The 71,632-nt window shown below is 42.9% G+C and overlaps 3 protein-coding genes across 6 annotated transcripts; 2 read left to right on the top strand and 1 right to left on the bottom strand.

Moving 5' to 3' along the window:
• Window positions 1-233: 233 nt before the first annotated feature.
• Window positions 234-30,890, top strand: LOC112220701 (palladin). 3 transcript variants are annotated; one of them, XM_042302873.1, is made up of 18 exons: window positions 234-419; window positions 10,479-10,562; window positions 13,039-13,098; window positions 13,326-13,473; window positions 14,624-14,689; window positions 15,206-15,347; window positions 15,572-15,595; window positions 15,747-15,866; window positions 16,001-16,169; window positions 20,896-21,792; window positions 22,378-22,525; window positions 23,951-24,052; window positions 25,159-25,196; window positions 26,785-26,917; window positions 27,416-27,623; window positions 27,730-27,895; window positions 28,115-28,248; window positions 30,071-30,890. In XM_042302873.1, exons 3-18 carry the CDS (start codon window positions 13,091-13,093, stop codon window positions 30,334-30,336), a joined length of 2,769 nt encoding a protein of 922 aa, XP_042158807.1. In that variant the 5' UTR covers window positions 234-419; window positions 10,479-10,562; window positions 13,039-13,090; the 3' UTR covers window positions 30,337-30,890. The 3 variants fall into 3 exon arrangements, with proteins under 3 accessions (XP_042158807.1, XP_042158805.1, XP_042158806.1); XM_042302871.1 differs by lacking the exon at window positions 10,479-10,562; XM_042302872.1 differs by lacking the exons at window positions 234-419; window positions 10,479-10,562 and adding an exon at window positions 12,448-12,857.
• Window positions 30,891-32,084: 1,194 nt separating this feature from the next.
• LOC112220700 (histone deacetylase 3) lies at window positions 32,085-40,664 on the bottom strand. The gene is made up of 15 exons (XM_024382542.2): window positions 40,399-40,664; window positions 39,897-39,979; window positions 39,653-39,795; window positions 39,152-39,233; window positions 38,858-38,914; window positions 38,670-38,725; window positions 38,418-38,551; window positions 37,497-37,577; window positions 37,095-37,168; window positions 36,926-36,990; window positions 36,650-36,739; window positions 36,297-36,355; window positions 33,204-33,283; window positions 32,883-33,040; window positions 32,085-32,725 (listed from the first exon to the last, which is right to left on the bottom strand). The coding sequence occupies exons 1-15, from the start codon at window positions 40,451-40,453 to the stop codon at window positions 32,656-32,658; spliced, it is 1,287 nt and encodes a 428-aa protein (XP_024238310.1). The 5' UTR covers window positions 40,454-40,664; the 3' UTR covers window positions 32,085-32,655.
• Window positions 40,665-53,824: 13,160 nt separating this feature from the next.
• LOC112220699 (rho GTPase-activating protein gacJ) lies at window positions 53,825-64,930 on the top strand. Of its 2 annotated transcripts, none has more exons than XM_024382540.2 (5): window positions 53,825-54,291; window positions 54,837-54,902; window positions 55,008-55,071; window positions 56,784-56,984; window positions 62,995-64,930. In XM_024382540.2, exons 1-5 carry the CDS (start codon window positions 54,087-54,089, stop codon window positions 64,328-64,330), a joined length of 1,872 nt encoding a protein of 623 aa, XP_024238308.1. In that variant the 5' UTR covers window positions 53,825-54,086; the 3' UTR covers window positions 64,331-64,930. The 2 variants fall into 2 exon arrangements, with proteins under 2 accessions (XP_024238308.1, XP_024238307.1); XM_024382539.2 differs by having other exon boundaries at window positions 53,829-54,291; window positions 54,792-54,902.
• The last annotated feature ends 6,702 nt before the right edge of the window (window positions 64,931-71,632 follow it).

The following is a 71,632-nucleotide window of genomic DNA, read 5'->3' on the forward strand; positions in this document are numbered from 1 at the left end:
TCTATATTTGCAGGTCAGAATGTTTAGTTCTCTGGTTAACTGTGGAGTCAGCTGTGTCAGATGGAATGGAGGTAACCTGAGACGGGCCCTAGCTCACTTCCTCAACCAACTCCCTCCTCAGGCTCAGTCAGACGCTGCTATAGTGGAGCTGGTGGCTCTCAGTCCCAGCCACTGCCATGGCTGCCTCCCCCACCTAACACTCCCCCTGACACCCCCCACCACCACCCACCCCCCCTCCCGTCTGGATACCACCCCTGTAGATGACAGTTGAGTGGTGCTCAGAGAAGGACCCTCTGCGCCCCCTTGGTGAGCAGGGAAGAGAGTGTGCCAGGGAGAGGAGCAGAGAGAACCGTTTGTCTGCCTGTCTCACACAGTACAGTCATCACCCATTGGACTAGTAGCTGCACAGTGGTCCACTGGTAAGGTCTCTGCATGGTGTGGGGCTTTTTATTTTCCCCAGAGGAACCATTAGTTGGGTGGTCTAGGGGTCAGGTGTTGGTACAGCTTAGGATCATCTGGCTTATGTCACCGGATCCTTACTCAAAATATGTCCTGGTTTGTGTTCAACTGTTGACCATACATAAAGCTGTAAAGCTATCTATCTCTTACCAAATTTAAATGGAAGGTACATTTGCATGTTTATCTACTGTATCAATCAAACATGAAATCTTAGCCTGTTAGTCATGTCAAATTTGAATGACTTAACTGTTTTTTTTTGTGATCAAACCGTATAAACTGGCAAAACAAAAAGTTGTGTAGTGAAAAATGTGTTGCATTTGCTGGGATTTAACTTTGGAACTGCAGAAGTGTGTCAATTATATAGTGTGCAGCGGGGTAAGCCAGCTTGACATTCCAGGGTGCAGTTGGAGATGATGGAAGGGGCCAGGATGGGGAGGGAGTGGGGGGGCTTGGCCAGGCCAAACATGCTTCTGCAATGCACTCTGCAAACTGAGAGGTCTGATTGGCCGGGCATCATGTGCTCCTCGCTCTAAATTGGTCCACCTGTAGACAATTCCGAGACCTGTTGGAATTGTTGACTTGTGCAATGGCTTGATGATTAAAACCAAGTCAGTCAACAAATATTCAATTATAGCCCACGAGTGTTTCACAATATCAGTAGTAGCAGTTGGTTGTATGTACAAACTCTACTAGAGTCTCAGTGGCCTTGTGCAACCTAAACATGTCAGGAGTCTGATGACTTGCAAATCTTTTGATATCTTTTCAACAAGAGAAGACCCAGAATGTCACATGACAAAATTTGCTGACTTGTTTATTTATTGGAGACGTCCCCTCCAGTCATTCCACTTTGAGATTTGGGGTTTTGAAGTCTTTCAGTTTGGTTGATGAACAATTGCATTACTGTAGACCTGGGTCAATAACTGGCATTCTGAACATGTTTATTCTCACCAGGTGTTATCTGGTATTTTGACCTCATTTTAGTTCATTGGAATATGGGCTCAACATGACCATATCAGTGTGTTAAAGCCTGGATCACTATCCTGTCTGATGATCCGTCTAAATAACTACCCTTAATAAGATTCCAGCATCTTGCCAAGTACATAGGCTCCTGCTGGACATAAGCTGCAGTATCATTACTGAGCTGAGTTGTGATGGTTGGGATGGAATGTATCCATGACTGGACAATGATATGTGTCGGTATTAGAGAGGTGTAACAGTTTAACTTTAGTCCGTCCCCTCGCCCCTACGCGGGCTCAAACCAGGGACCCTCTGCACAGATAGACAACAGTCACCCACAAAGAATCGTTACCCATCGCTCCACAAAAGCCGCGGCCCTTGCAGAGCAAGGGGAACTACTACTTCAAGGTCTCAGAGCGAGTGACGTCACCGATCGAAACGCTATTAGCGCGCACCACCGCTACCTAGCTAGCCATTTCACATCAGTGACAGAGGCAGCTGCAGTACAAACAGAAGGCTCCTATGGTGGCAGACTGATGGATACAGGGTCATCCCTACAATGCGGTGCCTTTTCTGTCCTCAGGAAATATCACTTTAGTGTAAAATTCCGAAAGGCTTTAAATATGTCAGGTGTCCATATTTAAAAACATTCAAATATGGATCTTGAAAGGGAATTTAAGCATTTTAAACACTTTTTTCAGTGGATGTAGGCATTTGTGCAATGTTCCTGGGTGTTATTCATCAAATTCCACGATAAATATAAGCCATAAAATAATTACATATTTCATTTTTTTGTCAACTTTTTTTTCATGATTGTTGTATTTATTATTATTTTATTTCAGATTGTCTGTGTGTCCCTGATATCACTTTCCACCTTGTTAGTTTGTTGTTATTTTCCATTTAAGAAAACAACCCCTTCCTACAATGGTGCCACATTCAGGAAGTGTCATAATTTCTTTGGATGAAAAACAATGGTGCAAAGCTAAATAAATATAAACACTCAGTTTTATCTATTTTTCCACCCTCTTAGGCTAAATTATAGAGAACATTTTAAAAAATTGAAATGTTAAAATATGTTTGATAGAGAAGTTAAAATCCTGTTCAAGTGTTATTATGCTAGCTCAATCTTGCTCACTCACAGAGCTTTGGCTAATTTAGGCTCAAAATGTCTACTCTGTTAGGTGGTGCTCTGAACAGGTTGGAAAATGAACATAGACTTTTTTTTCTGTGTCTGAGCTTCACCAAAAGTTACAAGGTCCAAAATGCACCACATTGTAGGAATGACCCGACTACAGTGGGAGATTATAGTATGTTCCTCCTTCCAAAACTGGCTGTTCAGTTTGGCAGGCCTAATAACAATTTTTGGTAACACTTTACTTGACACCCAGCATCATAACACGTTATGACACGGTCATAACCATGCCATAATATGTCATAACAGCTGACACAATGTGTCAAAACCTGTCATAATATGGTCATAACACTGTCATGACACATATATTTAGAACTGTTGGGACATATATTGCGTTATTTTATGGCTGGTTATGACACCTACATAAGAGTGTCATAACCCACAAAACCTACCACACAAGGCAATTCATTCCATTACACCATAGCCTACTTGTCAACAGTATGTTTATGTTATATAACATTTTCTGAAATTGACTATATCAATTTATCATTGTAATTGTGCACACATTGATGTCAGACATGCACCTACCCTAATGCTCTGTTGCTGATGACTGGAATGAATGTAGGAGCATAGGAGGAGGACAAGACACCCTATTTTTGACTGATGACTATCATAAGGGCATGGACAAGAGAGGCCTATCTGGCTTATATGGTACTGATGGTCATAATTGCTTCTTGACAGTGTCATCAAGTGTATTTTCTTAGTCCAAGTAGAGTGACACATGATGGTCATAATGCTTCATGACAGTGTCATACAGTGCATTTTCTACAAGTTATATATATATATTTTTGTTTTTAAATACATGACCATAAAGAATTCATTACAACAACAAAGGATTTAAGAAACAAACTTTAAAAGGAAAGGAAACTTCTTGGCAGGGAAAAAGCACATTTTAAATATAGGTTTTTACAAACTTGTGAGGGTGTCATAACCAGACACAAAATAACACAATATATGTCACAACAGGTGTAAATATATGGCTCATGACAGTGTTATGACCATATTATGACACGTTATGACAAGTTATGTCAGCTGTTATGACATATTATGGCATGGTTATGACCGTGTCATAACGTGTTATGACGCTGGGTGTCAAGTAAAGTGTTACCCAATTTTCTACACATGATTTGAAAGTGGCTTAATGTTAATTATACTGTATAAAGCTGAAATAAGACCTTAGCAAAGAGACGCTCATTGCTTGTGCCTGTAGTTTCAGAGGGCATGCATGGGTATTGAGACTGGCCTTGTTTATGCCTCTAAACAATCCAAAGCTGTCAGATATTGTGCCTCTCTGGTAATGTGTAGAGGAAGGTGTGAATTACAGGCCTGTATTTTCATGTTCCCTCATTTGCATTTACTCCCCACCCCCCCCCATACAGGGTATGCGGGAATGAGCTACCATATATATATTCCCTCCTTTTATAAAAAGTGGGGTTGTTGTTTCCTATGATGAGGATATGGGATGTGTTTGGAATGGATGTGTTGTTTAAGAGGACAATGCAAGCTGAGCAAGCAAAGGGATGACCAGGGTGAATATGTGAATTAAAACCACTGTCGATTTGGGACCGCACTTTGGCTCCAGTGGACATTCCAGACCAGGCCGGTGGGGGAAGATTTATCTTACGCCATGTGTTTCTAAATCCAACGCACAGAAGGCGAAAAACAAAATTAGATTGTGGCTTAGCTCGGGTTTCCTCTCGTCCAGAAGCTCTACTCTAGCTAGTAGCTAGCTAGCCAGTCCTCCAGGCTCAGGGTGGGGGCTGAAAGGTGGTAGAGGCCCAGTCACTGGATCTCCTGCAGGGTACACTGAGAATATCATGCTGGCCTGCTGGGTGAAAGCAATGCACAGTGTCTTTTGCAGGTCTCAAACAAGCCCCCTTGTTATGTAGTTGAATTAAAATTATGTTGAATATAATAATTAACTACATTCATAAATCTGATTTCATTATTATGTGAATAAATGCAACAGGCCCTGTACGTCTCTGGAGGATCTAGTCAAGGTAGCAAGCCTTGCATCACCTCTTAATATGACTACTATGAACATGTGTCTATCTTGCACTGTTATGCAATTATTAAGAGATACAAACAGCTAATCCTGGCAACCAATGTTCTTGCAGTAATTTATTGAGTCAAGTACACCAGGGATGCCAAGATGGAACCCAAGCATATACAGTGCATTCGGAAAGTATTCAGACCCTACGTTACAGCCTTATTTTTTTCCTCATCAATCTACACACAATACCCCACAGCCAGAAGAGGGCTGGCCACCCCTCAGAGCCTGGTTCCTCTTTAGGTTTTTTCCTAGGCTCTTGCCTTTCTAGTGAGTTTGTCAAAGCCACCGTGCTTCTGCGTACATCTGAATTGCTTGCTGTTTGGGGTTTTAGGCTGGGTTTCTGTACAGCACTTTGTGACATCAGCTGATGTAAAAAGGGCTTCGTAAATATATTTGATTGATTGATTGATAATGCCAAAGTAAAAACAGGTTTTTAGAAATGTTCGCAAATGTGCACTACTGTTCAAAAGTTTGAGGTCACTTAGAAATGTCCTTTTTTTGTCCTTTTTTTTGAAAGAAAAGCTATTTTTTTGTTCATTAAATAACATCAACTTGATTGGAAATACAGTGTAGACATAGTTCACTTTGTAAATTACTATTGTAGCTGGAAACGGCAGATTGTTTATGGAATATCTACATATGCGTACAGGCCCATTATCAGCAACCATCGCTAATGTGTTCCAATGGCACGTTGTGTTAGCGAATCCAAGCCTATCGAATATACAGTGTCTATGGGGTCAGATTGCACTTCCTAAGGCTTCCCCTAGATGTCAACAGTCTTTAGAACCTTGTTTGATGCTTCTACTGTGAAGGAAGGGGGAATGGCAGCTGAATGAGTCAGAGGTCTGCCAGAGTGGCATGAGCTGATCACGCACGTTCACGTGAGAGTTAGCTTGCGTTCCATTGCATTTCTACAGACAAAGGAATTCTCCGGTTGGAACATTATAGAAGATTTATGTTAAAAACATCCTATAGATTGATTCTATACATCGTTTCACATGTTTCTACGAACTGTAACGGAACTTTTTGACTTTGTCTGTTCGCGCCTCATGAATTTGGATTACTGGGCTAAACATGCGAACAAAAAGGAGCTATTTGGACATAAATGATGGACTTTTTTCGAACAAATCAAACATTTATTGTGGAACTGGGATTCCTGGGAGTGCATTCTGATGAAGATCATCAAAGGTAAGTGAATATTTATAATGCTATTTCTGACTTCTGTTGACTCCACAACATGGCGAATATCTGTATGGCTTGTTTTGTTGTCTGAGCGTTGTACTCAGATTATTGCATGATGTGCTTTTTCGGTAAAGCTTTTTTGAAATCTGACACAGCGGTTGCATTAAGTTCCATGCATAACACTTGTATTTTCATCACCATTTATGATAAGTATTTCTGTAAATTGATGTGGCTCTCTGCAAAATCACCGGATGTTTTGGAACTACTGAACATAATGCACCAATGTAAACTCCGATTTTTGTATATAAATATGAACTTAATCGAACAAAACATACATGTATTGTGTAACATGACGTCCTATGAGTGTCATCTGAGGAAAATCATCAAAGGCTAGTGATTAATTTTATCTCTATTTCTGCTTTTTGTGACTCCTCTCTTTGGCTGGAAAAATGGCTGTGTTTTTCTGTGACTAGGTGCAGACCTAACATAATCGTTTGGTGTGCTTTCGTCCTAAAGCCTTTTTGAAATCGGACACTGGTGGGATTAGCAACAAGTTTATCTTTACAATGCTGTAAAATACTTCTATGGGGACCTTCAATGCTGCAGAAATGTTTTGGTACCCTTCTGTTACGGTTTTCTAGGTGTGAAGGATAGTCGGACCAAAATGCAGCGTGTAGATTGCGATCCATGTTTAATGAACAACGTGAAACACGAATAAACACAAAACAAAGAACGTAACGAAACCCGAAACAGCCTATACTTGCGTAAATAAATAAAGAGATAGGAACAACGACACTAAGGACAATCACCCACCACAAACTCAAAGAATATGGCTGCCTAAATATGGTTCCCAATCAGAGACAACGATAAACACCTGCCTCTGATTGAGAACCACTCCAGACAGCCATAGACTTTGCTAGATAACCCCACTAGCTACAATCCCAATACATACACACCAAAACCCCAAGACAAAACACACCACAATACAAAAACCCCATGCCACACCCTGGCCTGACCCAATACATGAAGAAAAACACAAAATACTTAGACCAGGGCGTGACACCTTCTCCAGATCTGTGTCCCCTGTCTCGGAGCTCTTTATCCTCATGGCTTGGTTTTTTGCTCTGACATGCACTGTCAACTGTGGGACTTTATATAGACAAGTGCATTTCCAAATCATGTCCAATCAATTGAATTTACCACAGTTGGGCTCCAATCAAGTTGTAGAAACATCTCAATGATTATCAATGGAAACAAGATGCACCTGAGCTCAATTTGCAAAAATCCAACCTGTTTTCACTTTGACATTATGGGGTATTGTGTGTAGATTGATGAGGGACTTTGATTTAAAAATGTAATAAAATGTGGAAAATTGAAGGGGTCTGAATACTTTCCAAATGCACTGTACTGTGTGTAGTGTAAATTGTATTCACCAATAGACTACTAAATTATGAACATATAGTCAGTCACAGAATTACTCTGTAAATTCAACTAATAGGATTTATTAGTTACAAAAGAATGTGTTGTAAAACACTCAAACAATTACAGTGTGCATGAAATACATTATACATTACAGAATAAGACAGAGTGACTATCAACTAAATAGGACTTAATGTGTGTGACACACACAGGAGCTTGCTAACAAGTTCTCAGAAGTATGAACAAATTCACTGTCCTTTTAATCAAATTCGAGCTTAAACTCATGCCCAACCTGAATTCAACTTTCTTTGCACTTTGCTAGTTAAACCAATAAGTAGGAAAACACACCCAGATTGTAATCTAATCCAATGAATTTAAATGATAGGACCGCACCCCTGTGTCGCTCCTCTTTGAACCATCTGTAGTCGGACAAACTGAATAACCCAGATCTCTGTAACACAGTTTCTCTGTAACAATAAATCCATAGCACTTACAGTACAATAGAACATATCAAATCAAATCAAATCAAATGTATTTATATAGCCCTTCGTACATCAGCTGATATCTCAAAGTGCTGTACAGAAACCCAGCCTAAAACCCCAAACAGCAAGCAATGCAGGTGTAGAAGCACGGTGGCTAGGAAAAACTCCCTAGAAAGGCCAAAACCTAGGAAGAAACCTAGAGAGGAACCAGGCTATGTGGGGTGGCCAGTCCTCTTCTGGCTGTGCCGGGTGGAGATTATAACAGAACATGGCCAAGATGTTCAAATGTTCATAAATGACCAGCATGGTCGTATAATAATAAGGCAGAACAGTTGAAACTGGAGCAGCAGCACGGCCAGGTGGACTGGGGACAGCAAGGAGTCATCATGTCAGGTAGTCCTGGGGCATGGTCCTAGGGCTCAGGTCCTCCGAGAGAGAGAGAAAGAGAGAGAGAGAGAGAGAGAGAGAGAGAGAGAGAGAAAGAGAGAATTAGAGAACGCACACTTAGATTCACACAGGACACCGAATAGGACAGGAGAGGTACTCCAGATATAACAAACTGACCCTAGCCCCCGACACATTAACTACTGCAGCATAAATACTGGAGGCTGAGACAGGAGGGGTCAGGAGACACTGTGGCCCCATCCGAGGACACCCCAGACAGGGCCAAACAGGAAGGATATAACCCCACCCACTTTGCCAAAGCACAGCCCCCACACCACTAGAGGGATATCTTCAACCACCAACTTACCATCCTGAGACAAGGCTGAGTATAGCACACAAAGAACTCCGCCATGGCACAACCCAAGGGGGCGCCATCCCAGACAGGATGACCACATCAGTGAATCAACCCACTCAGGTGACACACCCCTTCCAGGGACGGCAAGAGAGAGCCCCAGTAAGCCAGTGACTCAGCCCCTGTAATAGGGTTAGAGGCAGAGAATCCCAGTGGGAAGAGGGGAACCGGCCAGGCAGAGACAGCAAGGGCGGTTCGTTGCTCCAGAGCCTTTCCGTTCACCTTCCCACTCCTGGGCCAAACTACACTCAATCATATGACCCACTGAAGAGATAAGTCTTCAGTAAGGACTTAAAGGTTGAGACCGAGTTTGCGTCTCTGACATGGGTAGGCAGACCGTTCCATAAAAATGGAGCTCTATAGGAGAAAGCCCTGCCTCCAGCTGTTTGCTTAGAAATTCTAGGGACAATTAGGAGGCCTGCGTCTTGTGACCGTAGCGTACGTGTAGGTATGTACGGCAGGACCAAATCAGAGAGATAGGTAGGAGCAAGCCCATGTAATGCTTTGTAGGTTAGCAGTAAAACCTTGAAATCAGCCCTTGCTTTGACAGGAAGCCAGTGTAGAGAGGCTAGCACTGGAGTAATATGATCAAATGTTTTGGTTCTAGTCAGGATTCTAGCAGCCGTATTTAGCACCAACTGAAGTTTATTTAGTGCTTTATCCGGGTAGCCGGAAAGTAGAGCATTGCAGTAGTCTAACCTAGAAGTGACAAAAGCATGGATAAATTTTTCTGCATCATTTTTGGACAGAAAGTTTCTGATTTTTGCAATGTTACGTAGATGGAAAAAAGCTGTCCTTGAAATGGTCTTGATATGTTCTTCAAAAGAGAGATCAGGGTCCAGAGTAACGCCGAGGTCCTTCACAGTTTTATTTGAGACGACTGTACAACCATTAAGATTAATTGTCAGATTCAACAGAAGATCTCTTTGTTTCTTGGGACCTAGAACAAGCATCTCTGTTTTGTCCGAGTTTAAAAGTAGAAAGTTTGCAGCCATCCACTTCCTTATGTCTGAAACACATGCTTCTAGCAAGGGCAATTTTGGGGCTTCACCATGTTTCATTGAAATGTACAGCTGTGTGTCATCCGCATAGCAGTGAAAGTTAACATTATGTTTTCGAATAACATCCCCAAGAGGTAAAATATATAGTGAAAACAATAGTGGTCCCAAAACGGAACCTTGAGGAACACCGAAATTTACAGTTGATTTGTCAGAGGACAAACCATTCACAGAGACAAACTGATATCTTTCCGACAGATAAGATCTAAACCAGGCCAGAACTTGTCCGTGTAGACCAATTTGGGTTTCCAATCTCTCCAAAAGAATGTGGTGATCGATGGTATCAAAAGCAGCACTAAGGTCTAGGAGCACGAGGACAGATGCAGAGCCTCGGTCCGATGCCATTAAAATGTCATTTACCACCTTCACAAGTGCCGTCTCAGTGCTATGATGGGGTCTAAAACCAGACTGAAGCATTTCGTATACATTGTTTGTCTTCAGGAAGGCAGTAAGTTGCTGCGCAACAGCCTTTTCTAAAGTTTTTGAGAGGAATGGAAGATTCGATATCGGCCTATAGTTTTTTATATTTTCTGGGTCAAGGTTTGGCTTTTTCAAGAGAGGCTTTATTACTGCCACTTTTAGTGAGTTTGGTACACATCAGAGAGCCGTTTATTATGTTCAACATCTCAAAATTCTTAGCTTTTTGTGAACTCCTAAAACAATCCAAACATGGAAATATAATTTACAGTAACGGTCATTAAGCTGATTCAAGTTTCATCATTCTAGTGACCGAGATTGCCACAGATATGGTGTGGCTCTCTCCTGTGAGATGCAAATATATGGCCAACCATCTAAATAATGTATTGAGACTTCATGCTGGGCCTCAGCGCCTGCAAGTCGCTAGTTGCGAGTATCACCTTCTCAAATTTTCCCACTACAGTTAGATTTCACGTATCTGACACGTTGAGGAGATGAATCATCTGACCAGACTGGGTGGTCGGAAGCAGATCTCCCTGGTGACAAGGTGGGTTTCCCTCCTCACTTGATCGTATCAAGAGGTCCAGTATCGTTAAATGGAGCCTCTGTTTTAAGGGTCATATGTCACTTAAATCACACAAACAACCCCATCTTGTCACGCCTGCTCCCGCTCTCCCTCTCTGGCACTCGAGGGCTCCGGGCTGCCCTTCATTACGCACACCTGACACCATCATTACACACAGCAGTGCATAGTGTACTCACCTGGACTCCTGCCCTTTGTTGATTGCCCCACATCTATAACTGTCCGCTCCCCCGTTTGTTCCCGGTGTCAGCATTGATGTCGTTATTTTGTCCCCTGTCCAGATGCTATTCCTGTCCTGTTTCATGTCCGTTATTTATTAAATGTTCTCCCTGCACCTGCTTCCTGTCTCCAGCGTCGATCCTCACACATCTCTCTGGAATGTTGGGTTTACCTCAGAAGGTTCCATGTACTTGTTTCCGTTTTCCTCACAATACAGTGACATGGTGGAGCACTTTTCTTGTTAGCCTAAATGTATCTGCTTTTCATTGTCAATTTAACCCTCCTGCTGTGTTCCGGTCGAATTTGGACCGATTTACAAGTTCTCTCTCTGAAAAATGTAGTTCATTTCATCTGATTGGTCATAAGGTTCAATGACTTTGTCCACACAGGGCATCTGAATAAACAAAATACATTTAGATGATTTACATAAAATTTGGGGTGTTTTATATAACTTTAGTACACCTTTGGTGTTCCCGGTCAAAAATGACCGGTCATTAGAAATGAATGGGTGAGACTATAATTAGTGTATAAAATTGAGTTCAGACACATGCCCATTCATCAGATGGACACACTTCCTCTCCCAGACCCCCCCATACATGTATGTTTGAGCACACACACATACACACACACACACACACACACACACACACACACACACACACGCACACAAGCACACAAACCTCACTCCCCTTCATGGTTTCCATAGCAATCCCCCTTTCCCCAATAGAATCTTTCCCCCATGGGAACCACACCTGTTGGCATTCACACAAACAATCGCAACATTGTTTCAATAATATCTAGAACTTTTCTCGCACCTCTGGTATATAAAGCTTTTTTGTGGCCTTGCTCACAATTCATTCTGTGGCAGCGCAATGACCAAACGATATAGTGTATGTGAGTCTCTTGATCATATCTTTGATCATGACACTGGTGAGGAGAAGAGTGTCCTTGTTAAACTTTGACACAAAGTAGTCTGTGATAAATAGCACAATATGTTTCATCTGAGTATTTGTTATAGTCAAAATAATCCATACGTTATGCTTTTTTAACTTGAAAACTAGTTGTATGAGCTCAGGTCAATGAGGCCTACAGGCCATTAATCACAAATAGAAGTTCAAAACCTGTAATGTTGACAAGAACTTAAGTTGATCAAAAGATCTAACACAACATTATGTTACAATACATGTATTATTATGGATTTATAATCAGCTATAATGAGGCGGTAATTTTGGACCGAAGAACACAGAATTAACTAACATGAAACGAACACAACAGGAGAGTTAATCATTTTCTCTGTGGCAATCAGTAAATGTCTCATTGTCTTAGCGCTTGGCGTGGAAGACGAAAAAGAAAAAGAGAAGTGTATTTTGTGTTTCTTGTGTTATGCTTGTCCTCTTTCTCTTAGAAGTGTGTCTCTAAAGCAGTGATATGTGTTGTTGTTTTCATGCAAAGCATTTAGAAGTGTCATGTTGCTACTCTGATGGGTTGTTGAACCTTCCCTTAATGCTGTTGAATGTGTGTGTGTGTGTGTGTGTGTGTGTGTGTGTGTGTGTGTGTGTGTGTGTGTGTGTGTGTGTGTGTGTGTGTGTGTGTGTGTGTGTGTGTGTGTGTGTGTGTGTGTGTGTGTATGGATTGTATCCATGCCACACAGGAATAACCTGAAGTACCATATTTCTAGGGATTTCTGGGTTTCCTGGAATGAGCTGGTTCAGTCTACAGCACATGATTTACAAGTTGAGCTCCCGCTGTGTGCCAATGAGATTCCCTTTCTGTATAAATAGTCAGAGGCTCATGCCAGTATCCATCAGCAGGGTGATTCTGGGAGATTAAAGGAGATGAACAGTGCCTTTCTGGGGTAAGCAACATGAACTTCAGATGGATAGATTGTCATGTAACCTTTGCCCACCGTGATAATCACTCAGTCGTGAGCTTTTGAGGCAACACACACACAGAGACAGACGGACAGAAGGACAGATGGACGGACAGACAGAAGGACACACACATACAATTAAACGTGGCGGGTCACATCACAATCGCAAGGTGCAGTATCCTTAGATGTTTCATTTGTAAGATCACATCTGGTACAGAAGCATACAGTTGGTCTGATGGAGGGTTGAATCGTGTTAGATTTAGGACCTATGGTGTATAGAATTAAATAATTATGTGGATGTATAACACATATAAACGTCTGCAGCTCATGCTCTCCCTCTCCTCTGTATAGAAATCAGCACCTATTGGACACAGTGACAATCCCCCTTGGAAAAGCCTGAAACATGGCACAGTAAGTTGGAAGGACAGAATGACTAAAAGTTTTCAATGAAAACCAGTACATAATTGAACCTAAAATATTGAGAAATGTGTGTTTTGTGTGTGTGTGTGTGTGTGTGTGTGTGTGTGTGTGTGTGTGTGTGTGTGTGTGTGTGTGTGTGTGTGTGTGTGTGTGTGTGTGTGTGTGTGTGTGTGTGTGTGTGTGTGTGTGTGTGTGTGTGTGTGTGTGTGTGTGAGAAGCATCCAGAAGAAGACCAGTAGCATGTCCCTTACCATCTCCAGCTCCTCCAGAGCAATCTCTTCCTCCTCCTCTTCCTCTTCCTCCACCTTGGTCCAGCAGCAGAGACACTCCAGCCTGGTGCAGCCCCTCTGCATCAGCCCCCAGAGGGTACCTACCTGACACACATGCACAAACACACACAGAGACATACACACACACAAGCACCATATTATAGCTATGCTGATGATTTGCCCACCACACCTTCACTCACAACATACAATATATACATATTCATAACAAATATATATTTTATGTCATTAGTGAAAGTATTCACACCCCAACATTTTGTTGTGTTAGACCCTGAATTTAAAATGTATTAAATTGAGATTTTGTGTCACGGATCTCCACACAATAACCTATAAAGTCAAAGTGGAATTTTGTTTTTATAATTTTTTTACACATTAATTAAGGATCAGCCCCTTTTTTCAATTTTCGCCTAAAATGACATACCCAAATCTAACTGTGTGTAGCTCAGGACCTGAAGCAAGGATATGCATATTCTTGATACCATTTGAAAGGAAACACTTTGAAGTTTGTGTAATATTAAATTAATGTAGGAAAATATAAAACATTAGATCTGGTAAAAGATAATACAAAAAAAACCATGAATGTTCTTTTGTTAACACAATTTTTGAATGACTGACTCATCTCTGTACCACTACACACATCCATTTATCTGTAAGGTCCCTCAGTCGAGAAGGGAATTTAAATATCCCTTTGAAGTTGTCAATTAAGCTTTGGATGGTGTATCAATAAGCCGAGTCACTACAAAGATGCAGGTGTCCTTCCTAACTCGGTTGCCGGAGAGGAAGGAAATCCCTCAGGGATTTCACTATGAGGTATGCAAAGCTTTTAGAGATTTACCCAGAAAGACTCACAGCTATAATCTCTGCCAAAGTTGATTCTAACTTGTATTGACTCAGGGGGTTGACTACCTATCTAATGAAGATATATTAGTGTTTTATTTTTCATTTAAAAAAATCTATTGTATAATCTTAGCATTTTTCTTCAACTTTGACATTACAGAGTATTATGTGTGGTAATTGACAAAAAATGACAATCAAATCAAGTTCAATCCCACTTTGTTACATAACAAAATATGTAAAAAGTCAAGGGATGTGAATCATTTCTGAAGGCTCTGTATATAATATATGCCTTCAACTGCTCCTTGTCAATATGTTATGTACCCACAGACAATGCATAGCAGTGTTTATTTGTGTTTTTAAATCCACTAGTTGTTGTCATATCTCTTTTCTAGACACAGAGCCCATCATATTCCCAACAGCATTCAGGGAGTGGTGGAGTGACTCCTACTTTTGTCAAGGTAATACAGGATACATCTTTACCCCCATCTGGTGACTGAATATGGAACTGAAGCATGGATTTGTCTGGTTTGGAAATAAAGGTTGAGTCAAAGGTTGAGCTGGACTTGGCCCTACATACATTTTATGAAGGTTTGTTCCTACCTACATCAGAACTGTGAACAGAGTTATGATCATTGTCATTCAACACATGGATTGACTCCTGCTCTAGTTCCTCATGATTACATAGGCATATGACATAGCTTTCCAGTCAGATGATGAGAAAGGCCATTGCCTTAATTGCTGTCAGAGGTAAAAAAGTATATATATATATATATATATTTCAAAAGTGTTCTTGTCAGTTTGTTAATGATTGTGCCCTAAACATCTGGGCACATGCGGTATGTGTAGAGGGCTGTATGTGTAGAGGGCGAGGTGAGGAGAGAGGTTAAGAGAGGAGGGAGGAGGGGCTTGGTGGTGGTGGTATGTGAGTCTCCGCTACCACCCAGTCACTTTGATCCAGTTCTCTTTGTGTCCAGTGTCTCCACGACGTCAGCACGGTCAAGGGTCAGTTGGTGGTTCTAGAGTGCCGTATTCGTGGAACGCCACCACTGCAGGTTCTGTGGTATCGCGAGGAAGAGCAGATAGTGGACTCTGCTGACTTCCGCATCCTCCGAAAGAGTGAGTGGCAGAGTGCATGGTGGCTCCATCGGTGTTTCAAAATACACACAGACCAAAAATTGCTTTTGACCCAATGGGTACACACTGGTTGAATCAACGTTGTTTCCACGTCATTTCAGTGAAATTACATTGAACCAACATGGAATAAACATTGAATTGATGTCTGTGCCCATTGAGGAGGCACAAAATAGCAATGATCTCTAAACATTCTCCTTCTTTTTCAGAGGCTACTTCTGCATCAGTGCCAGGTGAATGGGAAAGCATACCAAAGGCCCACTGTTGGCTATTGTAGAAGGGCACATTTACCAGTGTCTTCCATTATTATAACATTAACATGATACATTGGTGCTGGTATTGGTGTGCCGTTCTCATGTGTCCCCTCCTCTCCTTCCTCCATAGAGGAGCTGTGTACCCTTGTCATCACCGAGGCCTTCCCAGAGGATTCTGGGGTGTTCAAATGTATAGCTGGGAATCAGTTCGGAACAGTATCATGCATCGCCACACTGGAGGTGTACATTGGTGAGCAGAGACTAGTTTCAGAACTGGTCAGACGCAAAAGAATACTTTTGTGCTTTTACTCAGCTTTCTTCATCGCTCTAATCTACATTACAATCCTGAAAAACATTCTGACAATGTGATGTCTCCGTGTCCAGACCTGGAAGAGCAAATGGAGAATGAGCAACCCATGGATGAGCAGCCCTTAGAGTCTACCAGGCTGGAACATGAGGAAGTCCCCTCTTTACTACAAGACGTAGCAGCGATTCCCCCTCCAGAGTGGCCCGAGAGCCCCGTCTGTGAGATTGACCGCCCCTTGGAAGAACAGTGAGTTACTATTTTAGGCAAAAACTCTCAAATGGAAAGATGAGGGGCCAGTATGCTGCTGTGGGACAGTATTTATGTATCAAAATACCTATGCATATGTTAAAGTAAACTTTGGAGAAATTATCACGTAGGTGATCTATGAAATCGCAGGGATGCGAAGGTCAGAAAAATATTTCCCTACTGTCAATTCGATTCAACTGCCACAAGAGGGGGCTATTCCTTGTTTTGAAGTTGCAGGTAGGCTGCTATAGTTTGAAAGGTTTTTTGATCTAATTCTGTGTCGGTTCATGAATTACGGTAAGAGAGTATTGAATTGAGATAGGTATTACAGCGCTGCTGATTGTTTGGTTTGGAGATGTGTTTAATTATCATCTGCTTGTAATAACAGGGAGGGGCTTATTTAGCCTGTTTGTCTTTCATTTTGATTGGAAACAAATGCAAGGAACACATTTTATACCATGTTATTAAATAGCACTCTTATAAGTGAATGTGTGTAGGCGAGAGAGGCACACCGAATTAGGCGACAGTGACATGTAAAATTAAAATATTGGCAGGTCAGGTTATGGTGTCGTAAAATAGGGGTAGCAGCACAGCCGCGCTCTGAAATCAGCTGAGAGTCGCGTGCACGTTATTCTGCATTACTTGACGTGGGTGTACAGAATCTATACAGACCTTTTGCTCTCCGACTCATATCAGAAACATTCAACTCTCTGTAGTTCAGCCTATATTGAAGTTGAAATATTGAGATCTTTAATCTAGCACCTTTTATCCAGGTAAGCTTAATGCATTATTGTTGGATTTTTAAAAATGTTCTATCACTCAATTGGTGATACGTTTGTCACAGGTGCAACTGATTATAAAAGTTTGTCTAATTGATTTGATTTACTATTTAAATGTGTGTATGTGTAGAACCTTGTAATATGCACTGTTCATTTTCTAAATGGGTAAATGCAAATGACCTTTTTAATTGGATGTTACAGTATTCACATTTCTGCATGACTTATCAGTGAGTTGGTTAAATTGTGTCTTTTGAAAGGCTGTGCTGTGTAGTGTCAAAGTGAGAACTCTGTAGAAGGCAAAAGTGTAATAGAGCTCTGTAGTGACCCCAATCATTGTCTATAATTTAAGTGTGCATACCAAAGCTAGCCCAATATATACTCTTCATTAAGGAGCCTAATGATACCGTTACTCCTTAAAAAGACCTCATACACTACTCCACTCTTCTAGGAAGGCTTTCCACTAGACGTAGGAACATTGCTGCAGGGACTTGCTTCCATTTAGCCACAAGCATTAGTGAGGTTGGGCAATATAGGCCTGACTCACGGTCGGCGTTCCAATTCATCCCAAAGGTATTCGATGGGGTTGAGGTCAGGGATCTGTGCAGACTAGTGAAGTTCTTCCACACCGATCTCGACAAACCATTTCTGTATGGACCTCGCTTTGTGCATGGGGGTATTGTCATGCTGAAACAGGAAAGGTCCTTCCCCAAACTGTTGCCACAAAGTTTGAAGCACAGAATCATCTAGAATGTCAATGTATGCTGTGTCTTAAGATTTGCCTGCACTGGAATTTAGTGGGCTACGGTCCTGTTCTATGTGCTTGTGTGGCATACCACTTTGCAGCTGAGCCACTGTTGCACCTTGATGTTTTCACCTCACAATAACAGCACTTTGAGTTGACCCGGGCAGATTTATCAGGGCAAAACTTATATGAACTGACTTGTTGGAAAGGTGGTGTCCTATGACTGTGCCACGTTGAAAGTCACTTAACTATTCAGTAAGGCCATTAAACTGCCAATGTTTGTCTATGGCGATTGCACGGCTGTGTGCTCGGTTTTATACACCTGTCAGTACGGGTGTGGCTGAAATAGCAAAATCCACTAGTTTGTTTCAGCATACACTACATAGACACACACAAGTGTGTTATTTTCAGAGGTAGACTGGTTCTGGCAGCCAAATACTCTATCTGAACATACAGTTGAAGTCGGAAGTTTACATACACTTAGGTTGGAGTCATTAAAACTTGTTTTTCAACCACTCCACAAATGTCTTGTTAACAAACTATAGTTTTGGCAAGTCGGTTAAGATATCTCCTTTGTGCATGACACAACAAATTTTTACAACAATTATTTCCAGACAGATTTGTTCAATTATTCAGTTTAGCGCAATTCCAGTGGGTCAGAAGTTTACATACAATAAGTTGACTGTGCCTTGAAACAGCTTGGAAAATTCCAGAAAATGATGTCATGGCTTTAGAAGTTTCTAATAGGCTAATTGACATCATTTGAGTCAATTGCAGGTGTACCTGTGGATGGATTTCAAGGCCTACCTTCAAACTCAGTGCCTCTTTGCTTGACATCATTGGAAAATCAAAAGAAATCAGCCAAGATCTCAGAAAAACAATTGTAGACCTCCACAAGTCTGGTTAATCCTTGGGAGAAATTTCCAAATGCCTGAATGTACTACGTTCATCTGTACAAACAATAGTACGCAAGTATGAACACCATGGAGCCACGCAGCCGTCATACCGCTCAGGAAGGAGATGCGTTCTGTCTCCTAGAGATGAACGTATTTATGTGTGAAAAGTGCAAATCAATCCCAGAACAACAACAGACCTTGTGAAGATGCTGGAGGAGACTTTTTGGATAAACTTTTTGTACTTTTTGGAGAAATGTCTGATGAAACAAAAATAGAACTGTTTGGCCATAATGACCATCGTTATGTTTGGAGGAAAAGGGGGAAGGCTTGCAAGCCGAACACCACCATCCCAACCTTGAAGCACGGGGGTCGCAGCATCATGTTGTGGTGGTGCTTTGCTGCAGGAGGGACTGGTGCTCTTCACAAAAAAGATGGCATCATGAGGATGGAAAATTATGTGGATATATTGAAGCAAAATCTTAAGACATCAGTCAGGAAGTTAAGGCTTGGTCGCAAATGGGTCTTCCAGATGGACAATGACCCCAAGCATACTTCCAAAGTTGTGGCAAAATATCTTAAAAACAACAAGGTATTGGAGTGGCCATCACAAAGCCCTGACCTCAATCCTATAGAAAATTTGTGGGCAGACCTGAAAAAGTGTGTGTGTGTGTGTGCAAGGAGGCCTACAAACCTGACTCGGTTACACCAGCTCTGTCAGGAGGAATGGGCCAAAATTCAACCAACTTATTGTGGAAGGCTACCCGATACGTTCAACACATGTTAAACAATTTGAAGGCAATGCTACCAAATAATAATTGAGTGTATGTGAACTTCTAACCCACTGGGAATGTGATGAAAGAAATCAAATCTGAAATAAATCATTCTCTCTACTATTATTCTGACATTTCACATTCTTACAATAAAGTGGTGATCCTAACTGACCAAAAGCGTGAAATTCTTACTAGGATTAAATGTCAGGAATTGTGAAAAAATGTTTTTGTAAACTTCCGACTTCAACTGTATATCGATTCTAGAAACATAAAGCCCTTTATTTTCATATCACATCAAAATAATTTCACAAATACAAAATACACACTTACTGTACACCATTTTAACCTGCTTTATCACAGTTGCAGCCAACCAGTATTTTTCAGTGACATGTTTCTGGCAGCCTTCCTTTAGTGTTCAGAGTATGCTAATTAGCACAGGTGGTACCTCTGTCTTCCGTCTGTCTTCAGTAAACACGCACTGTAACTTGGAGATATGGCTATGTGTGAAGACTAACCCTATAAAGGCATATCAATTTACCATGACATTTTTTGAAAATGGCTTATTTCTGATATGAAAGATAAGGTCCTTATGCTTCCTCCTAATTTCTAGCAAAGGGTACATGGTGATAGTGTGTTAGGGGTGTAATTGGTTCACTAAGATGTATAAATCCCCAAATATACTGTATTGACTCTAGCCTCTTCCTGTCCTACCATGGAATCAACATAACAATTCCCTTCAAAATGGAAATAATTTGAATGTCAGTGGGAGAGATCCCTTTTTCGACAAGAGGGAAAACTGGATGCTTTCCAGGCAGTCACACAAAGCTCTGAAAGGACCAGAGCACTCAATAGCATCTCTCTATTTCCCAGTGTCCCCTTTCTGTTGGATCACAGTCATACCATTCCAATGTTCCCAAAGGGGAGGGCGGGCTTATTCAGTTGGAACTATTTGAGTTTCAGATGGATCATGTGCAGTCCGCGGAGCCAGTAAGACTCCTTATTCTACAAGACAGACAGTCATCTGCTTTATGAATTTATTTCTGGATTGTCTTTAGCATTGTGAGAAGACATTTAGTAGTATGGTTTAGACCCTGCTTGAATCTGACGGCGGTTGGGATTTGAAATGCTCGTCACAGTATTGGACGAGGATTCCGGCGTTCGCTGTAAAAGAACTGCACCTGCCAGCTAATGTCAGTCAACACTACAGGCTCCTGATTTAGCCCCTCAAACTTGAATAGCAACATACGGCAACATGTGTCCACTACTCTCTTGTAGGTCATGTGGCCAGTGTTTGTGTCCAATACATTTGTCCTTTGAGTGTGTAAGGCAAGCCAAAACATACACAACATTGAACTTTTCATGGTGAATTTACTCTGATTTATTTACTATGCAAAAAGGGGCTCTTAACATGCAACATAAGAGGCTGTGCATGGGTATAACAATTTTACTGTCGTAAGAATTGTTGTTTCTATGGTCACCATGTATCCTGTTTTAACTTGAGTAATGCAAATTAAGTTACCAAAGTGGTTTTCCTTGCAGGTCTCTAGAGCCTGAGCTGCAGCCACCTAGTAAAACCCTAGAGGAGCCGTTCAGTCCATGTGAAAAGAGTATCCACTGCTCAGAGGGACAGAGGTTACCTGAAGCCCGCACGCCCACCCCACCCCCGCCAGCATTAAAAATAAAAACGACCCCCAAACTGTTCACTCCCAGCAAGCCCAGCTTCCAGAGCTCAGGAGACTCTGGAGGCAGCAGTATGAGCAGCAGTGTGGCTGACCTTCCCACCTTCACCCCCAGCCTCTTTGCCCCCAGTGCCTTCAACTATGCACGGCCACGCCAGTTTATCCAGTCCCAGCCGGCCTTCCAGGTTCCCAGCTATGATGTAGCCCAGGCTCTGCCTCAGTCCAATGGGAACAGCAGCAAGGCCTCTCCCTCCTCCTCCAATCTGAGCTCCCCCATTTCCACTCCTGCATTCTCACAGCCGCCGGTGTTTCCCCATGACCCTCCTCCTCCCGCTGCCCAGCCCGTGTCCCCCTCCCGCGCCCCCATGCGCTCCACTATCACACTCACCCCGAGGGTCCCCAGTGCTAACACCAGTGTCAGTGTCCCAGCCCCATCTGAGCCCAAGTCCCCGTCATCTTCAGCTGCCTTCCTCTGCTCTGTCCTGCCCTCTCAGTCCACCCCACAGTACAAGCCTGCACCCATGTCCATTCCCCAGCCTCCATCACCAGCTCGCTCCTCACACTCCCCCAACCCTCCCAGCCCCCTGCCCAAGCCCCGCTTTGATGCCCCCCTGCACATGGCTCTCCCTACTGACAGCCTGCCTATGAGTCTGTCTCCCCACTCCCAAACTCCCACCACCGTTTCCATGCCACAGCCCTCCTTTCCTCCTCCCTCATGCGTGTCTCTGCCTCCTAGCTACAGAGGGACCCCAAACATGTGAGTTGCTATATTTTGAAATTGTAAATAAAATGCCTAAGTCTTAGCTAGTATGTTATAGCCATTCACCATACACTGAATATACAAAACATTATGAACACCTTCCTAATGTTGAGTTGCACCCCCCCACTCTTGCCCTCAGAACAGCCTCAATTCGTCGGGGCATTGACTCAACAAGGTGTCGAAAGCGTTCCACAGGGATACTGGCCCTATGTTGACTCCAATGCTTCCCATAGTTGTCAAGTTGACTGGACGTCCTTAGGGTGGTGAACCATTGTTGATGCTGATTGGAAACTGTTGAGTGTGAAAAACCCAGCAGCTTTGCAGTTCTTGACACAAACTACCATACCTGTTCAAAGGCACTTAAATCTTTTGTCTTGCCCATTCACCAGTCCATGTCTCAACAGGCTTAACCTGTCTCCTCACCTTCATCTACACTGATTTTGAAGTGGATTTAACAAGTGACATCAATAAGGGTCAGTCTGTCATGGAAAGAGCAAGTGTTCTTAATGTTTTGTATACTCAGTGTATATTATTTTAACATTAATGGTTGATTTAATATTCTGGCTGGCTTACCCTCTCCAGCCTTCCCAAGCTCATTGTGAAGAAGGCTCCTGCCCCTCAGCCAGTGTCCCACAACTCGGATGAGCAGATCCAGGGCTCCAAGGACGCCCTGATCCAAGATCTGGAGAAGAAGCTACGCACCAAAGAAGCCCGCAGGAGAAACAGCCAGGTACTCATTATAACAAACTAGCCCGGAGTCAGTGGGCAGTGAAGTGTTTGTAATTTTTGTGTGGATATACTGTATGTATGTGGATAGGGGTATGTGTGACGTGATTCAGTGTCAAGACAATGTTATAATCTAAGTGTTGTCTTATTTAATGTGGTTAGGGAATAAACTAAGTACTTTTTGATAACGTGCTTGTTTACTCCACTCCCACATGAATGCTGTACAAGAAGACGTGTGGTTCCCTTCCTGATTTGAACCCATACAGCATACATCATCAGACCATTTGATATCACAATGTGGCAACTATGAAAGAGGGAAATATGGATTTGTAACTTATCACCCTCTCGTAGTATTCCTGTATTAATTAAAGTCAAGGACATACAATATCCTTGACGCCACGTGCATCAAAAGGGATTCTCAACTTTGAATAGATACTTCAATAGGACCCAACTTCCAATTACTAGAAGCTTCAGTGGAATCACTGGGACTTAGTGGACCAGTGTACTATGATCAACACAAGGCAGCTGTTGTGTTGAAGTAGACCCTATAACATTGGAGGCTGCTCTATGGACAGACCTACTACTTACACAGCCGGTCCCAATTCACGTTCTACCTTATCCATAACCCTTGGACGTTTGCAGGTCTGAATAGGTATAGCAGTTCAGTGGTGGAGCATCCACCATATTGCTTCCAATGAGTAAGTTGGGACCATAGACTTAGATGGACAACTCATCTTTGTATCTGTCCCATTATGGCGTCTGTGAGAGCACAGGCAGCGCCGTAGAGGCCATCTAAATTTTGAAGTAGTACATTTACTTCTGAGTTGGTAAAAAAAAAACTCAGCGTGCATATGGCCACCTGGAGTGTTTTGAAGACGTATAAAACCCAGGTTGGAAATGTTACTGCCACCTGCAGTTATGGAATGTTTTCTCACGTGTATAATTCATCGGCTGATCCCTCCTGATGACCTGGATGGAATTATTTGATCCTTCCTTAACCCATAGGAAGTCCCACCTAGTTGAGTACCTCAAAATGGTGAAAGTCCTCAAGTGCGCTGCCCATGCTAAAACAGGCTTTTGGGTACTAGAGTTGTATATGACTGCAGTATACTGGCTCCGCATTGGCTGGTTTACGGGTACTATACAGGATATGGTGTAACTGGTGGGATTTGAACCTGGGTCTCCCATGGGAGAAATCAAGGTCTTGACCTTATAGAGCAAGAGGAAATTCCCTTTTGGGCCGTCACTGATTTTGAAGTCTTAGGCGGGGCTACCTCATTACTTGACGTCTAGCAACCATGACCGACTCATGTCCGCTACACTGGCTGGCTATTGGCTGCTTTACTGGTACTATATAGTATATTGGCTCGTTTAATGGTACTAGTACACTGACTGACCATAGGCTGGTTTCCTGTTTGTCCCCTGACAGAAGTTGTCCTATGAGGAGCGCATGGCTCGACGGTTGCTGGGTCCAGATAACGCTGCCTCTGTCTTTGACTTTGAGAATTCCTCCGACTCACAACTCGACCAGGTATAATTTACTCACATCCCTTCTATATCATCCATTACAACCCATTTGATTTACAGGAAGTTCTTTTAGGAAGTACAATGCACTTTTTTTCATTTTTTAAATATCTTTTTTTCAAGGATCCATACTTTTGTCATGCTACTGTATGTCTTTGATCTACTAATACAGATCACAAGTTTCTCAGGCTTGGAGACGTTGTTACTAATACTATGTGGGGTTTAGATGGGATGTTCCCTGCACTATGTGTGACTAGTCCCCTGTCACTGTAGATCAGCCCTCAATTCTCCTCACACAATGGGTCTGGGTTCCGGCTCTGTCCTCTTCAGTGACAGGAGAACTGCACAGCCCTCTTCCAAGAATGCAGCTAGAAATAGCAGGTGTGAAGACTGCCATAGCAGCATTCTCCCAAGGATATGTAGTGTCGGATGCCAGAAAGAGACCACACATACACACAACAGTACAACACGTGTGTCCACACAACGGTACAACACGTGCGCCCACACAACGGTACAACACGTGTGCCCACACAACGGTACAACACGTGTGCCCACACAACGGTACAACACGTGTGCCCACACAACGGTACAACACGTGTGCCCACACAACGGTACAACACGTGTGCCCACACAACGGTACAACACGTGTGCCCACACAACGGTACAACACGTGTGCCCACACAACGGTACAACACGTGTGCCCACACAACGGTACAACACGTGTGCCCACACAACGGTACAACACGTGTGCCCACACAACGGTACAACACGTGTGCCCACACAACGGTACAACACGTGTGCCCACACAACGGTACAACACGTGTGCCCACAGCACTATCCCCAATCTGGCCACCCCTATTGCCCTAGGCATAGTGTCATGTACTTTGAAATGTTTTGCAAGTCTGGTTATTCAAGAGGTTGTGTTGAAGTAATGCCTTTTCAGGAGAGGATGTAGTCTTGAACATAGGCCACCTTTATGGGTGAACTTGAGTGTTGGCACTACATATAGTGTAGAGGCAGTGATGAATCACTCTCTATATACAGTATGTGTATGCTTTTACACAGGCCCATGGCAAAAATATTATTCCCTAATCTCTCTGTCCTCTCTTGCAGCCAGAATCACCAGAGGGACGTAACACTGGAGGAATATGGTAAATTTCACCCACAGTCAGCAAAAGCATGTGTATACATTTCTAATGCTTTACATTTGAGTAATTTGGCAGACACACTTACCCAGAGCGACTAGTGCATTTGTCTTAAAGGAGCAGTTCACTATTGTACATCTTGACGTTAGACGGTTCCTCACACTGACAGTTTCTCCCAGCTCATAGTCGACTATCTACCCCCTCTCCTCTACTAATCGATGGTTCGGTTTTCTTTAAACCGCCACTACAAACTTAAGCTAACCTTAGCCACCGCAACTTAACAATCATGTGGGCATGTTTAAAAAAAATTATCACCTTTTTTAAACTAGCATCAAACCAAATAGGGAGTTGATCTGAATTGATTTCAGGTGATTAGGACAGTTTTCTTTTCTTTAAACATGCCCCCATCGATTTGATAGCCACCACAAGCTAACAATCTAAGGTTAGCTGAAGTTTTTAGTGGATGTTTAAAGAACTGAACCAATGATTAGTTTCTCTTGGCCCATAGACTACATTCAGGGTGAGGAACTGTCTAACATCAAGTTGTAAAATGGTGAACTACTCCTTTAAGATAGTTGTGATTTATATTTAAGAGGTAGGGTTTCAGACTTTTTCGGAAGATGGACATTAGGAGGACACTTATTCCACAATTGGTGTGCCAGGACAGAAGCGCTTTGCCTGGGCTGAGCGGTAGCTTCCCTCCCGTAGGGGTGGGAGGCCACGAGACCAGAGGTGGCAGAAAACAGTGCTTGGGTTAGGGTATTGGGTTTGAAAATAGCCTGAATGTAAGGAGGGGAGAGTTCCCTCTAGCTGCTCCATAGGAAAGCACCAGGGTCTTCAAGATGATGTGTGCTTCGAGTGGAAGCCAGTGGAGTGTGCGGAGGAGCGGGGTTACCTGGGAGAACTTGAGAAGGTTGAACACCAAAAGAGTTTTGCTCATACCCCATATACACAATAAATCAGTAGATGAGGAGACCAGAAAGAGAAGAGTGCTCCACGTGAGGGTGAAGGCATGTGCGAATGAGACCTGAGGCTTAGGGCTGGGTAGCGGGTTGTCGGCTCCAGGTTGAGTTTCCTGGCGCAGCCGTGTGTTTGTGTGCTGTTTCCAATGCCTACCACGGGCTCCGGTTCCATGCTGTAAGTGGAACAATAATAGACCATGAACTGAGTGAGCTGACATGTCTCCCAGTCTCTACAGCTATGATGTCTTCCTTACTGATGTTTTCTGGGATTGCTTTGTCTTCCCATTATGATGCACAGTTGGAAGGTGAAGGGCACATGCTGTGTTACTTGAAGTGAGATGGCTTAGGATCCATGTGTGGACTTTGTCTGTTTTGTTTATGTTAATGGGGTTTTCTGAACAGCATGAATGGAGATGCATCATTTGATGCTGTTATGAATTAGTTCAAATTGCTTTTTGAACCTGAAAAGATGAGAAGAGTGGGCTCTCTTGACTGCATGACAACTCAATCATTCAAAGTCAGCCATCAAAGGCACAGTTATGAAAGCTCCTCTGTTCCTACCCCCTCCCTCTTCTGCTTTCACTTTCTCCTCACTCCTTTCTTTCTCCTCACTCTCTCTTTCTTTCCTCTAGGGGAAAACACCATTCTGGTACTGATGGCAATGAGGGCTCGGCCATCCAGGAGAAGTGCTATGCTCCACGTTTCATCCAGGTCCCCAAGGACATTACAGTGGAGGAGGGCAGGTTCTGCAGGATCGACTTCAAGGTACGGCACTGGACACGCTGTAATCAGTTTAGTCATGAATGTTGATCAAATGCATTATATGTAGCTAGCGTTCAACATTTTTATAGCTGGGCTCTATTTCCTAGGCAGGAACTTATTGTTGAGGTATCTTCTGTAAAGACCTTGTTAAACTTTGACACGGACTCATGCAACAATTTTATTTAAGAGTAATGTAATTAAAGCCTCGAGTCCAAACATGAAACTCAATATCACATCTGGAAAGAATAACCAGGTTGTAAAAAGCTACCCTGTACTCTCCTCCCCTTCCTCCTCTGAGCTATCAGGGTCCCTGCACTTAGCCCCGCATGACCCCCTAGTCGTCCACACTCCAGTCCACACACTCCCTGGGTCACTCGCTGCTCAAGGTTGTGTCCAGGGTCATATTTATTAGTACACACTGTAGCAAAACATTTTGCAACAAAATGTTTCTTTTTTCTTCTGTTTGATGTTGAACGAATGCACCCCTGGCTGTGTCCTCAGGTGGGAGGTCTGCCCACCCCAGATGTGGCCTGGTATCTCGACGGGAAGGCCATCCGCCCCGACGACTACCACAAGATGCTGGTGTGTGAGAAGGGCATGCACTCCTTCATCATTGAGATTGTGACTGTGCATCATGCCGGTGTCTACGAGTGTATTGCCAGAAACCGCGCTGGGGAGAACCGCTTCTACATAAAACTGGAGGTTATCGGTAAGGGCTGTTTTTGATTACTGTATTCTGTCAAATAATCTCCCATTTCCCATCTCTTAGCTTAGCATTGATGCTCTAACACTGCTTTACCCCCTCTCCTCTTTAGCCCAGGAGATGCTTCGCCCGCCCACCTTTGTCCAGAAGATGCTGAACTCTCGTGCCCTGGAGGGGGACACGGTGAGGTTAGAGTGTAAGGTGGCTGCCTCCCCTCCACCAAAACTCTTCTGGAAGAAGGACAAAGACATGCTGCGCATTGACCCTACCAGGATGAGGTTGATGGACCTTCAATTCCAAGTTTGAATCCTCTCAGAAGGAGAAATGCTCACAGTAGAGATTGTAATTTCTGACAGTTAGCTGACTTGCAGCCAGCTGAAATGTGTTTGCTTATTAGCTGATTTAGTTTGGCTAGTTAAGGTGAACCTCTGTTGGCTATAAGTGAGAGGTGCTGTTGATTCCATGTGAGAGTAACCCAAGCCTGATGTGTCTTCCAGCCTGTACCAGGATGGCACTGGAAGTCAGTGCCTGCTCATTGAGAGGCTGGTCAAATCTGATGCAGGCTGGTACACCCTGTCTGCCATCAACGAGGCCGGCATGTCCACCTGCAATGCCAGACTGGACGTAGGAAGTAAGTGGACTGTGGGTGGGTGTGCTTATCACACAAGTGTTTAGTTAAGAGATCCGATTGGCTCATCCCTGTCCGTTACCTATTACTGTGTGTATGTTTCAAGACTTAAATTCATAAACACCACATAACTGCTGTGCCAATCAAGCTCTTATGGCCCTTCACAGCTAATAGTGTGCTGACATCTGCACTAGTGGGACAAAGGCAGGGATTACCACACTGTTTACATCCGAGATAGACGACGCTGTAACCTCTCACTCAGAATGTCTGCTATGACAGGGCATTGAAATGGCATACTACACTACTGTAATATAAACAGTGGTGGGAAAAGTACCCAATTGTCATACCGGAGTAAAGATAATAGAAAATGAAAAGTGGGTCACCCAGTAAAATACTACTTGAGTGAAAGTATTTTGTTTTAAATATAAGTATCAAAATTAAATGTAATCGCTAAAATATAATTAAGTATAAAAAGTATCAAAATTCCTTATTAAGCAAACCAGACGGTGCAATTTTCTTGTTTTTATTTTTACATTTACAGATGGCAAGAGCACACTCCAACACTCAGATATAATTGATAAATTAAGCATTTGTGTTTAGTGAGTCCACCAGATCAGAGGCAGTAGGGATGACCAGAGATGTACTCTTGATAAATGTGTGAATTTTACCATTTTCCTGTCCTGCTAAGCATTCAAAATGTAACGAGTACTTTTGGGTGTCAAGGAAAAATGTATGAAGTAAAAAGTACATTATTTTCATTAGGAATGTAGTGAAGTAAAAGTTGTCAAACATAAATGGTAAAGTATACATACCCCAAAAAACTACTTAGGTAAAAATACTTTAAAGTACTACTTAAGTACTTTAATATACCACTGACTACAAATTACCAGTGTTGTGCAAAAGCTTATGTACTGTAGCAGCAAGGGGAAATTGTCTGTTACTCAATATTTGTAGTACTTTCTGCTGTTACGATGGAGAGGAGCAGATTTCCTGTCATTTCTCCTGCCGTCCTGCAAATACAGTAGTTTCCATGGCGGTGCAAGTTGTAAAGGCTGATAGAAACCCATAACAGATGTATCATTACAAGGCTAGGGAAATGAGGGGCTGCTGTATTATATTCTTCCTCGATCACATAACATGCCATCTTTTACGCGGACCGAGAACGGCCATATTGACTTTTACCTCTATTCAGCCTAGCTAGCAGAAGAAGTAGTCTGAAATGTGTCGGTCAGAGCGAGGGCATATACTTGCTCTATCCTCTCAGCGCAGGGTTACTAAATGGAAATACTGACTCTTCTTCGCTCATATGATTGTCTCATCACGATGATGTCAGGCCCCAACTGTGCAGCAGAATTTAGCTGGACACTCTGCTGGCCACAAGAAAAGCTTGTCTTTCGACTCCCAAGGTTAACCTGTAATTGGAGATGGTGCTTAATACAGCAACGCTTGGCAGAGAGGGCTGCGACGCCAGTCTCACAGCACAGGCATGCCTCAATGGCACTTGTGCAAACCTTAATACCGTAGCAGTTTATCTTTGGAGTTCTTTTTAGGAAAATCTCTTAGGATAGCAGCACATTCCTCCTCCTGTGTATGAAGAGGTCCAAACATGATTTCAAATTCCTTATGTTAGGCAAACCAGACGGTACAATTTTCATGTTTTTAAAATAATAGGTTGGTAATATTTGACGTTGACCGGCTTTATTTTTTGTTTTATTACCTGGCTCAAATGCAACATTTCCTTTATTATTGCATTGGAGGTTCAAAGAGCCTGTTTTGAATATATCTTGATCTTTGTATTCCATTCTGTTTACTCTTGTCTCTGCAGCTCGCACCAACAAGCCTGCCCCCCCTACAGGCAAGCATTTTAAAATCCCCCTCAGCCATCTCCCCGTCCTGACTCCAGACCCCACCCCCCAGCACACGGCCCCCTGTACGAGAGCGAGGAGCTCTAGACAAAAGTACACCAGGAGTGTAATAATTGTGGATGTGTGTTGTGCTCCTTATCATACCTGCCTGTGTCCTACCACTGAGGCTGTCTTGTTGTTTGTGTCTTGGGGAGGAAACCAATTGAGGTTTAGAGGAAGCGGGTAGATGGACTCACATTTTGCCCACACTGCCTCAGTCTCAATCCAGGACACCTCAAAAGACCCCGCATTTGTCAAATGCACTTTAGTTTGAGCCCTTCTGGTTTTGTGTCAAGGGCATGCTGGTCAGATGCGGGTTTCCCAACCGCATATCCTCTTAGTGTGGTGTAGCCTTCCTGGCCGGTGCACTTGACTTGGCACAGACCTTTGTCAAATGCTGTTCTGTGGTTTGCTGTTCTAGTGGATAGAGGATTAATCATGTATCGTCTCCAGACATGTAGCTATCTTTCGAAGTTCCTTCACAAAAGCATCGTTTTTATGACGGCTGCTACAAGTGAGAATGTGTGTAGGTGATATTTCTGTTTTTTAAAGGTCAAATGGTTTTATTATATAAGCTATTTATTGGACAATTGCTTCTAAATGTAAATGGTTGCCGTAACACCCAAATTTACCACAACCTCAAGGTCTGATCCTGACCATAGAAAAACATTTTGAATAAGTGTTATGTACCGTGTATGATGTGAAATTGAATGTATGTGTAATAAAGTTTTCATGACTTTATTACAGGTGGTTATTTCACTTTGAAAATAAGATATCTAATTGAGTTCATATATGCTGAACAAAAACAATGTAAAGACATGTTTCATGAGCTGAAATAACAGCCCAGAAATGTTGCATATACACAAAGCTTATTGCTCACATTTGTGTACATCCCTGTTAGTGAGCATGTCTCCTTTGCCTAGATAATCCAGCCACCTGACAGTTATGGCATATCAAGAAGCTGATTAAACATGACAATTACATGCATGCATGCTGACTACATGAATGTCCACCAGAGCTGTGGCCAAATAATTGAATGTTAATTTCTCTACCATAAGCCTTTAGAAAATTTGGCAGCACATCCAACCGGCCTCACAACCGCAGGCCACGTAACTACGCCATCCACATCCTCCACCTGCGGGATCAACGGAGACCAGCCACCCAGACAGCTGATGAAACTGGGCTTGCACAACTGAAGAATTTTGGCACAAACTGTTACCTGTCTCAGTGACTCTTATCTGCATGCTCGTTGACCTCACCAGGTACGTAACTGACTCCAGTGGAAAATGCCCACCATTTTTGGCCACTGGCACACTGGAGAAGTCTGCTCTTCACAGCTGAATCATAGTTTCAACTCTACCAGGTAAATGGCAGACCGTGTATATGGCATCATGGGCGACTGATGTCAATGTTGTGACCAGTGCCCCATGTTGGCAGTGGAGTTATATGGGCAGGCATAAGCTACAGACAATGAACACCATGGCAGTTTGACTGCACGGAGATCCTGCGGCCCACTGTCGTGCCATTCATCCGCCGCCATCACCTCGTTTCAGCATAATTCACCGCAAGGATCTGAAAATGTCCCAGTTCCATGGCTTGCTTATTCAAACATGTCGCCCATTGAAAATGCTCTGGATCGGGGTACGACAACGTTCCAATTACCGCCAATATCCAGCAACTTCGAACAGCCATTGAAGAGCGGGACAACATTCCACAGGTTACAATCAGCCTGATCAACTCTATGCAAAGATCAGGGTGCATGAGGCAAATGGTGGTCACACCAGTTACCGACTGGTTTTGTGATCCATGCCCCTACCTTAAGGTATGTGACAAACGGATGCATATCTGTATTCTCAGTCATGTGAACTCCATAGACTAGTGCCATTGACATTTTTCCAATTGACTGGTTTCCTTATGAACGCCAGTGAAGAATTGTAGCCATTAAGTTTTGTAATTTATTTTATATAAAAAAAATACAATTTCATAAATTTTGAAACACTTGATATTCAAAGGACGGACCTTTTGGGCTCCCAATGTGTGAAGTGAAAAACTGGTAATATAAAGACTGACACTGGTCCCCTTGACACAGGAAATCAACCCCCACTGGACAGTTAACCTGACCTTTTAGGACGAATTCTCTTCTATCCTGATAAAAAGCCCAGACATTTAAACAAGAGACAACATAACGTTTCAGTACACGAGTATTGGGCTCCTCTTGGCAGTCTTCAGGTGAGTCAGAAGGTGACTGACTCCGTAACTGAGGAAGTGCTTGGCAATAGAACTATTCAGGATGATGTACTCTACATACTCATTCACACATAGTAAAAAAATAAAAAGGAAGTCATGGTGGTGGTCTCTAGCTGTAAGGTCAAGTCCATGAGATGGCTATGGTTAAATCGCCCATTTCTTGGGGAGGAGTAATCATGGTGTCCACTTTCCTTAGACTGCAGCCTTGAGACTACGGTTTCCCAATCATTTCAGAAGGAAAAGTCTGACATCTGAGCGCTCAGATCTCCACGTCGCTCTCCTTGTCATTGTCATGGTCACCATCATAGAACTCATTGGCTGCCTCCGGCCTGTAAAGAGAACATAAGCCATTTAGTTCCAAAATGTTCAAACACCATACAATTCAGTTCACACAGATACTACATGCAGTTAGACCAAAACGGGTCATATTGATTCCATTACTAATATGTTCCTGTGTGTCACAAAGCTGACTACGAGTGTATTCACCTGGAATAGTTGTCCTCTGAGCCCCTCTCATCTGGGTCTCCCTCATCAGTACGCTCGTAGCTCAGGATGTCGGAGGGCACGTCGTGGATCTGGACACTGGGGGCGTGGTTCAACATCTTCAAGTTCTCAAAGACCGTTGAACGTATCTGCTCCAGGTACTAAACAAACACAGGAGGAAGATAAAATCACTTAAACTGGAGAGAACAAGTTTCATGGTCAAACATATTCAATAGTTTGAATCCTTGTTGAAAACATTATGTAGACTGTGGTTCAGGAATACAAAAAAAAGGGAGAGAGCATGCAGTGCATTCTCAAACTTACCTGTCTTGAATTCTGGTTCTCTATCCTGGTGCTCACATCTGGGTGGAGTGTGAAGTCTGGAGCAAAATACTCAAAGTACTCTGGAGAGATGAGAGAAAGTGCTTTTATAAGTGCTTTTATACTGAAAAAATATATAAACGCAACATGCAACAATTTATGATTTTACTGAGTTACAGCTCATATGGAAATCAGTCAATTGAAAAATGAATTTGGCCCTAATCTAAGGATTGCTAATGCTGTTGGTGTCGTGCCTGGCAACTTTTTTTATTTAACTAGGAAAGTCAGATAAGAAATTATTATTTAAAATGATGGCCTGCCTACCCCACACCCGGACGACGCAGAGCAAATTGTGTGCCGCCCTATGGGACTCCCAATCACGGAAGGATTTGATGCAGCCTGGATGCAGTCAGTGAACATGGAGTACAGGAGGGGACGGAGCACACAGCCCTGAGGGGCCCCCATGTTGAGGATCAGCGTGGCGGGTGTGTTGTTACCTACCCTCACCACCTGGGGGTGGCCTGTCATGAAGTCCAAGCTCCAGTTGCAGAGGGAGGTGTTTAGTCCCAGGGTCCTTAGCTTAGTGCGGCAGGGTAGCCTAGTGGTTAGAGCGTTGGACTAGTAACCGGAAGGTTGCAAGTTCAGACCCCCGAGCTGACAAGGTACAAATCTGTCGCTCTGCCCCTGAACAGGCAGTTAACCCACTGTTCCTAGGCCGTCATTGAAAATAAGAATTTGTTCTTAACTGACTTGCCTAGTTAAATAAAAGGTAAATAATAGTGATGAGCGCTATGGTGTTGTTGCTGAGCTGTAGTCAATGAATAGCATTCTCACATAAGTGTTCCTTTTGTCCAGGTGGGAAAGGGCATTGTTGAGTGCAGAGATTGCATCATCTGTGGATCTGTTGGGGCAGTATGCAAATTGGAGTGGGTCTACGGTTTCTGGGATAATGGTGTTGACCATTCTTTCAAAGCACTTCATGGCTACAGACATGAGTGCTATGGGTCGGTAGTCATTTAGGCAGGTTACCTTAGTATTCTTTGGCACAGGGACTATGGTGGTCGGCTTGAAACATGTTGGTATTACAAACTGTCAGGGACAGGTGGAAAATGTCAGTGAACACACTTGTCAGTTGGTCAGAGCATGCTAGGAGTACATGTTCTGGTAATCCATTTGGCCCCGCGGCCTTGTAAATGTTGACCTGTTTAAAGGACATCGGCTACGGAGAGCGTGATCACACAGTCGTCCGGAACAGCCTGTGCTCATGATTGTTTCAGTGTTACTTGCCTCGAAGCGAGCATATAAGTAATTTAGCCCATCTGGTAAGTTTGTCACTGGGCAGCTCGTGGCTGTACTTCCCTTTGTGGTCTGTAATAGTTTGCAAGCCCTGCCACATCCGACGAGCGTCGGAGCCGGTGGAGTACTATTCAATCTTAGTCCTCTATTGACACTTTGCCTGTTTGATGGTTCGTCGGAGGGCATAGCGGGATTTCTTATAAGCTTCCGGGTTAGAGTCCCACTCCTTGAAAGAGGCAGCTCTAGCCTTTAGCTCATTCCGGATGTTGCATGTAAATCCATGGCTTCTGGTTGGTGTATGTGCGTACGGTCACTGTGGGGACGATGTCATAGATGAAGCGACTGATGTACACCACACAGTGACTGATGTGGTGTACGCCTCAATGCCAGCGGAAGAATCCCAGAACATATTCCAGTCTGTGCTAGCAAAACAGTCCTGTGGCTTAGCATCTGCCTCATCTGACCACTTCCTTATTGACCGAGTCACTGGTGCTTCCTGCTTTGGTTTAAGCTTGTCAGAAGGAATCAGGAGGATAGAATTATGGTCAGATTTGCCAAATGGAGGGCGAGGGAGAGCTTTGTACGTGTCTCTGTGTGTGTCGTAAAGGTGGTCTAGAGTTTTTTTCCTTCTGGTTGCACACGTAATATGCTGATATTAATTAGGTAAAAGTGATTTGAGTTTCCCTGCATTAAAGTCCCCAGCCACTAGGAGCGCCACCTCTGGATGAGCGTTTTCCTGTTTGCTTATGGCCGTATACAGCTCATCGAGTGCGGTCTTAGTGCCAGCATCGGTCTGCGGTGGTATATAGACAGCTATGAAAAATATAGGTGTAAACGGTCTTGGTAAGTAGTGTGGTCTACAGCTTATCATGAGATACTCTACCTCAGGCGAGCAAAACCTTGAGGCTTCCTTAGATTTCATGCACCAGCTGTTGTCTTCAAATAGGCATAGGCCGCCGCCCCTTGTCTTACCAGAGGCCACTGTTCTATCCTCCTGAAAAGCTTAAAACCCGCCAGCTTTATGTTAATCATGTTGTCCTTCAGCCACGACTCAGTGAAACATAAGATACTACCGTTTTTAATGTCCCGTTGGTAGGATATACATGCTCGTAGTTTGTCTATTTTTTTATCGATTGATTGTGCGTTGGCTAATAGGACCGATGGTAAAGGTTGATTACCCTCTCGATGACAGATCCTTACAAGACACATGGACCGCCGTTCACGATATCTATGTATATTCCTCCTGCGAATGACAGGGATGAGGGCCTGGTCAGGTGTCTGGAGTAAATCCTTCCCATCCAACTCGCTGAAGAAGAAGAATTCCTCCAGTACGGGGTGAGTAATTGCTGCCCTGATATCAAGAAGCTCTTTTTGGTCATAAGACACAGTGGCAGAAACATTATGTACAAGTTACAAATAACGCAAAAAACATACATAATAGCACGATTGGTTGCGGGATCGTAAAACGGCAGCCATCTCTTTTGGCGCTATTATTATTATTATTATTGTCCCCCAACACAAGGTTCACCTGTGTAATGATAATGCTATTTAATCAGCTTCTTGATATGCCACACCTTCCAGGTGGATGGATTATCTTGGCAAAGGAGAAATGCTTTGGGATGTAAACAAATTTGTGCACAACATTTGAGAAATAAGCTTTTTGTGCATATGGACATTTTCTGGGATCTTTTTATTTCAGCTCATGAAGCATGGGATCAACACTTTACATTTATTTTTGTTCAGTGTAAATCATATGTCAATATAATATCAAACCAATGTACAAAAAGCTTGCTCACTTACCACTATAGGGCAGCTCATCACTAATTGGCTCATCGACTAGGAGGGAGGTCTCATAGGTCCTAGAATGGCGGAAGAGCAACAGTCTTAAGTGGTTCCATATACACTGTGAGAACATTATCTCTCGGTCTCCATTAAAAACAACTGTCACCTAACCTCTACACCAGGTGTATTCAAGGTCCAGAGCTTGCTGGTTTGGTTCTACCTGATAATTAATTACACACACCTGGTGGCCCAGGTTTAAATCAGTCCCTGATTAGAGGGGAACAATGGAAAAAAAGGCAGTGAAACAGGCTTCGAGTTCCAGAGTTCTACACTATAGTTCAGTTACAGCAATGAAATAAATGAATACTCACCAGCATCTGGCCACATTGCGTACTGTGTACCCCCCTCCTCCCAGCACCAGCAGGGGAATCCTGAAGCTTTTTACAAACTCCACACATTCCCTATAGGAAAAATAAGTACCCTGGGTAAGAGAGTTTACCATATCCTGGCTCCTGTGTAAATTGGTAAGGGATTTTCTGTAATCACTTGTGCCCTCCTACCAGTAGGTTGCAGGATATCCTCATATTATAGAGTACATTGACTTCCATCCACCGAACCTGAATCCTTATCACTACAAAGACACTTACCCATGGCCTCGTATACTGAGGTTGAAGCATCCTAGTCGGTCACAGCCCAGAGAGTCAGCCCCACACTATTAATGACAAGAGGTGCATGTATGAGTACCATATTCAATACCACAATCCATGCCACTCATGCGAAAACGCTAATGATGATCTCTGGCTGCCAAATGCTCACCTGAAGAACGATACAGGTTGGCTGGTAGAAGTCCACCACTTGCTTAATGACTGGCTGAAAGAGTTGCCTGTAGCCTAAGAAACAAAGTGCGATAATGATAAGGTATTGGACAAAATTAAGAGAATTCATCCTTTCAAGCATTCTTGCCAATTATGCAAGGTTTTGCTCAATTGATCCCCTATCAAAAATCAGGAAACATTGTTGTTGGTTATTATCCAGTATACTATCAGACCCTTTATAACACTCAGAGAGATGTTAATAGTTTATACATCAGGCAGCATAACACATATCTGATGAAAGCACTCCCCAGAGACATCTCACTGGCCTGAGTCTAATAGCATTATCAGACTGGATCGCCAGAGAACCACCCTGAGTAGGGGATCCAGAAAGGACACTACTCACTCTGGTCATCGATCCCATCCCGGAGCGGCACGTTCAGGCAGTAGTAACGGCCGCTCTCAGCCCCCACCTCATACATGTCACCTATGGGACAAAACATAGAAACACAATTTGTTCATCAAAGAATAGGCTCATTAAGGGGGCTTTCACACCATATTGGTTTGGAGCAGTTTTCCCGAACTTTGCCGCATTTTCCCCCTTATTTGGACTGGTGTGAACAGTATCCACACTAAACAATGCACTATGGTTCACTCAAAAAGGGTGGTCTCAGTCCATATCTATATGTATAGTGGTGCGGTTCGCTGCAGGTGAGATCACAGTCCGGACCAAACACAGGAAAAGAACCAGAGGCATGAACCAGAGGCATGCATTATTACTGGTTGTTTGACTGCGAGCATTTGATAAAATGCACACAGCACTATAACTTTATCTCTGAAACATGTGAGTAGCGGTGCATTTATGATCGCATCTGATGCAGATTAGGGGAGATATAGGCTATTGAATAGCTTATTCACTTTGCACTTAGAGCAGTTATTGCACAGTTTCCACGTCATTGGAAGACCAAAGTGAAAGTAATATGAAGTTTGGGACACACAAACTATGCTTCTGGATAATCATAAATGGATTTAATGTGAGCATTTTCGCCAACAAAACAAATGACTTGCATGAACATGTGATTTTGTTTAGGCATTTCAGTTCGTTTGACATTTGGCAATGTGAAACTAACCGGACCAAACAAAAAAAAATACCAAAATACAAATACAAAAAATACAAAACAAGCTGATTTGAACTATAGCTCAGAACTGTGTTTGCCCTAAGACACCTCTATTGCCCCATAGAGATATTCAATCATTAAGACAAACTGTCTATTTATCAATGAGTATTCTCACTGATTATAACAGACTCTCATATGGCTTGTCTTACCTGTGCCTGGGAAAAAGTAGTTCCCATACTTGTGGAAGGATACAGTCATGACCCGATCAGTCAGGTAAAAGGCTTCCTGCACCCCATCGCCATGGTGAATGTCAATGTCTATGTAGAGCACACGTGGGTGGTATCTAAAGATAGATTTACATTATTAGTTGTCAGTGATCCTTAGAGGGATGTGAACCCAGAAACAGAGGGGAAAAAACAATATTTAGGAAATAGTCAAATACAAGGGTGCTTTACTCTTACTTCAAAAGCTCCAGTATACTGATGACAATGTCATTCACATAGCAAAATCCAGAGGCCTAAAAACAAAAACGAGTGAAATCATGACATCATAAAGAGCTGTACATAGGCATATATAAAGATGACCAGAGGCCATAATAAATTGTAAATTGTCTTGACAAAGAAACAAATGCATGTTGGATAATTCTTACCTCAAATTTCTTAGCATGATGAAGACCCCCAGCCCAGTTGATGGCAATGTCACATATCTGCAAAACAATGGCCCCGATCAATACTCAAATCACAAAGTCTGGTTGACTATTTACCTGGCTCTGTAAATTGCTGAATTGCTTGCTTGGCCTAAATAAATATAGCCTACCAGTAGATAGAATACATTTATAACATAGTCCTGACTTGACAAAAAAAGATGAGCTTACCGTTTTCCCTAAAACAAACTGACCTTCACAGTGGTACAACATGGTGTGTGTGTGCGCGCGTGCACATACCTTGTGGTTTAGCTGTGTTGCTCCCTGTAGTGACGCTCCAGTATACCTGGAGCAGAACTCAAACAGGCCCGGGAATACAGGGCTGACAGGGGACACATGCATTATCACACAGATATATGTGTACGTCAAACAGATATTGATAACAAGTTGCACATTACAGCGAGCATAATATTACATCAACAACAGTCTGTATTATGACACATTATGTATTTCACACAGTGTTATATTGTCCTCAAGTCACACATGAATCCAAATTTTACACCAGGTTAGCAATGTATGCTAATACATTATAGAACCCTCAAACTAAACTCTGGACCTCGAAGCCAGTTCCACAGTTTTTTTATTTTTTTATTCTTCCCCTCTAATTGGGGACTAATTTAGACCTGGGACACCAGGTGGGTGCAATTAATTATCATGTAGAACTGAAAACTCCTAGGCTCCAGACCTCGTAGGGGAAGAGTTGAATACCCCTGTTATAGAATATAGATAAGACATTCTCACCAGTCATCCCCCACATTGAAGGTGTTGAGACTCTTTGTGAAGCCCTGCATATTGTTGGGGCTGACCTTCTGAAGAAAGTCAATGTAATCTTCTGAGTGAAATCGGCACATGTCATGTTGGGAGGCTTTGTATGGTTTGAAAACCTATTAAAAACAAGGACCAGTCAACATGGTGTCAAGAAGGACATGAAAGAGTCTCGTTTCATCTGGTACTTTTCAGCATGTTTAACATCAGCAGGACTTACCTGCATCTTTTTGTATAGGCCATAGTGCAAAACAAGGCTGTGCGTCAGAGAGAGACGATGGGGTTTCATAGGGTGACCAGCACCTTGATAAAGAAAAAAAAAGAAAAATCATGTTTCAGTTAGTGTTATTCTCTCCTATGCAGTTATCAATTTCTTCTATGCAGTTATCAATTTCTTCATTTCTCTGTGGTTCTGCATGGTGCTAGCTATCATTCATAACCTACCTAGCTAGGAAAAATATAGCATAAAACATCTCTACTCTTGCAAACACACGACTATTAGCTAGTAACCTTAGTTAGCGAACACGTTTCGCGTTTGCGGCGAGACCTATTGACCTGATTGCTAGAATAAATAAGAATATAATAACGTTACAATCAAATCACAAATTAAAAAGGAAATAACTGTATTACCCTAACCTTATTCGTCTAAAAAAAACTAGCTAAGTTAGCAGGCTGGCTAATATGCTATGCTTGAGTCTAGCTTTGTGTAGCCAAAATCTTACCATAATGAAAGTTCCCCACGTCCGGATCATAAAAATATGCTGTTCTATTGGACATTGCAAATTAGCCTTCTTTTTTTATACGGTTCGCTGGGTGTTTGTTACTGTAAATATATAGTTGCTTCATTTAGCAAGTAGCCACGATTGTAAACGGCGAGTAAAATATACGTCATTGTCCAGTGACAGTCAAATGGGCGGGAGTAGGGGGGTCATTGCTAAAAGGGAACCAGTAAAATAGAGTAGCGCCAAAGATTTGTATAACTAACCCAAGATAGACCACTGCCTGTCGTTTACGAGAGCAAATTAATCATAGCGGGCAGAAAAAGCAAGTAGCCAAGCACGAGCTAGCGAGAGCCTATTGGCGCGTTCTAGCATTTATTTGCATATTTCCGTTAGGGAACGCCTTACGAAGAGCGCGTGTGCAATAACTCAATTCGCCTTCGCACTCCTGAAACAACGCAAAGGGTAAAGTCGAAAAAACTTAGCCCCCTCTGTTCGTAACATATTCGTTTTGGAAACACAAAACTGTATTGAGATCAAATGTGGAATCGATGAGAAAATTAGCATAATATCGGCCAAAATCCACCTCGCTCTATCTTATTTTTTATTATTATAAAAAACAAATGCTCGCTCCATCTTCTCCCACTGCCGGTCTCTGGGCTTCCTCTCACCACAATATTTGGTAGTAAGTGGAAACGCCAATTATATGCTTCACATTTATACAATAAATGAAATATATGTCTCATTGTTCTATCTGTGGTACTACTGTGAGGCTCTATTCAATCAAATCAAATTTTATTGGACACATACACGTGTTTAGCAGATGTTATTGCGGGTGTATCGAAATGCTTGTCTTTCTAGCTCCAACAGTGCAGTAATATCTAGCAAGTAATATCTAACCATTTCAAAACAATACACACAATTCTAAAGGAATGGAATTAAGAAAATATATAAATATTTGGATGAGCAATGTTGGAGCGTCATAGACTAAAATACAGTAGAATATAATACAGTATATACATATGAGATGAGTAATGCAAAATATGTAAACATTATTAAAGTGACTAGTGTTCCAGATTTTTCTTTTTGTAGCAGGTGAGAATTTTCGAAGCTGGTTATGATAATTAATGTAGCAGGTTAGAACAATTCGTTTAAGGTTAGGAAAACAGTTAGGGTTAGCTTAAATGCAAAATAATCAACTTTTGACATTCATTTGACAAAAGCTGGATAGCTTCTAGTCATAACCAGGGGCAGTAGCATGGCTAGAAGGGTTCCAGCTTTTGTCAGAATTGACTTTTCATAGCAGGTTTAGGAGAATAAATGTGGCAGGTTCTGAGAAATAGGTTAAGGTTAGGAAAATGGTTAGGGTTATAGTTAGCTAAAAAGCAACAACAACAAAAAATCTACTTTTGATGTAAATTTCACAACAGCTGTAATCCATCTAGAGATAGAGGACTCATCTTTGTATCTGTGTCATTAAAGCGTCTGTGACAGTGCCATCTCGATTTTAAAGTAGTACATTTTCTTAATTGGCTGATTGCTCTAAGCTCATAGGAATCCCCACCGAGTTGATTACTTTAAAATAGTGGAAGCCCTCAATGGCAATATCCATGCTAAAACGAGTCCATGATCCTCTATCTAGTCCTCCATCTATCTCTATGACAACAGTCACTCCGATATAACGTTGTTTGTGTGGGGTAATTTGCCGAAATGCCACGTGCGTCCACTTATGTCAGTGCATTCATAACAACCTAATCATTACAAAAATTATATTAGATCAAATAAACCTCACATAGCAAATTAGCAATACCATTTTTTTGTATCTCATTGACCGACGACAACAACAAAAATCTCACTTCCTGGGTTTATTTTCATGGACAGATTTTGTCACGAATTAAAACGTCTCACTTCGGTTCTTCCTCTCTGTCGAAAATTAACAGTAGGCCGTGGCCATGTTCGAGAGCATCAAAACTGCAATGTATCATGGGTAAATCGTATTTCACTTAGTTTTTCTCGAATAACTGTAGATTTTCAGTTATAAAACTGACTATTGTTTATTTTTTATATAAGTATTGATGATGGGTGTACTGTTGCTTCATGCATTGTATGTGTGTGCTTACTGTGACTGTCTCCCTGATAATGGCTACTAGGTAGCTACTTCCCACGCCGTTGCCGGACAGTAGTGCTTGTCAAGTGGGAGCAGAGGCCACTGTGTCCCGGTGTTGTTGCTGTTCATTCCCCTCCCCCCACTGAGTAGTAGACTGTATGTATCACAGGAGGTTGGTGGCACCTTAATTGGAGAGGACAGGCATGTGGTAATGGCTGGAGAGGAATAAATGGAAAGGTACCATTCCATTTATTCCGTTCCAGCCATTATTATGAGCTGTCCTCTCCTCAGCAGCCTCCACTGGTATGTACAGTATGTATCAAGGTGACATCTAGATGGTTAGCAATATTAGTTATTTCTTATGTAGGCTGCTTTCCTACTTGAAATGAAGCAATGTTTGAGAAAGAAATTGCCACATTAGCTACTGCCGGCAACACAACCATGATAGCCAGTAGGAAGCACTTCAAGTCAGCAGGCACAACACTGGAGCACTGGTCGCAGGCTTTACTATCGACTCGTAGTGCAGCCCAATCAGCTACGCAAAACGGTATTGAGTGGCAACAAATATGATAAATGAGCTGATTCATTCAATTTTGCTCAACTAACCATGGCGGACTTAGTGTCTACAATAAGACGCCATAATGAGGGTTTTGGATAAACGCTGAAAATAAGGTCTGTGGTTAACACACTTTTAGGACGGAGATCTTACACGTTTTGTTCTATGAGATAGTCTTCAGCTAATTTCACATTTTGTGAATTTTTAAGCATTTATGTAATCAAAACAAGCACATAAAGGCTTCATAACTGACTGATATTATCTCATAGAACAAAACATATAAAATCATTTAAACCTGTGTTAACCTCAGACCTTATTTTCAGTGTTTATCCCAAAACACCTTTCTTTTTTTTATTCATGGCTCCCGAGTGGTGCAGGGGCCTAAGGCACTGCATCTCAGTGCTAGAGGCATCACTACAGACCCTGATTAGATTCCAGGCTGTATCACAACCGGACGTGATTGGGAGTTCCATAGGCGGCGCACAATTGGCCCAGCGTCGTCCGGGTTAGAGTTTGGCCGGGGTAGGCCGTCATTGTAAATAAGAATTTGTTCTTTACTGATTTGCCTAGTTAAATAAAGGTTCAATAATAAATACAAAATAAATATTAAAAAATAATTGATATTACTGATTTATTGTATAGGCTGCTATCCTACTTGAAATAAAATTGTGGGTAAAACAATGGCCACGTTAACTACTGCCGGCTTCACGACCGTGAAACAGCTGACCAATAGAAAGCACCTCAGGTCGAGAGGCACGTTGATACAACACTGGTGCACTGCTCACTGGTTTATCGACTCATCGTGCAGTCTAGTCAGCGACGCAGAATGGTCTTAAGTTTAATCAAATCTGTCCAATTAGCTGATTCGCTTTCCATACACCCACTCCTTTCGACACACCCACTTGCCCATACTACATTCGCCATATTGGGCTGCAGCACCCATACTTGCTGTGCCTTCACAGATTAAATGTCTATGTACGTTTATTACCTGACCACTTCAGCGGTCTGAGGTAATTCACCTCAGAGAGAGTGCTCTAGTTAAGAACAAATTCTTATTGACAATGACGGCCTACCACAAGGCAAAAGGCCTCCTGCGGGGACAGAGGCTGGGATTTTTTAAAATTACAATAATAATAATAATATAGGACAATACACACATAATGACAAGAGAGACAACAAAACACTACATAAAGATAGACCTAAGACAACAACATAGCATGGCAGCACCACATGACAACACAGCATGGTAGCAACACAACATGACAACAACATGGTAGCAACACAACGTGGCAGCGGCATAATATGGTAGCAGCACAAAACATGGTACAAACATTATTGGGCACAGACAACAGCACAAATGGCAAGAAGGTAGAGACAACAATACATCACACAAAGCTGCCACAACTGTCAGTAAGAGTGTCCATGATTGAGTCTTTGAATGAAGCGATTGAGATAAAACTGTCCAGTTTGAGTGTTTGTTGCAGCACGTTCCCGTTGCTAGCTGCAGCGAACTGAAAAGACGAGCGACCCAGGGATGTGTATGCTTTGGAGACATTTAACAGAATGTGACTGGCAGAACGGGTGTTGTATGTGGAAGATGAGGGCTGCAGTAGATATCTCAGATAGGGGGAGTGAGGCCTAAGAGGGTTTTATAAATAAGCATCAACCAGTGGGTCTTGCGACGGGTATACAGAGATGACCAGTTTATAGAGTGCAGTGATGTGTCCTATAAGGAGCATTGGTGGCAAATCTGATGGCCGAATGGTAAAGAACATCTAGCCGCTCGAGAGCACCCTTGACTGCCGATCTATAAATTACTTCTCCGTTAACTTTAGCCTGCAGATTTGATATGTGCTGAGAAAAGGACAGTGTACCGTCTAGCCATACTCCCATGTACTTGTATGAGGTCTCTACCTCAAGCTCTAAACCCTCAGAATTAGTAATCCCACCTGTGGGGAGCGGGGCATTCTTCTTACCAAACCACATGACCTTTGTTTTGGAGGAGTTCAGAACAAGGTTAAAGGCAGAGAAAGCTTGTTGAACACTAAGAAAGCTTTGTTGTAGAGCATTTAACACAAAAATCCAGGGAAGGGCCAGCTGAGTATAAGACTATCATCTGCATATAAATGGATGAGAGAGCTTCCTACTGCCTGAGCTATGTTGTTGATGTAAATTGAGAAGAGCGTGAGGCCTAGGATTAAGCCTTGGGGTACTCCCTTGGTGACAGGCAGTAGTGGCTGAGGCAGCAGATGTTCTGAATTTATACACTGCACTCTTTGAGAGAGTTAGTTAGAAAACCAGGACATGGCCCTCTCAGAGACACCAATACTCCTTAGCCGGCCCACAAGAATGGAATGGTCTACCATATCAAAAGCTTTGGCCAAGTCAATAAAAATAGCAGCACAACATTGCTTAGAATCAAGGGCAATGGTGACATGATTGAGGACCTTTAATGTTGCAGTGACACATCCACAACCTGAGCGGAAACCAGATTGCATACCAGAGAGAATAATATAGACATCAAGAAAGCCAGTCAGTTGATTATTGACAAGTTTTTCCAACACTTTTGAAACAGGGCTAAATAGAAATAGGCATATAACAGTTTAAATAGAGGACGAACCGTGGCTGCCTTCCAAGCAATGGGAACCTCGCCAGAGAGGAGAGACAGGGTAAAAAGGTCAGAGATAGGCTTGGCGATGATAGGGGCAGCAACCTTAAATAAGAAAGGGTCTAAACCATCTGACCCAGATGTTTTTTGGGGGTCAAGTTTAAGGAGCTCCTTTAGCATCTCGGACTCAGTGACTGCCAGCAGGGAGAAACTTTGTAGAGGGGCAGGGGAAAAAGAGGGAGGAGCATCAGGGCTAGTCTCATTGGAAGGGGTGGAAGATGAGGAAATGTTGGATGGGCAAGGAGGCATGGCTGAGTCAAATAGGAATCCTGCCTTAATGAAGTGGTGATTAAAGAGCTCAGCCATGTGCTTCTTGTCAGTAACAACAACATCATTATCATTAAAAACTCTCTGGGATAGGTAGCCAGGGAAAATGCAGAGCGCCAAATTCAAATAAAATATTATAAAAATAAAACTTTCATGAAATCACACATGTAAGATATAAGCTACACTCGTTGTGAATCCAACCAACATGTCAGATTTCAAAAAGGCTTTTCGGCAAAATCATAAGATGCTATTATCTGATGATAGCACAACAGTAAACAATGAGAGAATAGCATATTTCAACCCTGCAGGCACGACACAAAATGCAGTAATAAAATATAAATCATACCTTACCTTTGAACGAGCTTCTTTTGTTGGCACTCCAATATGTCCCATAAACCTCACAAATGGTCCTTTTGTTTGATTAATTCCTTCCATATATATCCAAAATGTCCTTTTATTTGGCGGTTTGATCCAGAAAAACACTGGTTCCAACTTGACCAACGTCACTACAAAATATCTCAAAAGTTACCTGTAAACTTTGCCAAAACATTTCAAACTACTTTTGTAATTCAACTTTAGGTATTTTTAAACGTAAATAATCGATAAAATTGAAGACGGGATGATCTGTGTTCAATACAGGAAGACAACAAACTCAAGCATGCTTTCTGGTCTTGCGCCTCTATCAAACAGTACACATGACGTGACACTTGTTCAAGATGTCCGTACTTCTTCATTACACAAAGGAATAACCTCAACCAATTTCTAAAGACTGGTGACATCCAGTGGAAGCGGTAGGAACTGCAAACAAGTCCCTTAGAAAATCACACAACTGCGTAGAATTGAATAGACAGTGACCTCAAAAATAAAATCAGAATGGTTTGTCCTCAGGGTTTTGCCTGCTACATAAGTTCTGTTATACTCATAGACATGATTCAAACAGTTTTAGAACCTTCAGAGTGTTTTCTATCCGAATCTACTAATGATATGCATATCTTATATTCTGGGGATGAGTAGCAGGCAGTTGAATTTGGGCACGCTATTTATCCAAAAGTGAAAATGCTGCCCCCTATCCCGAAGAAGTTTTAATGGACATGGGAAGCTGTGATTAGGGTTTATTCTCCAGGTCTTTAACCATTTTCCAGAACTTCTTGGGGTTAGACCCACAGAGAGAGAACTGCTCCTTAAAGTAACTAACTTTGGCCTTCCGGATAGCCTGAGTGCATTTATTTCTCATTTGTGAACGAGAGCTAGTCACCCTGAGTATGCGTGTGCTGGGCATTTCGCCAAATGCAATTCTTGAGGTAGAGTAACTCTGCAAGATCACGGTCGAACCAGGGGTTGAACCTGTCTTTAATTCTAATTTTCTTTATGGGGAGTGTTTGTTAACAATACCACTGAAAATATAAAAAAAGAAGGTCCAAGCTTCGACAGAGGGGATCAAGCTGAATCGATAGCATTTTACAGAGGGCAGTTCATGAAGGAAGGCTTGCCCATTAAAGTTTTTTAGCAAGCGTCTATGTCAAATCAGGACTTGTTATTTCATTGAGCAGCCATTACGAACACAGACTGTTAAACAGTTATCACTAAGGTCATTACAGAAAACACCAGACTGATACCTATCAGGATTATTTGTGAGGATAAATTCAAAGAGAGTCGCCTTTTCTGGGTGTTTGGAGTCATACCTTGTGGGTTTGGTAATAATCAGAGAAAGATTTAGGGAGTCCCATTGCTTTACGACTTGGTCAGGTGGTTTAAGTATGTCCCAGTTTAGGTCACCTAGCAGGACAAATTCAGACTTAGTGTAAGGGGCCAGTAGAGAGCTTAGGGCAGGTAGGGTACAGGCTGGTGCTGATGGAGGACGATAGCACTCAACAACAGTAAACAAAGAGCTTATTGAAAGTTTAATGCTTAAAACCAAAAAATCGAATTGTTTGGGGACAGACTTGGTGGAGACAGCCAAGCACTGAAGGTGATCCTTGGTAAAGATTGCCACTCCCCCCAAAGGTTATAAGCAGAAATGTTAACATCAGTATTCAAAACACTCTTCCTTAACCACGTCTCAGTAATGACCAACACATCTGGATTGGAGCTGTGAATCCACACTTTCAATTATCAGTTTTTGGTAATAAGCTTCTAGTGTTAACTTGTGGAAAACCCAAGCTTTTACGAGAGCAGAAATCAGTGAAGCAGATATCAGAGCACAAGTCAGAATTGGTGCTAGCAACAGCAGATGGGCCAGGGTGTACATGCACATTTCCAGATATCATCAACAGTAAATCAAATCCAATTTTATTTGTCACATACACATGGTTAGCAGATGTTAATGCGAGTGTAGCGAAATGCTTGTGCTTCTAGTTCCGACAATGCAGTAATAGTAAGGGAATCAAGGCACGGCAGAGGACAGGAAGAGATCTGCAGTGTTGATTTATGACATTTGAATGTGTGTTAGATGGCAACAAGATCACATTGTACAGCAAATACATCAGGTAACATGAATACAAAGCCGGCAAGAGGTGGTTAGAATAGGATGGGAGGCCAAAAGTCAGTGTAGCCAATAGAGAGTCAGAGTCCCAAGTGTGGGAACAAACATAGTCTGTCCCACAGTTGGGATTGTGTGGGTCGTTTGAAGAAAAGGAATTAGAGGGATTGTCCTTCTGCTACTTCAAAATGGTGAAAGTCCTCATTGGCGCAGCCCATGCTAATACAGGATTTTGGGCACTTGAGTCCTCTATCTATCTCTATGTGTCAAGTACCTCAAAGTGAGCACTCTCAGACTTGTCTATCAACCAAAAATCTATAATGTTTCCCATTATATAAAAGTCAATTGTAATGGCAGGTAATAAATCCAATACAATCATATTTCCTAGCTATTCTAACTATGTTAATCAGTCACTAAGACTTCACCTACCTTTCTCTCTCTCCAAGAAGTTTATCTTAACACAAGTCTCACAGCAAGTGCACTTCTAAGGTGAGGACACAGGGGGCAGCTGATTGGCAGTCAGATCATTTATTCAAGGATTGAAATCCCATACCGGGAATAATAACAGAGACATCTCAGGGTCTTATTAATCAACAATTCAGTTTTATTAAACATAGATAAACATCTTTTCATCAGTGTTATCAATACCTTGCCTTTGGGGACATGGTAGCAGGACATAATGCAAATATACAGACTGAAAGTGGGGGGAGAGCGAGAGGGAGACTGTATACATACATAATATGACATTTGTAATGTCTTTATTCTTTTGAACTTCTGTGAGTGTAATGTTTACTGTGTATTTTATTGTTTATTTCACTTTTGTATATTATCTACTTCACTTGCTTTGGCAATGTTAACATGTTTTTCCCATGCCAATAAAGCCCCTTGAATTGAATTGAGAGAGAGAAAGAGAAAGTGAGATTGCTATTTCATCGCCACTGCTGATGATAACAATTCCTCTAATTCCTTTTCTACAAACGACCCACGCAATTTACCCGCACATTTTCCAACAGTTCTCCGCGTAGACGCGAGAAAAATATACTTTCTTTAATTTGACCCCGTTGACGCTCGCGGCTCGTCTGTTTTTTCTCATCACTCATCAAAGACTGTCAATTCACAAGATAGTCAAGTGACCGCACTAACAATGGAAATACATGTCCTCAAAGATGGAAGGCAGGCAGGCAGGGATGTGGCGAGATCAGGTGGGACCATTCTAGCCAATGAGAGGTCAGATCAAATCATATCCAGCATTATTTATATTGCATATTTCAGACATGTACGCAACACAACGTGCTTCACAGGAAAAAATATTAATAAAAAACAACAGACATAGAGAATAACAACAAAATAATAATAACAAAAACTGAAAGACTGAAAAGCACCCTAAGGAAAAGCAAAGCTAAAAAGGTGTGTTTTAAGATCTCTTTTAAATATGCCCAAAGTTTCTGCCCCTCTAGAGTTCTCTGGCAGGCTATTCAGGAGGCAGGGGGCATAGTAACTAAAGGCAGCCTCTCCAAGCCTCTTAGTCCTAAGCATTGTAATAGTGAAAAGGCCAAAGGACCTGAGGGACCTACTGGGTACATAACTCAAAAGCATGACTGATATGTATTGGTGTGCACAATCGTGGTTTGATTTAAAAACCAATAGAAGAATCTTAAAATGAATTATAAAACTCACAGGCAGCCAGTGCAGAGACTTTAAAATCAGTGTAATTTGTGCTCTCCGTCTCGTTCTTGGTCTATATGTTTTGCAATTTACCAATGGCTTTCTGGGTAGACCAGACAGGAGAGAATTACAGTAGTCAAGTCTGCTTCTAATAAAAGCATGGATGAGTCTCTCTGTATCAGCCTGAGATAGAAACGGCCGCACCTTGATAATGTTCCTCAGGTGGTAAAAATCTATTTGGTCACATTCCTAATGTGTGATTCGAATTTGAGGTCAGAATATAAAATGACACCTAGATTTTTTTTACCTGGTGTTTTATCTTTATTGCTCGTCAAAATGTGCGGCCAGATTCTGCCTCTGTGCTTTGGCTCCAATAATAGGTACCTAGGTTCACCATACCAGTTTTTAGTGCAGTGGGGAGTGATTAACAATAGATTTCATTTCTTCAGATATGCAATTAAAAACTGTTTTGAAGAAGGTGGTGGTGATAGGATCGAGAAGGCAGGTAGAAGGCTTAAGTTGTGCTATCACTTTCCTGAGTATGTCTGTGTCAACCAGGGAAAATAACTCCATAGTGCCTTTGCGTGCTAGACTGGGGCACATATCATCAAACTTCTCATCGGGTCTTGATTGACTGATACCCAGCCAAATGTTTGCTATCTTATCTCGGAAATATGCAGCAAACTCATCACATCTAGATTGCAAGGAAAGTTCATATAGGTTTGCAAGGGTAGGATTGATCAATTCATCAATGGTTGAGCAGAGCACTCAAATCAAATCAAATCTCTCTAATTATTCTGATTATTAGCAACTTTGACTATGTGAGGTAGGCCTATATAGACCTACCTCACAGACAGTAGCCTATATCTTCTGGTTATCCAAATGTTTCCCCCTTTAATGTGGATAATGCAAGGTGCTGATAAAACTCATGTTTGATGTCACTTTGGTTTAATCATGCCATGTGTGAACCTGTCCAGCTATTATTTTCTTCTAAGAGGGTGTTCTTCAAGTATCCACATCTAATTCTAGTTAACCCTAATTTGTGTAGTTTGTAGTTTTAACAGGACTACTATAATAATCGTTTAAAATGATTTAATGGTTAGCCTAGATTAATTGGACCAATTGGATGAATTGTTCAAATATAACAGTCCAAAAATCTGGCTTCAAAATAAAAAAAACACGGGTTATTTTCCCTTTAAATAATAATTTTCCCTTTAAATAACGAATCTCGTCCCTTCGGTTTACTCCAGAGCAGCTCTCGTTCAGTCAGACAACAAGCGCACCTCAAAAGACTTACTACAGGAGATCACACACCTATGGGGATAGCATCCACATTTACTAGGGGTTCCTAATGTTTCGGAAATAACGTGAGTAGGGCTCGTTAAATAATGATCAAGGGGGATGTTTTATTATAGGTTGTCGATGGGCGGGTGGGATGTTCAAATCAGCAAGCGAACCTGGGGAACGTATGATGCAGCAAATGAATTGCGACTATGTTGTTATGCTCAGCGATAGATACAGTATTACTATGCAATGATATTATTAGAATTAATATATATATATATGTGATTTGGCGCAGCATTGTGTCATTGATTAATTATGGAAGAGCGCCTGTTTTAGTCAGGATGATGGAGCGTATCATACACTCAAGTGCATTCTCGGTCAAGTTCCGACTCAGACTAGACTCAGCACGAATATCTGGTTTTGTCACATTTGTCATTCTCAAAATTCCATCATATGTGTGCGTGTCGTAGCTAAACTAGCGCATTTACAAAGCCAAGGGCAGATGTGCCATCATGGGCAACGAGGCCGCCCAAAACTTGTAAAAGATCGAGTGCACTGCGGGATGGTCATGGTCACTCTGTTCTGGGTCTTCAAGGCTACTGTTGCAGTCATGGGCCACCGCCGCTCACGTCACAATTTATTAACGGACTTCACTAGTACAAAAGTTGAACTTGAACATTCCTAAATGCTGTCTGACAAAGGATGCACTATAATCAGTGTATAAAGGTGTTCTTACTAAATAATAATGATTAAAGTCTTTACAAAATCTAAACAAACTTGAAGTAAACTACAGTGTTTCCATAACAAAGTGTGGAAAGATCTTAAATAGGTTAAATGTATCCATTGATCAAAATTCTTCATGATTTTTTCAAGGGCTCACCTTCTGTCACCCGCCTAACCAACATGCTAGTTAGTGGCTATTGCCTAATAGCTGTCTTGACTGTCCATTGCCGGTCTTTAGTTTATAGTGATTTATGTAAGCATGTAGCTGTAGTGTTTTTTGTAATAGGATTAGTAACAGCAAGTCAGGTAGTCATCACTGAGCTCAAGGTCACTTGTGTAGCCCTAGACTTGAACTTGAACTGAGACAATCTATGTTGATGATGCAGTAATGCAAATATGCCCCTAAACACTTACCCTCCCCAAAAACATTTACTGCACCGCTGTGCATTCTTCACAGTTTAAGTTATAGTAAAGGTTATCTGAAAAGAAGTTGATATTCAAAAGGTCATGTATGTCACTGAAGGAGTCAGAATGTGGAAACAGTCAGCCATGGTGAGTAGAAGTCGGGTATATTTGATATGATACTCATCTATGAAATTCAAATGGCCAATTTGTAGCTAGTTTGAAATGATATGAATCTTTAGGAAATAAAAGGGAAAACAGCAGGCATCACAAATAAACAACAGCAGGCATCACAAATAAACAACAGCAGGCATCACAAATAAAAATCGTTGGCTCAATTGAATCACATTTTTTTAATGCAATTCTTAAAAATGCCATTTGCAGTGTTATTAGTGCAGAGCTTGCTGTCAGTGACAGGGAAAAACACAGTATGTTGCTGCAGTGTCATCAATGTGTGTGTTCCTGATGGAGTGCATTATATTGCTGAGTCACCTCAAGATTATCTGTGCTTATGCTGATGCAGAGATATTCTGCCCCATATTTCAGTTTCCTCGTGTCCTTTCCTGTCATTTTTTTTGCTGCAAATTCAATGTTTACTGCAAATTACCTCATTGTAATTCAACAGATTTACTGAGAATCTATAATCAATTGATGCAAGTCTGACAGAACATGTCAGCTGTATACAGGACTGGTCCTCTTGTGACTGTGGCACTAGACTAGTGACAGCCTTATCAGTAAGTGGCATGATTTAGAGGGACAGATAGACTGTACATTTCACAGAAACATTAGTTGCCATACATTTCCAATTCCACCCACATATTGTAAAAATGTCAGGCTGGGAGAGTAGGCAGAAGGGAATGTACTTTTTTTCTTTAGAGGGACACAAGAATTCTACTGCTGCTGGGGAACTGCAATGAAGTATATGCCTGAACTGCTGGAGTGATGGGCTTTAGGTGGTTGTGTCTAGGCCATCTGTAATAAAAAATATGGACCAAAATATTGACCAACTTCCTCTGTAAGCAGAAGCTTCAAACTTTAATTCACAACTTTAAAAATAACATTGTAGTACAAACATTGAGTTATTTTGCTGGCCGGGTTTTACAACCTATCAAGTACCATACAACGGAATTTGAATTAATGAGTCACCGATGAATACCTCACTCCTTGGCCTGTGGAATTTAGCACAGTGTGTCTGTGTTTGTGTTGGTTAAGATGCCCAGTGAAAAAACAGAGGGTGTGTACCCACTGGCCCAGCTCTGCCTGCTGAGATAGATAAAGTTGGCTTTAGCCAGCGGTACGCACGGAAGCTGAGGGTCGGGGGGGGTATCTATTCCACACAGGAGGCTCAGATGGCCAGACAAGACCACGCACGCAGGCCCATCAATGCTGCTGAATGGATCAACAGTTGACGTCTGTTAAGTGTGGTGGGGGACCCCCTTCAAGGTTTCATCACTGACTCTACAGTACAGTACATATGTATGTGCCCATTGCCTATTTAGGACTACGGTACAGATAGAGGGTGAGTGAAGACTGCTGAGAGATGACGGACCTGGAGGCATCGACAGTGGGTGAACCCCCTCCCCCATACATGATCTTCCTCCTGGTTTTCTTCTTCTTCATCACGGGCCTCCTGGGTTTCCTGGTCTGCCACCTTCTGAAGAAGAAGGGCTACCGCTGCAGGACAGGGGAGGAGGAAGATGAAGATGAGGAGGAGTGTGAGCAGAAACTGGGACCAGACAAGAATGGTAAGTATCTACCAGGGAAAACAAGGATCTGTCAGAAAGAGTTTTATATATTGGCTTTGATCTATCCATTGATGTCAGGATCGGGGATATGGGTTGAAGAAGTTAACAAGCGTCCACTATTGATTTTTGAGGCAGATACATATGGTATGTGTGACTTTTTTCAGAGGTGTCGGTTTTTATCCAAAGGGCCTTGGCCCTTTCCTAAACAGGAAACAGAGGAACTCTATTGTACTATTTAGTTTAAGAGGATGTTATTCAGTTTGAATTAAATGAATTCCTATGTCAACATTGGATACTCGCAAAGAAGTCATATTTTCCATATTAAATGAAGCTGGCCCATCAGTGGATGCTTTAGTTGAAATAAACTACCTTAAAGGAGCTGTAGAATCGGTTGATTCACACAAACATAAATAAGCTCCTTTTAAAAATGGTTAAAACAGGGTTAAGGTCGACAACATTGAGAATTTCCTTTTAATAATCTCGACTGATGACGGAGCAAGCTTGGGGGCCAGCTGCTTCGCCAGACAATCTTTCATGTCTTACAGATGATGAAGAAGAGGACCATCAAGACACTGTGGAACAAATCCTGAAGTGCATCATTGAAAATGAAGGTAGTAACTCGAGAAACAACACAATAGATACTAGATTTTGTCAATACCTTAGGAATTACACTTTAAAATAAATGTGTATTTTTTGTGTTCTGTTTTGCCTTCTAGCCAACATGGAAGCCTTCAAGGAGATGCTAGGAAAACAGGATATTTGTGAACATCATGATCCTACGTATGTATAGCTAATACCAACTTTTTTTATTTGGTTATGCTATCTATTAGTCATGTAAGTGGATTCACATTCAGATTGTCTTAAAAATATACTGAAAATAAGTACACTTAAAATGTGAACTGTTTTGATTCATAAAATGTAAGCATAGCTTGTTCAAACATTAAGCCTCTTTTAGATATAAAACATTGATTTACATGATGTTTAGTTCATCTGACTGGCATTACTCCATGGTTGTATTATCACCCTTGGTGAAAGTCTTTTAGTGTGCAGAGCTAAGGTAAACAAGCACCTTACTTCCTAAGATCACCAACTCTCTCAAGTAATACAGTCCTAGTTCCTTTTAGCACTTAAACAAACCAGTCTTTATGTGGTACATAATACATATGGTTCAAATGTAGGTCTTCTGTACTCGGTGTACTATACTACAGGTGTTTCCCTCCTTCTTTAGGGTGTTGAGTTTTCAGAGAGGCCACAATAATGGGTGTACATTTCACTGTGCCTGTAGTAGTCAGACTGAGTCTGGATAAAGTGTATTGTGTGTAGCTTGTATTTATCCTGGGACCAGATGGTAGCTTTACAGTGGTGTGCCCAGCCCCTCTGTTCCTGTGTCCCTGTTGACAGCTGTGTATGCAGTCAGTGTCTCTTACCTTGGGCTGCCTGTCCCATAGGGCCACCTGGCTTATTGTTGCCCTGCTGCATCCACAGCTCTATTATGGGGTCTGATCTTTACTGCTGTGTTCTGAAGCAAAACACAAATAGCCTCTCAACATATTATGCTACTGTATGCCAACGAAGTGTTGCTCACATCCATATGAAGCATTTGAGGAAGATACAGAACAAGAGAAAACATTTATTCTACTACTACCCACATCCATATAAATAAACAGTGGTGTAAAGTTCTTAAGTAAAAACACTAAGGTACTACTAAAGTAGTTTTTTTGGGTATCTGTACTTTACTATTTATATTTTTTGAGAACTTTTACTTTTACTTCACTACATTCCTACAGAAAATAATTTACTTTTTACATTTTAGACTTTTACTCAAGTAGTATTTTACTGGATGACTTCTACGTGAGTTATTTTCTATTAAGGTATCTTTACTTTTAATCAAGTATGACAATTGGATACTTTTTCCACCACTGCATATAAAGCATTCTAGGTTGAGATGATCGAGGGCATTTGAGAGAAACTCCGACCCAGTGATGTGCTGTGATAATATAGCTGTGATGTGCTACTAGCGTACTAGAGAAAGGAAAACTGATTTATGCTTTTTAATTAAATCCAGATTCTTATTTGGCACCTCTAGGTTGAGTGTTTTAGTGTCCCTGCCTGTTTGCCAAGCTAGTGCTCAGACTGATAGCAGCCTACAGGGCTGTGGCATTCGTTGGCCACCCATTCGTATTCTTCCCACACTCTCCTCTCTTAGCCAGCTTCAGCACAGCTACAGACACCTCCTCAGGGACGCTGTAGTCCTGATGGGAGGGAGGTCACGGACAGAGGCGGTCAGAGTCGGGAACCAAGGGACTAATAGATCACACTAGAGATTCATATTTCACAGACAGATTCCAATAAATATGCTATAAACCGGCAGCTGCTTCTTGGAAAAGTGTCTTTGGCTTTGGATGTTTTTGCTTAGTCAGGGTTCTATGGTTCAGTGTGTTTGAATGGGAAATACATATGACAGAGTGATTCCTTCTTTGTCTTTCCGAAAGGTTACTGCGCAAAGAGAGCCTGGGGGGTATTCCACCTCATCACCACACCGTGCACTCTGGAGCCCAGCTTGACCACAAGTCCTGCACGCTCTGTGTGCAAGGGCGCTCCAAGAAGGCCCGACGCCGGAGCCGTGTACCTCGGACCATTAAGCCGAGAACGCCGGGAGAGAGGAGAGAGTCCACTGTGTTCGCTGTGGGAAGGTGAGTCACACTGGACTGCTTACTAATATTTGACAACACAATACATTCATATTTATTTATTTACACTCTTAGAAAAAGTGCTCCAATAGGGTTATTCGGCTGTCCTTATAGGAGAACCCTGTCTGGTTCCAGGTAGAACCCTTTTGGGTTCCATGTAGAACCCTCTGTGGAAAGGTTTCTACCTGGAACCAAAAGGGTTCTAGCTCGAACCAAAAAGGTTTCCTCAAAGGGTTATCCTATGGGGACAGCCAAAAAAACATTTTAGGTTGAAGATAGCACCCTTTTGGTTCCAGGTAGAACTCTTTTGGGTTCCAAGTAGAACCCCTTCCACAGAGGAGTGTAGAGTGTAGCCAAGTAAGAGTGTAGCCAAGTATACTTAAGTACACTGCTCAAAAAAAATAAAGGGGACACTTAAACAACACAATGTAACTCCAAGTCAATCACACTTCTGTGAAATCAAACTGTCCACTTAGGAAGCAACACTGATTGACAATAAATTGCACATGCTGTTGTGCAAATGGAATAGACAACAGGTGGAAATTATAGGCAATTAGCAAGACACCCCCAATAAAGGAGTGGTTCTGCAGGTGGTAACCACAGACCACTTCTCAGTTCCTATGCTTCCTGGCTGATGTTTTGGTCACTTTTGAATGCTGGCGGTGCTTTCACTCCAGTGGTAGCATGAGACGGAGTCTACAACCCATACAAGTGGCTCAGGTAGTGCAGCTCATCCAGGATGGCACATCAATGCGAGATGTGGCAAGAAGGTTTGCTGTGTCTGTCAGCGTAGTGTCCAGAGCATGGAGGCGCTACCAGGAGACAGGCCAGTACATCAGGAGACGTGGAGGAGCTCGTAGGAGGGCAACAACCCAGCAGCAGGACCGCTACCTCCGCCTTTGTGCAAGGAGGAGCAGGAGGAGCACTGCCAGAGCCCTGCAAAATGACCTCCAGCAGGCCACAAATGTGCATGTGTCTGCTCAAACGGTCAGAAACAGACTCCATGAGGGTGGTATGAGGGCCCGACGTCCACAGGTGGGGGTTGTGCTTACAGCCCAACACCGTGCAGGACGTTTGGCATTTGCCAGAGAACACCAAGATTGGCAAATTCGCCACTGGCGCCCTGTGCTCTTCACAGATGAAAGCAGGTTCACACTGAGCACATGTGACAGACGTGACAGTCTGGAGACGCCGTGGAGAACGTTCTGCTGCCTGCAACATCCTCCAGCATGCCCGGTTTGGCGGTGGGTCAGTCATGGTGTGGGGTGCCATTTCTTTGGCGGGCCGCACAGCCCTCCATGTGCTCGCCAGAGGTAGCCTGACTGCCATTAGGTACCGAGATGAGATCCTCAGACCCCTTGTGAGACCATATGCTGGTGCGGTTGGCCCTGGGTTCCTCCCTGGGTTCCTAATACAAGACAATGCTAGACCTCATGTGGCTGGAGTGTGTCAGAAGTTCCTGCAAGATGAAGGCATTGATGCTATGGACTGGCCCGCCCGTTCCCCAGACCTGAATCCAATTGAGCACATCTGGGACATCATGTCTCGCTCCATCCACCAACGCCACGTTGCACCACAGACTGTCCAGGAGTTGGCGGATGCTTTAGTCCAGGTCTGGGAGGAGATCCCTCAGGAGACCATCCGCCACCTCATCAGGAGCATGCCCAGGCGTTGTAGGGAGGTCATACAGGCACGTGAAGGCCACACACACTACTGAGCCTCATTTTTACTTGTTTTAAGGACAATACATCAAAGTTGGATCAGCCTGTAGTGTGTTTTTCCACTTTAATTTTGAGTGTGACTCCAAATCCAGACCTCCATGGGTTGATACATTTGATTTCCATTGATAATTTGTGTGTGATTTTGTTGTCAGCACATTCAACTATGTAAAGAAAAAAGTATTTAATAAGAATATTTCATTCATTCAGATCTAGGATGTGTTATTTTAGTGTTCCCTTTATTTTTTTGAGCAGTGTATAAATAATGTAAAATTACTTATGTTAAGCAAACCAGACAGCCTCATTTTCTTGTTCTTTTAATTTACTGATAGCTAGGGGCACGCTCCAACACTAAAATATAATTTACAAACAAAGCATGTGCTTAGTGAGTCCACCAGATCAGAAACAGTAGGGATGACCAGGGATGTTCTCTTGATAGGTGTGTGATTTAGGCAATTCTTCTGTCCTGCTAAGCGTTCAAATGGCTTTTAGTTGTCAGGGAAAATGTATGGAGTAAAAACTAAATTTTACTTTAGGAATGCAGTGAAGTAAAAGTAGTCAGAAATATAAATAGTAAAGTACAGATACCCCAAAAACCTACTTAAGTAGTACTTTCAAGTACTTTTACTTTAGTACTTTACACCACTGAAACTACTTTCATATATACTTCCATTTTTTTTAAACTGCTACCTGGCTATCTTCAGATGAGTCTTGTGAGCATATTAGAGCAAAACAACCGACATGTACAATATATACACAAAAGTATGTGGACCCCCCTTCAAATGAGTGAATTTAACTATTTCAGCCACACCCGCTGCTGACAGGTGTATAAAATTGAGCACACAGCAATGCAATCTCCATAGACAAACATTCTCAGTAGAATGACCTTATTTCAGCCACACCCGCTGCTGACAGGTGTATAAAATTGAGCACACAGCAATGCAATCTCCATAGACAAACATTGACAGTAGAATGACCTTAAGGAAGAGCTCACTGACTTTCAACGTGGCACCGTCACAGGATGCCACCTTTCCAACAAGTCAATTCATCAGATTTCTGCCCTGCTAAAGCTGCCCCGGTCAACTGTAAGTGCTGTCATAGTGAAGTGAAAACGTCTAGGATCAACAACGGCTCAGCCGCAAAGTGGTAGGCCACACAAACTCACAGAATGGGACCGCCAAGTGCTATTGCGCTTAAATAGGTTAAATAGAGTGTAAAAATCATCTGTCCTCGGTTGCAACAATCACTACCGAGTTCCAAACGGCCTCTTGAACAGTGGTGGGAAAAGTATCCAATTGTCATACTTGAGTCAAAGTAAAGGTACCTAAATAGAAAATGACTCAAGTAAAAGTGAAAGTCATCGAGTAAAATACTACTTGAGTAAAAGTCTAAAAGTATTTTGTTTTAAATGTATTTAAGTATCAAAAGTAAATGTAATTGCTATAATATACTTAAGTATCAAAAGTAAAAGTATAACTCATTTCAAATTCCTTATATTACGCAAACCAGACTGCACCATTAAGAAAAATTATTACGGATAGCCAGGGTAATACTCCAGCATTTGGAAAGTATTCAGACCCTTTGACTTTTCCCCCATTTTGTTATGTTACAGCCTTATTTTAAAATGGATTAAATTGTTTTTTCCTCATCAATCTACACACAATACCCCATAATGACAAAGCAAAAAAGTTTGAAGTTTTTGCAAATGTATAAAAAAAACTGAAATATAAAATGTACATAAGTATTCAGACCCTTTACTTAGTACTTTGTTGAAGCACCTTTGCCAGCAATTACAACCTCAAGTCTTCTTGGGTATTACGCTACAAGCTTGGCAAACCTGTATTTGGGGAGTTTCTCCCATTCTTCTCTGCAGATCCTCTCAAGCTCTGTCAGGTTGGATGGGAAGTGTCGCTGCACAGCTATTTTCAGGTCTCTCCAGAGATGTTTGATCGGGTTCAAGTCCAGGCCACACTCTGGCCACTCAAGGGCTTTTAGAGACTTGTTCTGAAGCCACTACTGCGTTGTCTTGGCTGTGTGCATAAGGTTGTTGTCCTGTTGGAAGGTGAACCTTTGTCCCAGTCTGAGGTCCTGAGTACTCTAGAGCAGGTTTTCATCAAGGATCTCTCAGTACATTGCTCTGTTCATCTTTCCCTCGATCCTGTTCCCCACAGCATGATGCTGTCACCACCATGCTTCACCGTAGGGATGGTGCCAGGTTTCCTCCAGATGTGACACTTGGCATTCAGGCCACAGAGGTCAATCTTGGTTTCATCAAACCAGAGAAACTTGTTTCTCATGGTCTGAGAGTCCTTTAGGTGCCTTTTGGCAAATTCCAAGTGGGCTGCCATGCGCCTTTTAATGAGGAGTGGTTTTCGTCTGACCATACATGTCTGATTGGTGGAGTGGTGTAGAGATGGTTGTCCTTCTGGAAGGTTCTCCCATCTCCACAGAGTGGAGTCAGGTTATTGGTCACCTCCCTGACCAAGGCCCTTCTCCCCCGAATACTTAGTTTGACCGGGCAGCCAGCTCTAGGAAAAGTCTTGGTGGTTCCAAACGTCTTCTATTTATGAATGATGTAGGCCACTCTGTTCTTGGGGACCTTCAATGCTACAGACATCATTTGGTACCCTTCCCCAGATCTGTGTCTAAAAACAATTCTGTTTCGGAGCTCTACGGACAATTCGTTTGACCTCATTGCTTGGTTTTTGCTCTAACATACACTGTCAACTGTGGGACCATATATAGACAGGTGTGTGCCTTTCCAAATCATGTCCAATTAATTGAATTTACCACATGTGCACTCCAATCAAGTTGTAAAAACATCTCAAGGAGGATTAATGAAAACAGGATTCACCTAAGCTCAAGTTTGAATCTCATAGCAAAACGGTCTTATATAAATAAGGTATTTCTGTTTAAAAATGTTAATACATTTGCAACAATTTCTAAAAACTTTTTGCTTTGTCATTATGAGGTACCATGTGTACATTGATGAGGAAAAACATGTATTTAATACATTTTAGAATAATGCTGTAATGTAACAAAATATGGTAAAAGGGAAGGGGTCTGAATACTTTCCGAATGCACTGTAATTGACAAACAAATCATTTGTGTTTAGTGAGTCCATCAAATCAGAGGCAGGAGAGATAACCAGGGATATTCTCTTGATAAGTGTGTGAATTGGACCATTTTCCTGTCCTGCTAAGCTTTCAAATTGTAACTAGTACTTTTGGGTGTCAGGGAAAATGTATGGAGTAAAAAGTACATTATTTTCCTTAGGAATGTAGTGAAGTAAAAGTTGTCAAAAATATAAATAGTAAAGTAAAGTACAGATACCCACAAAAAACGACTTAAGTAGTACTTTCAAGTAATTTTACTTAAGTACTTTAGACCACTGCTCTGGAAGCAACATCAGCACAAGAACTGTTCATCGGGAGCTTCAGGAAATTGTTTTCCATGGCCTAGCAGCCGAACACAAGCCTAAGATCACCATGTGCAATGCCAAACATAGGCTGGAGTGGTGTAGAGATCGCCGTAAAATTAGTCAAGTTTGTCAAGTTTGGTGGAGGAGGAATAATGGTCTGGGGCTTAGTTCCAGTGAAGGGAAATCTTAACGCTACAGCATAAAATGACATTCTAGATGATTCTGTGCTTCCAACTTTGTGGCAACAGTTTGGGGAAGGCCCTTTCCTGTTTCAGCATGACAATGCCCCCGTGTACAAAGCGAGGTCCATCCAAAAATGGTTTGTCGAGATTGGTGTGGAAGAACTTGACTAGTCTGCGCAGAGCCCTGACCTCAACCCCATCAAACACCTTTGGGATGAATTGGAATGCCGACTGCAAGCCAGGCCTAAGTCGCCCAACATCAGTGCCCGACCTCACCAATGCTCTTGTGGCTGAATGGAAGCAAGTCCCTGCAGCAATGTTACTACATCTCATGGAAAGCCTTCCTAGAAGAGTGGAGGCTGTTATAGCAGCAAAGGGGGACCAACTCCATATTAATGCCTATGATTTTAGAATGAGATGTTAGACTAACAGGACCAGGGATTTCCGGGATGTGTCCTGGTCTGATAGACACCGATCTGCCACCTTCCACCGCAGATGCTGATATCTCTAGCTTAAACTGACAGATTTTGATGTTTTTATTGTGCTCATTTGACTCTAGGGGGTTTAGGATTTAGGATTATGAGGATTCAGAGGCCTTTGTGTTTGTGTTTAAGTACTTTACATGTGTACAGTTATGCTATGTAATGTCCTTATCGTAGTGATGTACTTAATAGAGGTCCGTATACCTACAGGTTCCGAGTCACCCACATGGACAAAAAGGATCAGGGGTCTGGCGACCAGTTAGACCAATCAGAGGCTCTGGATAGTGAGAAGGGGGATGAGGACGACCCCCAGAGGAAGGAGGGGTACAACCTGCGGAGCATGTTCAAAGACGTCAAAACGGACAGCACCAACGGTGTGGTTCCCATCGTGGCCAAGCGGAAGAAGAGTCTGGTTCTGTTCTCCCCACGCAGAGGTAGTGATCCAGTGGGGGCCAAAGTGCCACTGAGCCAGCCCATGGTAGAAGAGGAACCCCTCTTCACTGCTCCAGTGCAGACCTCCAGCCCTGTGAAGATCCTGTCGTCCCAGCCCAGCCTGGACACTGGTGCACCTGACGACACTGAGATGGCTCCTGTTAAAATGTACCCTACTAGGGTCACTTTTGTAGTGTCCCCCACAGAGAGTCCTGTACCAGTCTCTCCCAACACGAGTCCAAGAGGCGTCTCCCCTCTAACACCCCCAATGCAAGATTCCCCCACCACCACCCCAGTACAAGTCACCCCCATGACCCCTGAGATATTACCCCTTACCCAAGGCTCGTATAATAACCCTAGTCTTAGCGCCTTAAATGTCTCTCTTACCCCTACCCCTGTACAAGCCTCTCCAACCTCTAACCTCTTGAATGTCTCACCTGACCTGTCCTCCAGAAATGTGTCCCCCTCCCCTACTCATTTAAATGTTTCTCCTACCCCTTTCCCCATACAAGTCTCCCCTGGCCAGTCGTCCAGAAAAGTGTTTCATTCCTCTAGCCCGTTAAATGTCTCTCCTGCCCCTACCCCCTTAATGGTGTCCCCCACCACTCTACCCCGTAGCATTCTAAAGAATACTACTACTTTTGTCAAGGTGGACGAAACCTCACCTACCACGAAAGGGCCAGAGGACAAGTTTGAGAGCCTTGCTACTGTCAGGGCCGACAAAGTTTCTCCCACTGCTGTTCCTGTGAAAGTCTGCCCCACTGTGGATCCCATGAAAGTCTCCCCCACCACGGCTTCCATGAAAGTCTCCCCCACCTCAACCTCCGTCAAGATCTCCCCCACCAGCGGAGGCCCTTTAGAGGACAAGCTGGGGGTGGGGAGTGGTACCATAGTCAAAGCCAGCCCGGACAGTCAGATGGAGTTCTATGTGGTGCGTACGGCTGAGTTAATGAAGGAGGAGGAAGAGGAGGACCCTGCTGTGGCTCAGAGCACCCCAGAGAAAGGGAAGGATGATGAGGTAGAGATGGAGGACATACAGGACTGTCGGGTCAGCCAAGAGGAGGGTGTGTCTCTGGAGGAGAAGAGATCAGTGCACAGTCAGCACAAGTGGTGAAAGAGAGAGAGAGAAAGAGAGATAGAGAGAGGACATACTGGGATGGGGGAGGGGGAAAGACTGGCCACACCCAACTGTGACAAACGGATATATTGCAATACTACGGAGGTAAACCGAACCAGGCCATGCCAAAACTGAACTATACGAGACTGAGACAGGCTGTCTGGAACCAACTAGACCTTGACATGGCTTTAAAACGGCGGGGGCGTACCAGCAAGGCTGTGATTTATTCATTGATATAGACAAGTTGTGGTTAGCTAAGCACTGGCACCTTATATCCAGATGTATTGATCTTAAAGGCTTGCATAATGTGGCTAACAGCACTGCTACAGAACTACTTCTATTATCAACAAACAGTGCAAGCCCAGGCCTCCATCTACAAGTGCACTTTTTTTGAAAACACTGCTCACAGACTGCATTTTACAACAATCAACTTTAACCCCAACAACAATCAACTACACCACAGTGTAAATCGACCAACAGCAAATAACGGGTAATATCTGTGTATTCTAATTTATTGTCAGTCCGATCTCTAACTCTTCTACATCAGCGGGGGCTGCTGAGGGGAGGACGGCTCATAGTAATGGATGGAACGGAATAAATGGAATGGTATCAAACATGTGGTTTCCATGTGTTTTATAACATTCCATGTACTCCATTCCAGCCATTATTATGAGCCGACCTCCCCTCAGCAGCCTCCACTGTTCTATAGAGTTGAAGTCGGAAGTTCACATACACCTTAGCCAAATACATTTAAACTCAGTTTTTCACATTTCCCTGACATTTAATCCTAGTAAAAATTCCCTGTCTTAGATGAGTTAGCATCACCACTTTATTTTAAGAATGTGAAATGTCAGAATAATAGTAGAGAGAATGATTTATTTCAGCTTTTATTTCTTTCATCACATTCCCAGTGGGTCAGAAGTTTACATACACTCAATTAGTATTTGGTTGCATTGCCTTTAAATTGTTTAACTTGGGTCAAAAGTTTTGGGTAGCCTTCCACAAGCTTCCCACAATAAGTTGAGTGAATTTTGGCCCATTCCTCCTGACAGAGCTGGTGTAACTGAGTCAGGTTTGTAAGGCCTCCTTGCTCACACACACTTTTTCAGTTCTGCCCACAAATTTCTATGGGATTGAGGTCAGGGCTTTGTGATGGCCGCTCCAATACCTTGACTTTGTTGTTCTTAAACCATTTTGCCACAACTTTGGAAGTATGCTTGGGGTCATTGTCCATTTGGAAAGCCCATTTGCGACCAAACTTTAACTCCCCGAATGATGTCTGGAGATGTTGCTTCACCAGTCCCTCTTGCAGCAAAGCATGCCACAACATGATGCTGCCACCCCCGTGCTTCACGGTTGGGATGGTGTTCTTCGTCTTGCAAGCCTACCCATTTTTCCTCCAAACATAACAATGGTCATTATGGCCAAACAGTTATATTTTTGTTTCATCAGGCCAGAGGACATTTCTCCAAAAAGTAGGATCTTTGTCCCCATGTGCAGTTGCAAACCGTAGCCTGGATTTTTATGGCAGTTCGGAGCAGTGGCTTCTTCCTTGCTGAGCGGCCTTTCAGGTTATGTCGATATAGGACTCGTTTTTACTGTGGATATAGATACTTTTGTGCCGGTTTCCTCCAGCATCTTCACAAGGTCTGTTGTTCTGGGATTGATTTGCACTTCTCACACCAAAGTACGTTCATCTGTAGGAGACAGAATGCATCTCCTTCCTGAGCGGTATGACGGCTGCATGGTCCCATGGTATTTATACTTGCATACTATTGTTTGTACAGATTAATGTGGTACCTTCAGGCGTTTGGAAATTGCTCCCAAGGATGAACCAGACTTTTGGAGGTCAACATTTTTTTACTGAGGTCTTGGCTGATTTCTTTTCATTTTCCCATGATGTCAAGCAAAGATGCACTGAGTTTGAAGGTAGACCATGAAATACATCCACAGGTACACCTCCAATTGACTCAAATGATGATCAGAAGCTTCTAAAGCCATGACACCATTTTATGGAATTTTCCAAGCTGTTTAAAGGCACAGTCAACTTAGTGTATGTAAACTTCTGATTCACTGGAATTGTGATACAGTTAATTATAAGTGAAATAATCTGTCTGTAAACAATTTTTTGAAAAATTTGCTGTGTCATGCACAAAGTAGATGTCCTAACCGACTTGCCAAAACTATATAGTTTGTTAACAAGAAATTTGTGGAGTGGCTGAAAAACAAGTTATAATGACTCCAACCTAAGTGTATGTAAACTTCCGACTTCAACTGTATATACCATACTATGGAATTAGAGCCAGAAACTGCCTATGAGTAACTCAAGGTTCCCTTTCAGTTGGTCACTCGGTATAACATACTATGAGGAGTCACCTGAAGAAAAACACGCCCAACGGGCCAATAAATGCAAAGTCCGCCCTCAGAAGCCCCAACTTTCCTAGCCATAACACCTGGGCTCGCATTAATTTCCTCAATTCTCCGCTCTTCAGCTCGCCTGAAGGAGAACTTGTCACTCGATTTACAAGCACACAAAGATTACTGGTTTCAGCTCTGTACTCGTCCCCCAAGATTTTGCGAGTTTTGGGTCTTGGTATCGGTTTTTGTGTTAGCTAAAAGCTAATTACTTTCTGCTCTGCTTGTGGGTTTTGTGTTTGCAAAAAGCCGACTACCTCTGCTGTGCTTGTGTAGCAAGTGCTTCCTTGCAAGATGGTAAGTAAGATGGTCAAAAAGCCTAACCTGCTGGATTTGAACCTCCGACCATGGCCTAGGGCATATGATTTCACAATGAAATTGAAAGATACTCACAAGTGCTGTCCTGTTTGCCTGGGGTGGAAACATACACTCAGGCTGCCTTGGCATGGACTAGTTTGTGTGACCGGTGTCACCAGCTGAATTTAGACTCTATTGTATGTTGACTTCTTAGATTGGGGTTACTGAAGAAGTCCCTTTCTTTAAAAAAAAAATTAAATTATGGCGGCCTGAGAGAGAGGGGCTGTTTTGTGGTTGGAATTGTTACCCTCCGTCATGCAGGGGACTGGGGTTCAATTCCCTGATGGGCAACCCAGCCAAGCTATGGGCTAGTTGGCTGGGTTCTCTTCTTCCCTGAAGCGCAACCGCATTCTGGAAAGGATGTGGTGTCTCTGACTGGTTCTGGGGGGTTTTCGGAGAAGGAGGTGGATAAGCTAGCTCAAGCAGCTTCATGTTTCTACCACGAATGTCACGTTGAGCTGCAGAGCAGTGGCCGGCGGTATGGCTCTCCTTCGCAACGGAGGTAGCCCAGGTTGGGGAAAGTTTTACCACCTGTGATGACTGCGATAAAGTGTCACTTGACTCTCTTTACGTTTTTTGACTTGAAATAACTCACATTCAGCTAAGTTGCATGAAATGTGGAACTGTTTTAGATGCGGAACTGTTTTGCATGCTAGTAGGGAACGCTAGTTAGCCACCTGGCCTCTGAGGCAAACAGAGAGGCTAATCCTTGTCCTTTGCTCCCAAATAGAGCACGGCTTGCATGCTAGTTGGTCATAAATAACCTATCGGAGCCGGGAGAATGAGTTTTGGGAAAGCCAATTTCGCTGAAGGAGTGTTTGGCTCAGCAATGGAGTCCATGCAGTCCCGTTCCTAGAAGAAGCAAAAGCAGGAAGTAGAAGTGCTTTCCTGCTGGGAAAAAGCATGTGAACGCCCGTCCAACTCTATGACTAGAAGACTCGGTTATGATATCTGGACCCCGATCTTTTTCATATGCAGGGCCTCGATGTCATGCACCACTGAGAATGACAAACAAGGGCACTTTCTTTTGTTTGTCAATGGTGACGTTGTGCATTTGCATTTCGGTAATTTGGTGGACGCTCTTATCCAGAGCAACTTGCAGTAATGAGTGCAATACTTCTACCCAAGGGTCTATGGTGTCCAAGGGTATCAAAAGTATGGTATAACCCATATGTGAGCATAAATCAGTCTCTTCCCTGAGTCAGACACAAGGTTGTCGGGAGTGGTGGCTGTGAGAGGACATGACAATATAACCACATTATCCCAGTCCTCAAGGTGGTGCTCCGCCCCTGCAGATGACAATGTATGGGAGGTTGGCCGTGTGCTCCGCCCAGTGGTGGGCTGGTGAGGCGTCACCATGGGTGTGTCCTAGCGCCTGTTTTGAGAGAGGATATTTCCTCACTTTTTTGGAAGTGGGCTATTCGGTTGGTTCTCGTGTTAGAAGTACAGAGCGGTTGGTATATCCGGTATTCCCAAATTCCTAAGAGCAATGGAACGCTGCATCCAATCCTGGACTTGTGTGGTTTGGACAAGCACCTTAAGGTGTACAAGTTCAAAAATACTCACGCTTCTGCGGCTACTAGAGTCGAGGCTTCACCGCGATTGGTTCACGTAGCTACTCGTCTGGATGCATCTCGCCATTGCCATCAGTTGCTGAAGATATCCCCATCGTGCCTGAGGGTGTTAACTCCTTAGAGAACCCTGCGACTGTTGTTGCAATTGGCTGGGTAGTGTCCTGCAGGGTGATCACGACAGACGCATCCTCACTGGGATGACAAGCGCTGTGTGTGGGCTACTCGGAAAGTGGGATTTGGTCGATAGCGCTAAGGGCGCTGCATATCAATTACCTGGAGCTACTGGCTGTTTTGCTGGCACTGAGGCGCTTTCTTCCGATATTGGAGGGCCAGCATGTGTTGGTAAGTGTGTTGTTCATGTGTTGTTCTGACAACACTCTCTCTCTTGAACCTGGCTCGTTATCTGCTCATAGGGAGTAATGGGCATTTCCTGTTGCTCAGGGTGACATGCCTTCCAGATCTCTCAACGTGGGTGTGGATCTACTTTCCAGGGTGGGTACTCTCTCAATGGAGTGGAAACTTGCCCAGATATGGGATCTGTTCGGCAAGGCCGACGTAGATCTTTACACATTGTGAGAAAACCACTCATTGTTGCTTGTTCTTCTCAATAAAGGATCTGGGGAATGAATACTTTGGCACATCAGTGGCCTCAGGTTTGGCTTTATGCTTTTCCTCCGGTGGACCTCATTCAGGCCACCTTGAAAGGGTCTGTCAGGATGGTCTGTTGTTGATTCTAGGGGCCAGACAACCCTGGTTCCCATCATCCACCTGTTAGGCGGGGACCTGTGGAGAGTTCTGTGTTGTCGGTATCTGTTGTCCCAGGTGCACGATATGTTTGGCATACACAACTGTAGATATGAAATATGTGGGTTTGGCCCCTGAAAGGCTGAAATTGGCGGCTAGGGGTTTATACCCTCGAACTTGATTATGACTATACAGTCGGGCACGAGCTTCCTCTAACGTCTAAGTTGTGTGCGTTTGAGAGTTGGTGTAAGATTAAAGGATTTTTTTCCTTTACAGAGCTCTTTGGTGGACATGTTGGTGTTCTTGCAAGAGCTTTATGAGCAGGGCATTTATTTTTCTACACTATAAGTTTGTGGCAGCCATCTTAGCGTGTCATGTAGGGATTGATGGCTCTACCCCGGGGTTTCATCCTCTGGTGGTGCAGTTCCTGAAAAGTGTGCGTCGGCTCAGACCAGTGTCTAAGTCTATGGCACCGACCTGGGACCTGGATTTGGTCCTGGACACATTGTGTGAGCCTCTTTTTGAACCATCGGAGTCTGTGGACCTGAAGGTCCTTTCCTACAAGACTGTCCTGCTTATGGCCTTGGCGGCAAAGTGCGTTGGGGCGATCTCCACACGCTATCAGTACACCCTTCCTGTTTGGAGTTTGCGCCTGCAAGGTGGTGTTACGTCCTAATGCATCTTTTGCTCCTAACGGTTAACCCTAATTCCTACAGCTTTTCAGCTGTTCCCTGTCTCACCTCCTCCGTTTGCTTCCAGCGAACAAAGGAAGTTGCATGGCCTGTGTCTGGTGCGTGCTTTACGCACATACAGTATATGGATAGGATCAAGGATATCCATGTTTGTGACCAGTTTTTTGTCTGTTTCGCTAATCCAGCTTGGGGTAGGTTGCTTTCATCTTTCTCATTGGATTGTGGAGGCTATCTAATTGGCATGTACAGCAAAAGACAAGGGTTACCTAGCGGTGTGCATCCTCGCTCCGTTATGGGTGTGGCTATGTCTTGGGCATTGTTCAGGGGAATTATGATTCTTGATATCTGTGCTGCAGCGAGTTGGGGTTCCCCACAGGCCTTTGTGAGGTTTTATCTCTTGGACATAACTGCTCCCAGTGTGATTCATAGTGTTCTTATGGCTGGGTCTGGGAGTTAGACAGAGCGCAGATTGTGCATTTATCCGGGTTGCTACAGTTTCCTTGTGGGTTTGAGCCTTGGACTGCCGTGGTTCGTTGATGAGGCGGCACACAAATGCTAATTTTCCAGTCACAGCAGATGCCCTGTTGGTTTGGACTTGCGGCTCCTTGTGTGAGTTCTGGCATTCCAGACTCCTTGGGTCTCTGTGGGAGCCTTTTTGGAACCGGTAGGGTCTACGGACTTGGGCCGCCGTGGTCGATGTTAGGCAGCGTTTTGTCCGATTTGAGCCTTGGGCTGCCAAATGCAGTATGCATTTGTCAGGCAGCGGCAGGTAGAATTGGGCCAGTAGTGGTTAGAGCGTTGAGCCAGTAACCAAAAGGGAGCTGGGTAGAATACCCGACCCAGCTGTACGTTACCACAATTCCCTGTAGATTTGAGCCTTGGGCTCTGGTCAATGCTATGCAGTGCACGTGTGCGCTTTACCAAGTCACGACAGGTGTTCTGTTGTTTTGGACTTGCAGTGCCTTGTACAAGTTATGACATTTCAGGCTTGTAAGGTAAATAAGTATTGTTCTTGGAACCGTGGGGTCTATACAGTGGCAGCGTGTCAGTGCGCATAACCAAGTTGCTGCAGGTTCTGGTTATCTATATGGGGCACTGACTGTTCAGGCCTCATGAGGCTCTGACAGGTCTTGCCTCTCAGATAAGTGTTAGGGAAAAATATGGCTTCTATAACCCCTTTCTGGAGCCTGTGGAACCTGGGTGCTTGGGCTGCCGTGGGCCTCCTAGTTTGATACCCCCTGAGCCGGCTTTTGGCATGATTGTATGTCCCCATAGTATGTTATGCCGAGTGACCGACTGAAAGGGAATGTACAGTTATGAATATAACTAATGTTCCCTAAAGGAAGGAACGAGGTATAACATATTTTGGCCCGGTGCCGTCAGGGTGTTTTGGACTCGCTGTAGTGGTACTGATTTGAGGAAATGAATGCAAGCCCCGGTGTTATAGCCAGGAAGGCGGGGCTCCAGAGGGTGGATTCTGTATTCATTGGCCCATTGGGTGTTTTTAGTTTGCTTCA

Source organism: Oncorhynchus tshawytscha, linkage group LG21 (genome assembly GCF_018296145.1).
Source record: "Oncorhynchus tshawytscha isolate Ot180627B linkage group LG21, Otsh_v2.0, whole genome shotgun sequence".
NCBI lineage: Eukaryota > Metazoa > Chordata > Actinopteri > Salmoniformes > Salmonidae > Oncorhynchus > Oncorhynchus tshawytscha.

What these genes read in the sequence shown, in the direction of transcription:
- LOC112220701 (XM_042302873.1), top strand. An exon ending in CACACTGGAGGTGTACATTG is followed by an intron (nt 15,867 to 16,000) that starts GTGAGCAGAGAC and finishes CTCCGTGTCCAG; the next exon opens with ACCTGGAAGAGCAAATGGAG. An exon ending in CCCGCAGGAGAAACAGCCAG is followed by an intron (nt 22,526 to 23,950) that starts GTACTCATTATA and finishes GTCCCCTGACAG; the next exon opens with AAGTTGTCCTATGAGGAGCG.
- LOC112220700 (XM_024382542.2), bottom strand. Translation starts at nt 40,453, where the DNA reads ATGTCCAATAGAACAGCATATTTTTATGATCCGGACGTGGGGAACTTT. An exon ending in CGTGGGGAACTTTCATTATG is followed by an intron (nt 39,980 to 40,398) that starts GTAAGATTTTGG and finishes TTCTTTATCAAG; the next exon opens with GTGCTGGTCACCCTATGAAA. An exon ending in TGATGAGCTGCCCTATAGTG is followed by an intron (nt 33,284 to 36,296) that starts GTAAGTGAGCAA and finishes TCATCTCTCCAG; the next exon opens with AGTACTTTGAGTATTTTGCT.
- LOC112220699 (XM_024382539.2), top strand. Translation starts at nt 54,087, where the DNA reads ATGACGGACCTGGAGGCATCGACAGTGGGTGAACCCCCTCCCCCATAC. An exon ending in GTGCATCATTGAAAATGAAG is followed by an intron (nt 54,903 to 55,007) that starts GTAGTAACTCGA and finishes TTTGCCTTCTAG; the next exon opens with CCAACATGGAAGCCTTCAAG. An exon ending in TGTGAACATCATGATCCTAC is followed by an intron (nt 55,072 to 56,783) that starts GTATGTATAGCT and finishes TCTTTCCGAAAG; the next exon opens with GTTACTGCGCAAAGAGAGCC.